General features: G+C 45.9%; 2 protein-coding genes across 6 annotated transcripts; both read right to left on the bottom strand.

Annotated features, from left to right (window-relative positions):
* Positions 1–22,401: 22,401 nt before the first annotated feature.
* Positions 22,402–30,009, bottom strand: LOC121560110 (liprin-beta-2-like). 5 transcript variants are annotated; one of them, XM_041873150.2, is made up of 4 exons: positions 29,927–30,009; positions 25,410–25,494; positions 23,712–23,953; positions 22,402–22,662 (listed from the first exon to the last, which is right to left on the bottom strand). In XM_041873150.2, the coding sequence occupies exons 2-4, from the start codon at positions 25,471–25,473 to the stop codon at positions 22,597–22,599; spliced, it is 372 nt and encodes a 123-aa protein (XP_041729084.2). In that variant the 5' UTR covers positions 25,474–25,494; positions 29,927–30,009; the 3' UTR covers positions 22,402–22,596. The 5 variants fall into 5 exon arrangements, with proteins under 5 accessions (XP_041729084.2, XP_041729083.2, XP_041729085.2 ...); XM_041873149.2 differs by lacking the exon at positions 29,927–30,009 and having other exon boundaries at positions 25,410–25,934; XM_041873151.2 differs by lacking the exons at positions 22,402–22,662; positions 29,927–30,009 and adding an exon at positions 22,707–23,044 and having other exon boundaries at positions 25,410–25,931.
* A 15,764-nt stretch (positions 30,010–45,773) lies between these two features.
* Positions 45,774–66,480, bottom strand: LOC121560111. Its single transcript, XM_041873152.2, has 5 exons — positions 66,355–66,480; positions 46,973–47,162; positions 46,701–46,882; positions 46,532–46,618; positions 45,774–46,428 (listed from the first exon to the last, which is right to left on the bottom strand). The coding sequence occupies exons 1-5, from the start codon at positions 66,478–66,480 to the stop codon at positions 46,012–46,014; spliced, it is 1,002 nt and encodes a 333-aa protein (XP_041729086.2). The 3' UTR covers positions 45,774–46,011.
* Between the last annotated feature and the right edge of the window lie 5,609 nt (positions 66,481–72,089).

The raw sequence follows: 72,089 nt of genomic DNA, 5'->3' as shown, positions 1-72,089 counted from the left end.
ATCCAGCATGACCCGCAATCTGTGTGCAAGTGCTCGTCCCTTGGAATGGAACAAGGACAGCAGTTTAGGGGTGTACTGGTCCAACATGGCATAAACCTTGGCTCAAGATGCTTTGTGGTGATCCTCTACAATTCTTCATTCATCAGAAAGACTGAGAGGCTTCAAAAAGAGCAGGCCATCTGTCTTTCATGTCTTTAACACTTAGACACTGGTTGATGACTTCCTGTCTTCGGTGTGGAAATGTCTTGGTCATCTTTTCTTTGATCACCGTTGTGTTGTCCTTCTATTTTGCCACTGTTACTAATTATATTCTCTCTTGTTCCAGACTGTCTGCGTTCTCTCCAGCTGGGTAAAAGGGGAGGTAGTTCACTTCTGCTCTTCTTGGCTTTTTCAAGTTTTTTGCTGGCTTCTTGTTGTCAGGGTGTTAGTGTTTCAGCATATTACATTCCACTTCAAGCTCACCAAAGCCTCTAAACTTAGTCCGGTAAATCCCCATCTTGTACTTTATGCTTGACTGCCATGTATAGTAGCCGGAGAAGGAGCCAGGTTCTTTGAGACAAGGGTGTCTCTTGATAAGAGCTTCTGTCACTGAAATCTGAAGAGATGTCGAATAGGCAGTGTACGTGTAAATACACTGAGCCAACCTTCCAAATATGTCATATTTGATCTTTGGGTTGTTTAGAAGAGTGCCATCTCTGCGGTAAGCTTCATTGCCCCTCTCAGGGAGTATCTCTATTTCATGAAAGAAACATGGGATTGTAAACAGCTCTCTCTGGGGAAATGTTTGTAGACAGTATCACTGTATTTGTATTTGTATTTATTATGGATCCCCATTAGCTGCTGCCAAGGCCGCAGCTACTCTTCCTGAGGTCCAGCAAAATTAAGGCAGTTATACAATTTTTATAACATTACAATACATTCACAACAGATTTCACAACACATTAAGTGTGTGCCCTCAGCCAACTACTCTACTACCACATATCTACAACACAAAATCAAATCAAATCAAAATGTATTTGCCACATGCGCCGAATACAACAGGTGTAGACATTACCGTGAAATGCTTACTTACAGCCCTTAACCAACAATGCATTTATTTATTCATAAAAAAGTAAAATAAAACAACAACAACAAAAAAGTGTTGAGAAAAAAAGAGCAGAAGTAAAATAAAATAACAGTAGGGAGGCTATATACAGGGGGGTACCGGTGCAGAGTTAATGTGCGGGGGCACCGGCTAGTTGAGGTAGTTGAGGTAATATGTACATGTGGGTAGAGTTAAAGTGACTATGCATAAATAATTAACAGAGTAGCAGCAGCGTAAAAAAGATGGGGTGGGGGTGCAAATAGTCCGGGTAGCCATGATAGCTGTTCAGGAGTCTTATGGCTTGGGGGTAGAAGCTGTTAAGAAGCCTTTTGGACCTAGACTTGGTGCTTCGGTACCGCTTGCCATGCGGTAGCAGAGAGAACAGTCTATGACTAGGCTGCAGTGTTTGACCATTTTGAGGGCCTTCCTCTGACACCGCCTGGTATAGAGGTCCTGGATGGCAGGAAGCTTGGCCCCAGTGATGTAGTGGGCAGTACGCAGTACCCTCTGTAGTGCCTTGCGTTCAGAGGCTGAGCAGTTGCCATACCAGGCGGTGATGCAACCAGTCAGGATGCTCTCAATGGTGCAGCTGTATAACTTTTTGAGGATCTGAGGACCCATGCCAAATCTTTTCAGTCTCCTGAGGGGGAATAGGCATCAAAATCCATGTGTACGTGTGTGTATAGTGCATATGTTATCGTGTGTGTATGCATGTGTCTGTGCCTGTGTTTGTGTCGCTTCACTGTTCCACAAGGTGTATTTGTATCTGTTATTTACATCTGATTCTACTGCTTGCATCAGTTACCTGATGTGTAATAGAGTTCCATGTAGCCATGGCTCTATGTAGTACTGTGCGCCTCCCATAGTCTGTCCTGTGCTTGGGGACTGTGAAGAGACCTCTGGTGGCATGTCTTGTGGGGTATGCATGGGTGTCCGAGCTGTGTGCCAGTAGTTCAAACAGACAGGAGTTTTAAAACGTTGTTTTCATTGAACATGCCATACAAAGGCATTTTAATTAATTATACTGTATGAAGAGTGCCTTGGTACTCCTTTCTTTATTATGACCAATTTACCCCTTTTACCAAAGAGCACCTTCTGTCTACCAAAATCTACTATTGTGGACCTTAGCAGCGCTTCCCTTCCTTACCTGTCAATACCTCTCACAAATACAAGTAGTGATGAAGTCAATCCCTCCTCCACTTTGAGCCAGAAGAGATTGACATGCATATTATTAATGTTAGCTCTTTGTGTACATCAAAGGGCCAGCCGTGTTGCCCTGTTCTGAGCAAATTGCAATTTTCCTAAGTCCCTCCTTTTGGCACCTGACCACACGACTGAACAGTAGTCCAGGTGCGACAAAACTAGGGGCTGTAGGACCTGCCTTGTTGATAGTGCTGTTAAGAAGGCAGAGCAGAACGTTATTATGGACAGACTTCTCCCGATCTTAGCTACTGTTGTATCAATATGTTTTGACCATGACTGTTTACAATCCAGGGTTACTCCAAGTAGTTTAGCCACCTCAACTTGCTCAATTTCCACATTATTCATTACAATATTTAGTTTAGGGTTTAGTGAATGATTTGTCCCAAATGCATTGCTTTTAGTTTTTTTTATTCCTTGCCACCCATTCTGACACTAACTGCAGCTCATTGTTAAGTGTTGGTCATTTCAGTCGCTGTAGTATGTAATTTTTTATTTTGTATTGAACCTTTATTCAACTAGGCAAGTCAGTTAAGAACAAATTCTTATTTACAATGACAGCCTACCAAAAGGCAAAAGGCCTCCTGCTGGGACGGGGGATTAAAAAAAGAAATACATATAAATATAGGACCAAACACACAACATATAAATATAGGACCAATCACAACAAGAGAGACAACACAACACTACATAAAGAGAGTGTCACGTTCGTTCAAGGACGGGTCAGACCAAGGCGCAGCGTGAAATGCGTACATGTTTATTTACAAAGAATAAACACACGACAAAACAACAAACCAAACGAAACATGAAGTCCTAAGGTAGACACACAACAAACCTTACACGGAATAAGATCCCACAACTAAACAGTGCCAATCGGCTGCCTAAGTAGGATCCCCAATCAGAGACAACAAGCGACAGCTGCCTCTGATTGGGAAACACACCGCCCAACATAGAACTATACATACTAGATACACCACATAGATAATACACAACAAAGAATATACACACCCTGACTCAACATATACCAGTCCCCTGAGTCAGGGCGTGACAGTACCCCCCCTCCCCCCCCAAAGGTGCGGACTCCGACCGTACAACATTCACATAACAGGGTAGGGGCCGGGTGGGCATTCCGCCTCGAGTGGACTACTCAGGCTCCGGACTGGAGCCGCTGACCGGAGCTGGACTGGGCACCGGTGGAGCGGACTGCTCTGGCTCCGGAGTGGAGCCGCTGACCGGAGCTGGATCAGGCACCGGTGGAACGGGCTGCTCTGGCTCCGGAGTGGAGCCGCTGACCGGAGCTGGACTAGACCCCGGTGGAGCGGACTACTCTGGCTCCGGAGTGGAGCCACTGACCGGAGCTGGATCAGGCACCGGTGGACCGGACTGCTCTGGCTCCGGAGTGGAGCAGCTGACTGGAACTGGATCAGGCACCGGTGGAGCGGACTGCTCTGGCTCTGGAGTGGAGCAGCTGACCGGAGCTGGACTGGACCCCGGTGGAGCGGACTGCTCTGGCTCCGTAGTGGAGCCGCTGACCGGTGCCGGACCACGGGCCGTGCCGGACTGGCGACGCACACCACTACCTTGGTGCGGGGAGCAGGCACGGGCCGTACCGGACTGGGAACACGCACCACAAGCTTGGTGCGAGGAGCCGGAACAGGCCGGGCCGGACTGGCGACACGCACCACTGGCTTGGTGCGAGGAGCAGGAACAGGCCGGGCCGGACTGGTGACGCGCACCACTGGCTTGGTGCGGGGAGCAGGCACGGGCCGTACCGGACTGGCAACACGCACCACTGGCTTGGTGCGAGGAGCAGGAACGGGCCGGGCCGGACTGTGGAGGCGGACTGGAGGTTTGGAGCGGAGAGCTGGCACAACCCGTCCTGGCTGGATGCCCATTTTCGCACGGCACGTGCGTGGTGCTAGCACAGGACGTACAGGGCTGTGCCGGCGCACTGGCGACACAGTGTGCAGCTCCCCATAACGCGGAGCCTGCACGGTCACAAGCTCCCTAGCGTGAGTACGGGGAGTTGGCTCTGCTCTGAACCCAGGCTTCGCCAACCACCCCGTGAGCCCCCCCCCCAAAAAAAAAATATTGGGGCTGCTTCTCGGGCTTACGTCGCGACCGCGTCCTCTTGAGTTGCCGTTTCACATCTCCTGCCTGGGCTTCCTCCTTCGCCCAGGGTCCGCTATCGGCTAATCTCTCCTCTTTCTCCCTCATCCCTTTCAGGGCCTCCATCTGCCTGGCCAGATCCTCTCTTATCTCCCCCCAAGTCAATGATCTCTGCTCCACTACCTGTGTCCAGGGTGTCTACTGATCCTGGGCACACTGTTTGGTCCGTGTTTGGTGTGATCTTCTGTCACGTTTGTTCAAGTACGGGTCAGACCAAGGCGCAGCGTGAAATGCGTACATGTTTATTTACAAAGAATAAACACACGACAAAACAACAAACCAAATGAAACGTGAAGTCCTAAGGTAGACACACAACAAACCTTACACGGAACAAGATCCCACAACAAAACAGTGCCAATCGGCTGCCTAAGTATGATCCCCAATCAGAGACAACGAGCGACAGCTGCCTCTGATTGGGAACCACACCGGCCAACATAGAACTATGCATACTAGATACACCACATAGATAATACACAACAAAGAATATACACAACCTGACTCAACATATACGAGTCCCCTGAGTCAGGGCATGACAGAGAGACCTAAGACAACAACAACATAGCATGGCAGCAACACACAACAACACAGCAAGGTAGCAACCCAACATGAAAACAACATGGTAGCAACACAACATGGCAGCAGCACAACATGGTAGCAGCACAAGACATGGTACAAACATTATTGGGCACAGACAACAGCACATAGGGCAAGAAGGTTGAGACAACAATACATCACGCGAAGCAGCCACAACTGTCAATAAGAGTGTCCATGATTGAGTCTTTGAATGAAGAGATGGAGATAAAACTGTCCAGTTTGAGTGTTTTTTGCAGCTCGTTCCAATCGCTATCTGCAGCGAATTGGAAAGAGGAGCGACCCAGGGATGTGTGTTTTTTGGGGACCTTTAACAGAATGTGACTGGCAGAACGGGTGTTGTATGTGGAGGATGAGGGCTGCAGTAGGTATCTCAGATAGGGGGGAGTGAGACCTAAGAGGGTTTTATAAATAAGCATCAACCAGTGGGTCTTGCGACGGATATACAGAGATGACCAGTTTACAGAGGAGTATAGAGTGCAGTGATGTGTCCTATAAGGAGCATTGGTGGAAAATCTGATGGTCGAATGGTAAAGAATATCTAGCCGCTCGAGAGCACCCTTACCTGCCAATATACAGTGGGGAGAACAAGTATTTGATACACTGCCGATTTTTCATGTTTTCCTACTTAAAAAGCATGTAGAGGTCTGTAATTTTTATCATAGGTACACTTCAACTGTGAGAGACGGAATCTAAAACAAAAATCCAGAAAATCACATTGTATGATTTTTAAGTCATTAATTTGCATTTTATTGCATGACATAAGTATTTGATCACCTACCAACCAGTAAGAATTCAGGCTCTCACAGACCTGTTAGTTTTTCTTTAAGAAGCCCTCCTGTTCTCCACTCATTACCTGTATTAACTGCACCTGTTTGAACTCGTTACCGGTATAAAAGACACCTGTCCACACACTCAATCAAACAGACTCCAACCTCTCCACAATGGCCAAGACCAGAGAGTTGTGTAAGGACATCAGGGATAAAATTGTAGACCTGCACAAGGCTGGGATGGCCTACAGGACAATAGGCAAGCAGCTTGGTGAGAAGGCAACAACTGTTGGCACAATTATTAGAAAATGGAAGAAGTTCAAGATGACGATCAATCATCCTCGGTCTGGGGCTCCATGCAAGATCTCACCTCGTGGGGCATCAATGATCATGAGGAAGGTGAGGGATCAGCCCAGAACTACACGGCAGGACCTGGTCAATGACCTTAAGGGAGCTGGGTCTCAAAGAAAACCATTAGTAACACACTACGCCGTCATGGATTAAAATCCTGCAGCGCACGCAAGGTCCCCCTGCTCAAGCCAGCGCATGTCCAGGCCCGTCTGAAGATTGCCAATGACCATCTGGATGATCCAGAGGAGGAATGGGAGAAGGTCATGTGGTCTGATGAGACAAAAATAGAGCTTTTTGGTCTAAACTCCACTCTCTGTGTTTGGATGAAGAAGAAGGATGAGTACAACCCCAAGAACCCCATCCCAACCGTGAAACATGGAGGTGGAACCATCATTCTTTGGGGATGTTTTTCTGCAAAGGGGACAGGACGACTGCACCATATTGAGGGGAGGATGGATGGGGCCATGTATCGCAATATCTTGGCCAACAACTTCCTTCCCTCAGTAAGAGCATTGAAGATGGGTCGTGGCTGGGTCTTCCAGCATGACAACGACCCGAAACACACAGCCAGGCAACTAAGGAGTGGCTCAGTAAGAAGCATCTCAAGGTCCTGGAGTGGCCTAGCCAGTCTCCAGACCTGGACCCAATAGAAAATCTTTGGAGGGAGCTGAAAGTCTGTATTTCCCAGCGACAGCCCCGAAACCTGAAGGATCTGCAGAAGGTCTGTATGGAGGAGTGGGCCAAAATCCCTGCTGCAGTGTCTGCAAACCTGGTCAAGACCTACAGGAAACGTATGATCTCTGTAATTGCAAACAAAGGTTTCTGTACCAAATATTAAGTTCTGCTTTTCTGATGTATCAAATACTTATGTCATGCAATAAAATGCAAATTAATTACTTAAAAATCATACAATGTGATTTTCTGGATTTTTGTTTTAGATTCCGTCTCTCACAGTTGAAGTGTACCTATGATAAAAATTACAGACCTCTACATGCTTTGTAAGTAGGAAAACCTGCAAAATTGGCAGTGTATCAAATACTTGTTCTCCCCACTGTATAAATTATGTCTCCGTAATCTAGCATTGGTAGGATGGTCATCTGAATCAGGGTTAGTTTGGCAGCTGGGGTGAAAGAGGAGAAATTACGATAGAGGAAACCAAGTCTAGATTTTACCTTAGCCTGCAGCTTTGATAGGTGCTAAGAGAAGGACAATGTGCTGTCTAGCCATACTCCCAAGTACTTGTATGAGGTGACTACCTCAAGCTCTAAATCCTCAGTGGTAGTAATCATACCAGTGGGGAGAGGGGCATTCTTCTTACCAAACCACATGACCTTTGTTTTGGAGGTGTTCAGAACAAGGTTAAGGGCAAAGAAAGCTTGTTGGACACTAAAAAAGCTTTGTTGTAAAGCGTTTAACACAAAATCCAGGGAGGGGTCAGCTGAGTATAAGACTGTATCATCTGCATATAAATGGATGAGAGAGCTTCCTACTGCCTGAACTATATTGTTGATGTAAATTGAGAAGAGCGTGGGGCCTAGGATCGAGCCTTGGGGTACTCCCTTGGTGACAGGCAGTGGCTGAGATAGCAGATGTTCTGACTTTATACACTGCACTCTTTGAGAGAGATAGTTAGCAAACCAGGCCAAAGACCCCTCAGAGACACCAATACTCCTTAGCCGGCCGACAAGGATGGAATGGTCTACCATATCAAAAGCTTTGGCCAAGTCAATAAAAATAGCAGCAGAAGGCAGTTTATGCTGGGGGTGATAGACAGGCTTTAAGAGATGTACAACGTGAGATAAAAAGACAGATACTGGTGGACAAGGAGGCATACAAGCAAAGGGTGGAGAGGACCCTCTCCTCAGGAAACGCAAGGGTGGCCTGGCAAGGGATTAAATCCATGGCTAGCGCCCCCCATATAGGCAGGGGAAAAACCAGTGCTGACCTTGGGGTATATGAGGGCCAGAACATGGCTAATGAACTGAATGTTTTCTTCTCAAGATTTGAATCAGACAACTTCGTGTCGGAGGTAAAACAAATGGAAGCATCATTACAAATGTTTGAGAGAGTTGTTGTTCAACAGTCTGATGTTCTAAAGTTGTTCAGGGGATGTAACACATACAAAAGCCCAGGCCCAGACAAAATAAGTGGGCATGTGTTAAAGCACTGTGCTGAACAACTGGCTGGTGTTTTTACAGACATTTTCCAATCCTCACTCAACCAGCAACACGTTCCAGTATTGTGGAAAAAATCAATAATTATACCAATTCCTAAAGTATCAAATCCCTCTGTGCTGAATGACTATCGCCCTGTCGCTTTGACATCCTTAGTTATGAAATGCCTTGAGAAAATTGTGAAAAGTCATATTCTCAGTGTCACCCAGAAGCTCCTCGACCCATTTCAGTTTGCCTATCAGACCAGCAGAGGAGTTGATGATGCCATTCTTACCCTCCTTAACATGGTCTATAGACATCTAGAAGGTGCTAAATCCCATGTCAGGGTTCTGTTTGTTGACTTTTCTTCTGCCTTCAACACAATCCAGCCTTACATTCTGGCACAGAGACTCATTCGGGACTTTTCCTTAGATGGGGGGCTGGTTTTGTGGCTGTTGGACTTCCTGAGCCAACGCTCACAGCGAGTCAAAATAGGTCCCCATGTGTCGGATATACGCAATACCAACACAGGCTCTCCTCAGGGATGTGTTTTGTCCCCACTTCTGTACATCTTGTACACTAATAGTTGTACTAGTTCCCATACTGACAGACACCTCGTTAAGTTCGCTGATGACACTGCCTTGATCAGCCTGTTGCATGATGACGAGGAACATCATGGCCCGGTCCTAGATGACTTTGTAGAGTGGTGTGAGGAATCACACTTGGTCCTCAATACTAACAAGACCAAAGAGATGTGCATAGACTTCAGGAAGCGTACAACACCTACCTCTGCAACATCTATCAGAGGCCAGAATATAGAAATTGTAGAGGAATATAAATATCTGGGTGTCTTTTTGGACAGTAAGCTTCAGTGGAGTAAATGTACAGACCAGATCTACAAAAAGAGCCAACAGAGACTGTACTTTCTAAAAAAAGTTGGGTTCCTTTAATATAGACTGTACTATATTGACTCTGTTTTACAAATCCTTTATTGAGAGTATTTTAACTTTTTGTATTGTTTGTTGGTTTGGCAATGCCACTGTCAGTCAGAGAAACATGTTGAGAAGGATTATTACCACAGCAAGTAAGGTACTTGGAGTCAAACAGACAGGCCTGGATGAGATCTTTAAGGTCAGGGCCCTCCGTAAGGCTCACAAAATCATTTTAGACCCAAGTCACCCCCTGTACCTGGACTTTGAATTACTCCCCTCTGGGCGCAGGTATAGGGCACCCCTCAGCAGGAAAAATAGAACGAGACAATCATTTGTGCCAGGTGTGATATCCCTCTTAAATAGCTCGGGCAAATGTTCCCATTGACCCCGTAAGGCCAGCAGGCTAGTCTTTGTTTTAAATGTTTTATTTCTTATTTCTTACTTTTATTGGTGCATGACTGTTATTGAAAGTTGTATTGTCAATCTTGTTTTGTATTTAACGCCACTTTAAATGTGTACATGACACTGCAACAAAATTTCCCCATGGGGACAATAAAGTAAGTAAGTAAGAATGAGAAAGTAGATCCAGCTTATTCTGATGACTGGTGGCAGTGCAAGATTTACATACCTTTGTTTCAAGATAATATGAATCAGCCACGAGGCACATCTGTTATAATAAGTATATAGAGGATTAACCATAACCATTAACACATTTTATGAAGACCCTGAAGCTATAACAAGTAGCTACGAAGCGTTATTGATTAATTATTTCCATATTCATCCATGCCAAAGACTCGGCTACATGGACCTGAAGCATTAAGCATTCACCATTTCGCAAACATTTCACTATCATTAGTTTTATAAGCTAGCTAGCTAACTGGCTAGCTAGATCTATACCAAAGACTTAAATGTAGAAAAAAAAGAAAGCAAAGCTGCATTTGAAAAAGTCAGACCATGACATTGGTCTTCTGCAAGAGCGAGCGCCGTGAACGAATGAGAGAGAATAAATAAAAACTTCAGCCATTAGCTAGCTATTAGCTTACGTAAGTTAGCAATTAACGGCTGACACACGACCTTACAAGTTAGCTAGCTAGTCTAGGTTACGTTAGCTAGTAAGACATTATCAAACGAGATAGCTGACCATCGGTCACATATGATCCAACAAATGCGCAGACAAAACATGTTATCAAAAAACTGTCGTTGCAATAATGTACATTTCTCCATCATAGATTTGACTGCCAAAGGCGGCAGATTTTTTGCCATCGCCATAGTATCGAGCTAGTTAGAACATGTTAACGTTAGCAAGCTAGCTAACCTTGCGCCGGCTAGCTAAAGAAGTAGCAATGAGAATTGTTTCGCTGGTAGTAAGCTAACGTTACATACATTGTTAGTAACTGAAGAAAATAACCTTACCTGTGCGCATACCAGCACAATGAGCATGTGTGGAAGGCAGAGCTGATAGAACAGCTCAATTTGCAGCAGATAGGAGGTGCAGAACATTAGATCCTAATGACTCCGATTGAGTAGATTCTTCTCTCTTTGGAGTGACTTATAAAATATGCTTAGATTTTAAGTAGCCTTCTGAAGTAGGATTTAGTCTTCATGTTTTTAATTAAATTAACGTAAATCATCACTGCAAAGATATAGAAAGACTTTAATGAGTACATTTGTTTGTTTTTTTGGGACAAAATCTACTAGGCATCCCAAATTTTTTTTACAGTGCTCCTTTGTCTGCCTTGTTAGATAATAATACACACATCATTTAAATAAGTGACACATTTGACCTGACCTGGTAAGGAATAACTCAGAGACCTATCCATCCATAACACGTTCCACACAGCACAGCATATTTTCTTAAATCATACTAAAGTGTTGGCATAACCAATGGAAAGCATTTGCATGTCAGGTGTGGTCCATCAAGTGAGGTGATGGGCAGCATCAGTTTACAGACGGGAGCGACTGAGGTGTGTTGGTGAGGATGAATGGTTCTGTGTTCTATTCCTCAAAGATTAACTTGTATTTAATCAAATTAATCAAATCCAATGATAGGGCAGAGTGCCACCAGTACTACTGTAATTGATGTGAGGAGGCTGCAGCTAACAAAGACTGAACAAATGTCAGAGGACACTTCATTAACCTTTGCGTACACATGTTGGTCTCTTTAGTAAGCCTTGTATACTATTTGATAAATAACTTATATTTCTTTGAGCATTTCAAGAACAGACTATATTATTTTTGGCTACCCTGTAGTACCACCAACCAACTCTGCGTTTAACAAGTAGGCCTACAGTAGCAACAGCAACACAACCTCATCAATCACATTGATAGGTGTAGTTCCTGTCACACTGAGTAGGATATTTACATGGCATGTGGTCCTTGGGTGTAACTACAGAGGTTGTCAATGTGATATGCCTCACAGGTGTGTTGACAGGTATTTGATGTGGCCTATAGATGTTCCTAACTCAGATCTAAGGAGAGACACAATCGCAAAACAACCGGGAAGAGAGGAGACACCAATAACAGAGGTCAGGTTAGATTACATTTTTACGTCTCTGATATTTTCACTGTGACATAGTGAAATGTTTGTATTGATATTCCTTTCAATTCAATGTATGCTATTTTCAACGGAAAGTGCAGACATTAACTGATATTCAGAATGTTTTTCTTCTGATGTGCCTTTGACATGAAGAGTTAACATGACAGTGTTGTTATTGTCACCTCGCTCCCCCCCTCTCTCTCCCTCTCTCTTCCACAGTGATCAATGGAACGTTAAAGCCGGTACGTCCCAAAAGAAATGGACTCCTCCAACCATTCCTCTGGCCTCTATGGCTATCTGGAGCCCGATTTGGCTTTCACCACTCCCTGCTATGCAGTCAACCTCATCCTGAGTCTACCCACCAATGGCTATGTCCTGTGGTTGATAATGATCGGAGCCGGAGGGACGATGGCCTCAGAGTTCTTCGCTCTCAACTTGGCTGTATCAGAGATCCTCTACTGCCTGTCTTTGTCTTTGTCTACATACACCTCCCTATTCCCCCTCTCCTAGCTCTGGAAACATTCTTTGGTGGTTTTATTCTCCCAGGCCGCCCCCTGTTCCAGTGCTGTATATGTTTTGAGTGCTACCTGGCAGTGGTCCACCCTGTGGTCTTCCTGAAGTACAGACCCCTGAGATACAAGGTGGGATGTTCTGGATTGGTTTGGCTGGTTGTGATTGGGTTCTGTTTTACTGCTATGCTTGTAAAGCAGCCAAATGTCATAAATTATGTGTCTTTGGGTGAAAGTCTGCTCTTAATTTCATTTATGTTATTCTGCTGCCTCTCAGTTCTCAGGGCTCTGAAACAGCCTGGACCTGGGGAAGGAGAGAGAGAGAGTGAGGGGACAAATAACATGAAGATGAGGGCATTTAAGATCATATTGATTATCCTGGTGACTATGATGGCAAACTACCTCCCATGGGTAGTGGTTATACCTTTTATTGGAATCTTGGATTCGGGGCAGATTGTTTATGCCACAAATGTTTGTCTCTTCATCACTGTGGTCAGTGGGTTTGTTCAGCCCCTCCTCTACCTCCACAGGGCTGGGAAACTGCCCTGTATCAGAGGTCTCTGAGGGAGAGTTGATACCCCCAGTTTCACCAGATACAGAGGGACAATTGTAACCTGTTTGTTTACAACCGTTTGGTAATAGCTTGTAAAGAGGTTGGTAGTTGTAGATGCGATGGCAAAGATACGTGTGTTGTGATTAGGGTTGCAATATTCCGGTAACTTTACCGAAAAGGTTCTCCAGAAATCCTGGTCGGAAGATTCTCGTAATCAATCTTCTTGCTTGTGCTTCACATTGTATTTTTGTGTCTAAATATAATAGTGAGATTGGACGATAAGACCCAACGGTTTTCAAGGGTTAAACAAATGTGTATATTAAATGTTTATTTAAATATCCAAAATTATAACTTATGTTGAACTACCCATGTATTTTTTTTACTTTTACTTTTTGTATAGAAGAAACAATTCGGCAATCATGCAGTCAGAAAACATTTAAAAACTATTAGCAGTCTTTGCATACACATTTGGGTCTCTTAGATGGGTTTGGGTCCAGTCAGAGTAAACAAGCTATTTGCATGTCAGGTCAAGGGAAATATGATATACTCCACATGAGTGCAAGCTGGCAGGAAGGGGTGCATACACTCCTCTTGTTGGTGCTCTGGTCTGCGTCCAAAATGGCACCATATACCCTATATGGGTCATTCTACAGAAGTGGTGCAAATTGGGGGTTGGAAAAACATACAAAGTTGTATTCTATTTTTCCCAAACTTTCAGCACACATATCTTCCAACATATGTCAGTGGGACATACTGTATACACAGCTTACATACTTTATTTGTATTGCTTATTTCAATATATTTACTTGAAATCCTTACCACCCCACTAACTGTACATAACATAGTGAAAAGGTTGCAACAAAGGCAGAACCATGTATAGTAGTGATTATTTTGATTAACCTTCTATTACACATTCATTTCAGACATTTATATCTGCATACCAAATTAATTAAATTGTAAAAACATGATTTTCAAATCCTTTCAATTGAAATTACAGAAATATAATACACTGCTCAAAAAAGTAAAGGGAACACTTAAACAACACAATGTAACTCCAAGTCATTCACACTTCTGTGAAATCAAACTGTCCACTTAGGAAGCAACACTGATTGACAATAAATGTCACATGCTGTTGTGCAAATGGAATAGACAACAGGTAGAAATTATAGGCAATTAGCAAGACACCCCCAATAAAGGAGTGGTTCTGCAGTGGTGACCACAGACCACTTTTCAGTTCCTATGCTTCCTGGCTGATGTTTTGGTCACTTTTGAATGCTGGCGGTGCTTTCACTCTAGTGGTAGCATGAGACGGAGTCTACAACCCACACAAGTGGCTCAGGTAGTGCAGCTCATCCAGGATGGCACATCAATGCGAGCTGTGGCAAGAAGGTTTGCTGTGTCTGTCAGCGTAGTGTCCAGAGCATGGAGGCGCTACAAGGAGACAGGCCAGTACATCAGGAGACGTGGAGGAGGCCGTAGGAGGGCAACAACCCAGCAGCAGGACTGCTACCTCCACCTTTGTGCAAGGAGGAGCAGGAGGAGAACTGCCAGAGCCCTGCAAAATGACCTCCAGCAGGCCACAAATGTGCATGTGTCTGCTCAATTGGTCAGAAACAGACTCCATGAGGATGGTATGAGGGCCCGACGTCCACAGGTGGGGGTTGTGCTTACAGCCCAACACCATGCAGGACGTTTGGCCTTTGCCAGAGAACACCAAGATTGGCAAATTCGCCACTGGCGCCCTGTGCTCTTCACAGATGAAAGCAGGTTCACACTGAGCACGTGACAGACGTGACAGAGTCTGGAGACGCCGTGGAGAACGTTCTGCTGCCTGCAACATTCTCCAGCATGACCGGTTTGGCGGTGGGTCAGTCATGGTGTGGGGTGGCATTTCTTTGGGGAGCCGCACAGCCCTCCATGTGCTCGCCAGAGGTAGCCTGACTGCCATTAGGTACCGAGATGAGATCCTCAGACCCCTTGTGAGACCATATGCTGGTGCGGTTGGCCCTGGGTTCCTCATAATGCAAGACAATGCTAGACCTCATGTGGCTGGAGTGTGTCAGCAGTTCCTGCAAGAGGAAGGCATTGATGCTATGGAATGGCCCGCCCGTTCCACAGACCTGAATCCAATTGAGCACATCTGGGACATCATGACTCGCTCCATCCACCAACGCCACGTTGCACAACAGACTGTCCAGGAGTTGGCGGATAATGCTTGCAATAGAAATCAGCTCTGCGGGTGAATTTAGTGCATATTGATGTTTTAAAGAGACATAATATCCCTGGCTGAGTTGAGCTGATTGAGCCATCAGTTGATTGATAGATGTAGGCCTAGTGTAAAACAATAAGCCTTACTCCTTTGTGGATGCTCGCCCACATTTTATAGTTAGGCTATATATCATTTGCGTTGTTGATTACTGAAAATCTGTATTTACGTATAAGTACCGTTACTTATTATGTAATTTACTTAAGTAATAGTAGCCCTAATAAGAAAAAAATATTGGGTTAGAAAATTATTCAAGTACTAGGTAGAGTGGCTTGCGAAAGTATTCACCCCCCTTGGCATTTTTCCTATTTTGTTGCTTTACAACCTGGAATTAAAATGTATTTTTATGGGGGTTTGTATCATTTGATTTATACAACATGCCTACCACTTTGAAGATGCAAAATATTTTTTATTGTGAAACAAACAAGAAATAAGACAAAAAAAACACAAAACTTGAGCGTGCATAACTATTCACCCCCCCCCCCCCCCCAAAGTCAATACTTTGTAGAGCCACCTTTTGCAGAAATTACAGCTGCAAGTCTCTTTGGGTATGTCTCTATAAGCTTGGCACATCTAGCCACTGGGATTTTTACACATTCTTCAAGGCAAAACTGCTCCAGCTCCTTCAAGTTGGATGGGTTCCGCTGGTGTACAGCAATCTTTAAGTCATACCATAGATTGTCTATTGGATTGAGGTCTGGGCTTTGACTAGGCCATTCCAAGACATTTAAATGTTTCCCCTTAACCCTCCCGTTGTCCTAGGGTCAAAATGACCCACCACTGTGTTGAAACAACTTTATTACATTTTTATATTTTTTGGATCATTTGTGAGAAGGAGGCGGTGAGACTTTAAAGAAAGTATCACTGCCTCCTTCTCACAAATGATCCCAAAAATATAAAAATTAAATAAAGTTGTTTCAACACAGTGGCGGGTCATTTTGACCCTAGGACAACGGGAGGGTTAAATCACTCAGGTGTTGCGTTAGCAGTATGCTTAGGGTCATTGTCCTGCTGGAAGGTGTCTCAAATCTCAAATCTCAAATCTCTGGAAGACTGAAACAGGTTTCCCTCAAGAATTTCCCTGTATATAGCGCCATCCATTATTCCTTCAATTCTGACTAGTTTCCCAGTCCCTGCCGATGAAAAACATCCCCACAGCATGATGCTGTCACCACCATGATTCACTGTGGGGTTGGCATTCTCAGGGTGATGAGAGGTGTTGGGTTTGCGCCAAACATAGCGTTTTCCTTGATGGCCAAAAAGCTCAATTTTAGTCTCATCTGACCAGAGTACCTTCTTCCATATGTTTGGAGAGTCTCCCACATGCCTTTTGGCAAACACCAAACATCTTTGCTTATTTTTTTCTTTAAGCAATGGCTTTTTTCTGGCCACTCTTCCGTAAAGCCCAGCTCTGTGGAGTGATGGCTTAAAGTGGTTCTATGGACAGATACTCCAATCTCTGCCGTGGAGCTTTGCAGCTCCTTCAGGGTTATCTTTGGTCTCTTTGTTGCCTCTCTGATTACTGCCCCTCCTTGCCTGGTCTGTGAGTTTTGGTGGGCGGCCCTCTCTTGGCAGGTTTGTTGTGGTGCCATATTCTTTCCATTTTTTAATAATGATTTAATGGTGCTCTTAGGGATGTTCAAAGTTTCCGATATGTTTTTGTAACCCAACCCTGATCTGTTCTTCTCCACAAAAGAGCTCCTTGGTCTTCATGGTTTCTATTGCTTGGTGGTGCCCCTTGCTCAGTGGTGTTGCAGACTCTGGGGCCTTTCAGAACAGGTGTACATACAGTGGGGAATAAAATTATTTAGTCAGCCACCAATTGTGCAAGTTCTCCCACTTAAAAAGATGAGAGAGGCCTGTAATTTTCATCATAGGTACACGTCAACTATGACAGACAAAATGAGGAAAAAAAATCCAGAAAATCACATTATAGGATTTTTAATGAATTTATTTGCAAATTATGGTGGAAAATAAGTATTTGGTCAATAACAAAAGTTTCTCAATACTTTGTTATATACCCTTTGTTGGCAATGACACAGGTCAAACGTTTTCTGTAAGTCTTCACAAGGTTTTCACACACTGTTGCTGGTATTTTGGCCCATTCCTACATGCAGATCTCCTCTAGAGCAGTGATGTTTTGGGGCTGTCGCTGGGCAACACAGACTTGCAACTCCCTCCAAAGATTTTCTATGGGGTTGAGATCTGGAGACTGGCTAGGCCACTCCAGGACCTTGAAATGCTTCTTACGAAGCCACTCCTTCGTTGCCTGGGCAGTGTGTTTGGGATCATTGTCATGCTGAAAGACCCAGCCACGTTTCATCTTCAATGCCCTTGCTGATGGAAGGAGGTTTTCACTCAAAATCTCACGATACATGGCCCGATTCATTCTTTCCTTTACACGGATCAGTCGTCCTGGTCCCTTTGCAGAAAAACAGCCCCAAAGCATGATGTTTCCACCCCCATGCTTCACAGTAGGTATGGTGTTCTTTGGATGCAACTCAGCATTCTTTGTCCTCCAAACACGACGAGTTGAGTTTTTACCAAAAAGTTCTATTTTGGTTTAATCTGACCATATGACATTCTCCCAATCCTCTTCTGGATCATCCAAATGCACTCTAGCTAACTTCAGACGGGCCTGGACATGTACTGGCTTAAGCAGGGGGACACGTCTGGCACTGTAGGATTTGAGTCCCTGGCGGCGTAGTGTGTTACTGATGGTTGGCTTTGTTACTTTGGTCCCAGCTCTCTGCAGGTCATTCACTAGGTCCCCCCGTGTGGTTCTGAGATTTTTGCTCACCGTTCTTGTGATCATTTTGACCCCACGGGGTGAGATCTTGCGTGGAGCCCCAGATCGAGGGAGATTATCAGTGGTCTTGTATTTCTTCCATTTCCTAATAATTGCTCCCACAGTTGATTTCTTCAAACCAAGCTGCTTACCTATTGTAGATTCAGTCTTCCCAGCCTGTTGCAGGTCTACAATTTTGTTTCTGGTGTCCTTTGACAGCTCTTTGGTCTTGGCCATAGTGGAGTTTGGAGTGTGACTGTTTGAGGTTGTGGACAGGTGTCTTTTATACTGATAACAAGTTCAAAAAGGTGCCATTAATACAGGTAACGAGTGTAGGACAGAGGAGCCTCTTAAAGAAGAAGTTACAGGTCTGTGAAAATCTTGCTTGTTTGTAGGTGACCAAATACTTATTTTCCACCATAATTTGCAAAGAAATTCATTAAAAATCCTACAATGTGATTTTCTGGAGAAAAAAAATCTCAATTTGTCTGTCATAGTTGATGTGTACCTATGATGAAAATTACAGGCCTCTCTCATCTTCTTAAGTGGGAGAACTTGCACAATTGGTGGCTGACTAAATACTTTTTTCCCCCACTGTATGCACTTAGATCATGTGACAGATCATGTGACACTTAGATTGCACACAGGTGGACTTTATTTAACTAATTATGTGACTTCTGAAAGTAATTGGTTGCAGTAGGTCTTATTTAGGGGCTTCATAGCAAATGGGGTGAATACATATGCACGCACCACTTTTCCGTTTTTCATTCCACTTCACCAATTTGGACTATTTTGTGTATGTCCATTACATGAACTCCAAATAAAAATCCATTTAAATTACAGGTTGTAACGCAACAAAATAGGAAAAACACCAAGGGGGATGAAACCTTTTGCAAGGCACTGTACATCTATAGGCTACTTCAAATACCTGACAATACACCTATGTGGCATTCTTCTGCTACACCCAAGGACCACATGTCATGCAAATATCCTACTCAGTGTGACAGGAACCACCTATCAATGTGATTGATGAGGATGTGTTGCTATTGCTACTGTAGGCCTACTTGCTAAACGCAGAGTTAGTTGGTGATACTACATGCTAGCCAAAAATGATATATTTTCTTGATATGCTAGAAGAAATATAAGTTATTTATCAAGTTGTTTACAACGCTTACTGTAGATACAGAATTCTAAAGAGACCAAAATGTGTATGGAAAGGTTAATGTCCTCTGACATTCGCTCACTCTTTGTTAGCTGTAGCCTCCTCACATATTATAGTAGTACTAGTGGCCCCCTGCCCTATGGGCCGTAAATCACCTGGATCTGATTAATTCGATTCAATACAATTTAATCTTTGAGGAATACAACACACAACCACTCACCCACACACCACAGTCGCTCCTGTCTGTAAATTGATGCTGCCCATCACATCACTTGATGGACCACACCTGACATGCAAATGTCATCCAATGGTTATGACAACACTTTAGTATGATTGAAGAGAATACGCCGTGCTGTGTGGAAAGTGTTATGGATGGATAGGGCTCAGAGTTATTCCTGACCAGGTCAGGTCAAATGTGCCACTTATTTAAATGATGCCTGTATTATTATCTAACAAGGCAGACAAATGTGTGTACTCAGCCTTTCTTGGAAATAAGAAAAAAGAGAGAAAATCTACAGTAATAATTCTAGTAATACCATTGTCATAAACAATATAACCAAAAATAGAATGGCAGTATTCATTATGAAAAGGTCAACAAATCAAATCAAATTGTATTTGTCACATGCGCCGAATACAACAGGTGTAGACCTTACATTGAAATGCTTACTTACAAGCCCTTAACCAACAATGCAGTTGCAAGAAAAATTAAGTGTTAAGTAAAAAATAGATAAGTAAAAGTAAAAAAATATAATAATTGTGTAATAGAAATATTGTAACCCCAAAATATTGACGTATAATTATAAATACAGTTTATACAGGTTTATACACATTTTCGGTCTAAATAGCCTCTAAAATATATGTAAACAGACCGTAAATGTCAACATTTGTATTTTCTTAGAAAGCTGTGAGTGTTATTACATTATACAATATCAGTACTTGTTGCATTTAAAACTTGTCTAAATCCTATCATCAACTGATTTCAGCAAGTGTATGCTGTGGATTGACTGCATTGTTTAAATGGAATATTGGCATAATGGCACAATTTGAAAAATGTATGGAATCATATCTCTAAAACTGGCTGGCTATAGCTAGCAAACATACAATGCAGATAATCTCCAAATTCATTGTTTTACACAATATCTTATCACAGCACTGCAAACCATGTTTGACCAAGTCCCTGACCAAAATGGCTGATGCTTTAGACCATCATAAGAAGGTTCATACCCATTCTAGTATTCTAATTCCTAATTCTATTTCCAAAGCATCCTGTAGGCTTCATAGAAATGGGAAATTGCCCTGCTTATAGTGAACGTTGCATCATCACCATCATCTAAATGGTGTCACGCCTCATCTTCTAAAGTGTCCCATATGTAGGGAGAGAATGTATAGGCTGATGACCAGTGGTGAAAGAAGTACCCCGTTGTCATACTTGAGTAAAAGTAAAGATAGCTTAATAGAAAATGACTCAAGTAAAAGTGAAAGTTACACAGTAAAATACTACTTGAGTAAAATTCTAAAAGTATTTGGTTTAAATATACTTAAGTACCAAAAGTAAATGTAATTGCTAAAATATACTTAAGTATTAAAAGTAAAAGTATAAATCATTTAAGCAAACCAGACCATTTTCTAGTTTTGTATTTTATTTACGGATAGCCAGGTGCACACTCCAACACAGATATAATTTACAAACAAATAATGTATGTTTAGTGAGTCTGCCAGATCAGAGGCTGTAGGAATGACTAAGGATGTTCTCTAGATACTGTAAGTGAGTGAATTGGACCGTTTTCCTGTCCTGCTAAGCACTCAAAATGTAATGAGTTGTCACGCCCTGGCTCTGGGGACTCTTAAATGTTGAGCCAGGGTGTGGACTTGTTATGTTTAGTTTTCTATGGGTTTTGTTCTAGATCGTTTATTTCTATGTTGGCCAGGGTGGTTCCCAATCAGAGACAGCTGTAGCTCGTTGTCTCTGATTGGGGTCCATACTTAGGCAGCCTGTGTTCACTAGTTCATTGTGGGATCTTGTTCCGTATGGTTTGTTGTATTACCTAGGACTTTACGTATCGTTTTTGTTCTTGTTCTGTACACTTAATAAAGTATGTACTCCTATCACGCTGCGCCTTGGTCCGCTTCTCATAACGATCGTGACAGAAGATCCCACCAAGAGAGGACCAAGCAGCGTGCCAAACAGGAGAAGTTGGCGATGTCCCAGGTGGGCGAATGGTGGTCTTGGGAGGACATATTCGCGGGCAGAGGGCCATGGGCAAAAATAAATGCCCAGGCAGGAGAGGAGAAACGGCGCCAACCGTGCCGACGACGGACACGCGAGAGGCAACCCCAAGTAATTTTTTTGGGGGGGCACACGGCGTGGATGACGGGGCTGCTGGAGGCAGCTAGAGGGCGCATCGGCGATCTAGGAGAGGAGGCCACCAGGTTTGGGGGGCTGGAAGGATGGTTGGCGGAGCCTAGAGGTAGAGCAGAGCCAACTCCCCGTACTCAGGCTAGGCAGCGTGAGACTGGGCAGGCTCCGGGTTATGCGGAGCCACGTACTGTGCCGCGAGTGTTCCGGCACAGTCCTGTACGTCCTGTGCGAGCACCACGCACGTGTCGTGCTAAGGTGGGCATGTAGCCAGGACGGAGTGTGCCGGCTCAACGCTCGTCGCCTCCAGTACCCCTCCTCGGTCCCGGATATCCTGCGCCAGTGCCACGTGCTGTAGCGCCAGTACGAGTGCACAGCCCTGTACGTCCTGTGCTGATGCCTCACACACAGGGTGTGGAGATAGGCATTCAGCCAGGACGGGTTGTGTCAGCTCTCCGCTCCAGACCTCTAGTCCGTCTCCACAGTCCAGCCCGGCCTGTTCCTGTCCCTCACACCAAGCCTGTGGTGCGCGTCGCCAGCCCGGTCCGGCCCATTCCTGCTCCCCGTACCAAGCCTGTGGTGCGCGTCGCCAGCACGGTCCGGCCTGTTCCTGTCCCTCGCACCAAGCCTGTGGTGCGCGTCGCCAGCCCGCTCCGTTCCTGCTCCCCGTACCAAGCCTGTGGTGCGCGTCGCCAGCCCGATCCGGCCCGTTCCTGCTCCCCGCACCAAGCCAGTGGTTCGCGTTGCCAGCCCGGTCCAGCCCGTTCCTGCTCCCCTTCACACATTCTTCATTAAAATTCAGTACAAGTTCCTCAACAGATGGATTGACAGATTAGCCATATTGCTAATTGAACTATACGGAAATCAAGTTTTCCTGTTATCGTGCCATGTATGAAGGCTATGTAGAAGCTCATCCAATCACAATCGCCTGCAGAGTTTCGGGTATAAGTATTATTCCTGCACAGTAAAGAAATGCAGGGAGAGTTGGGTCCTGTGTGGCTCAGGTGGTAGATGCCAGGGTTGGATTCTCATGGGGGACCAGTACAAACAAGAAAATAAAAAAGGTATGGAAATGTATGCTCTGGATAAGAACTTCTGTTAATTGACTAAAATGTAAATGTAATATGAGAGTTCAAAGTGTTTTCCAGAAAGGTGGTTACCATGTTTTATTGAATGCTACCTGTTGCTCTTCAACAATTGCCAAGCTTTTCCCATACCAACTGTTAATTGAAGGGCCTTGTTCTGTGAAGGTGCAGAAATGACAGACAATAGAACATGTGACTACTATGACACAGAACTTTCCAGTTTACGGTCAAAACAGATGAGTCTGTACTATCAATCAACTGTGTTACAATGAACAACTCCACAACACAAGTCTTTCTCCATGTGCATCTCCAGTATGCAAGGGATTTCCCTGTCTGTGTACAATAACAATAACCAGATTCCTCTATACAGATGCAGTACAGATATATAAGCAGGGAAAAGCATGAAAGTGAAACCTCAAAAAGTCTCTAACCTTTTTCAGCCAGGCAACATGCTTATAGAAATCTATGTTATACTCCATTCTGTTGGCCCATTGTAGCTTTGACTATTTTCTTCCTCAAACTCTACACTGTAACTTATCCTGGCGAGAGAGAGAGAGAGAGAGAGAGAGAGAGAGAGAGAGAGAGAGAGAGAGAAGAGCTCAGAAACTTAACAGAGCTTCTGAAAGAAATATACTTTATCACTGTTAATCCCCTTGAATCCTTCTATCTGCTTCTTCCTCCTCTTTCCCTCCTACTCTCTCTCTTGCTGCAGAGAGACTGTAGTGGGGACCCTATGGTGTGCTGTGTCTAGGTCGGACCCTGGCTGTGTGGTTTGGAGCCCAGACAGAAGCAGGCTGAGAAGTGGCTAGTCTCTAGTATCAGACTGCAGCACTACGACTCAGACCACGCCAGCTGGCTCCTCTCCCTCCCTCCCTCTCTCTCTCTTTTTTCCTCTTTTTCTCTCTCTCTCTCTCTCTCTCTCTCTCTCTCTCTCTCTCTCTCTCTCTCTCTCTCTCTCTCTCTCTCTCTCTCTCTCTCTCTCTCTCTCTCTTGCTTTCTGTCTGTCTCTCTCTTTTTATCCCTCTCCGTCTCCTACACAAACACTATCACTTTGTTATTTTTGTCTCTATTCCACCCCATAATCCCCCCTTCTGAAAGATGGTTCATATGCTCAATAGAACCCAGTAACAAGGTTTCCTGAATAAATACACCACACTAGCCAGTTTAGTGTGTGAAGTGAGTTTAGGCTGTGTTGAAGCTACTCACCCCTCCCTTCTCCAGCCAATCTAACAGGGTGTGTGCTGTGTCCATGTGGACCTGTCTGCTCATGGACTCATGCTCCTCCTGGTCCACCTGGCCCTCCAGGGCTACCCTGAGATCCTCTACCAGCTGCAGCACCCTGATGTTGGGGTTAATGGCTGAGGTGAGGGCAAAGGTGGGGGCAGAGTTCGAACCCTGGGAGTGGTAACCCTGGGCCCCAAACTTCAAGAAGGCCTCGCAGAACCCTCCTGCCAATAAAATGAAATAATTTAGATTCAAGTTATGGTTAGGGCAAAGATCATAGGGGTGATACAGCCATCAGAGCCTTAAAACTAGCTATCCCAGAGTCTAGCAATCCATTTTGACTTGTTTTGATTTTCTGAAATCAGATTACTATAAACTGTTTGCTGTTGACTATATTGTATGTGACTGCTCCACAAACAGGCTGTTAGGATTGCTGAGTGAAAGTATTATGTGCTGATGAATATATCATGCCAGTTTGAATTTCCAATGTGAGTCACTGAATACATCAACATAATGTGTGAAATAATTGAAAACAACCAACTGCTACCTAGCATAACCACTGGAGGGCACCCTCCCACTACAACGCTAGCTTCAACAGTGCCTGAACGCTGTCAGCTTTGAAAACTCAAGTGGTCCCTATAGGGATATTGTAGGGACATTGCATGGTGTATTGACTGCTTCTCTGAGTAAAGGCAGTGTGTCAAAGTATTGTGCTCTGATGGTCTTTTAAATATTGCACTAGTCTGCACAGATATATATTCATGATCTCATGTCACCTTAGCTGTAGGCCTATTACAGAAATTGTTAGCATTATTAGCAATATGTTAGCCTGTATGACCATCTCTATGGGTGATGTCACGGTTTTCTCTGTCTTGCAGTGTACTGGGGGTCATTAGCACTATGCTATCTCTATTGTTAGAGCCTTTTGTCTTGTGCCCCTTACAGGAACCCAAACAGAGTCATCTGATATCCTGCTATGGTTATGACAAACAGTGGTGACTGAAATGTATCACCCCTGTAAGAAAACATGGAGAGCTGAACAATATGGAAAGAGAGCTAGTTATAGAGTGTAGTGGATAACTACAGACAAGGATGTTGTATTTGTCTTTCTTGCTAGCACTGATTTAGCTGATAGCTGCTTTATTGAGGAAAGTTTTTTTCATTCTATGACATTGATATGTGGTTGTTTTATCGACGTTAGTTGAATGCACTGACTGTAAATTGCTCTGGATAAGAGTGTCTGCTAAATGACCAAAATGGAAATGTAATATAAATGATAGAGTATACATGGAATAGATCAGGTGGGGGAAGAAGAGAGGCAGCGTAAAAGACTAGCAGAATGGTTGATGTACAGTAGCCTACTGACAAGGACCATCTATTCAAAACCTGCTGAGTTTCCCCCAGTAAATCTGCTCTAGTTGGAACAAGCTGAATCCCAGTATCTCAAACTTCAAGATCCTAAGAGGAACTTTCCTTTCATCATTTCAACTAAAATCCAAAGTACACAATTTATTTTGATTATGCTTAGAAAGAACTGAACAAAATGTAACATTCCTACTCTAAGCTAATATATTTAAATCTCAATGAAACCTTCAAGACATTACCAAATACCAGTCTAAAGAGAGCAGTAATTGCAAGCCGGGTTGTCTTTGAGGAGGTCTTAATAAAATAGAAGCTTACCAGCGATAATGTCATCCATTTGCTCCAAGGCTGCCTCCAGCATGTGGCTGGCATCTGACGCCATGGCAACGGGCTACTTCATACACTGTTACTCACCGGATCACCATGCACCGATAGGAGAAATTGAAATAGAGAAAGCGAGAGAGAGGGAGAGGGATGGAGGGAGTGATAGTAGAGCCGGAGAGAGAGACAGAGAGGAGCAGAAGGGAGGGGAGTAAGAGATGGGGACAGTTTTCAATCATGTCAGACAGATTATAATCAGCATTCAGTTGACTGGAGCTTTAGGGAGTTCTCTTTGCCTCTTAGATCTATTTACAGCAAAACAACAACAGCTGCCCCAGCCCTTTTTCCCATATACATATCCTCCTTTTGGCTTTAAATGTTCCTCTCATTTTGCGGGCGGAGTTCTTGCCATTGTCAGCAGTCCTATCCACTTGGGATGGGAGCGCAACCTTGGCATTGTTTGTGTTTGTGTTTTTCTTCAAGTACTCCATTTGTCTTCCCTTTATTTCTTTAAGATGTTCTCGTTAACTTCATTCACAGGTTCGGAAGGTAACTGAACTAAATGACTATCGCCCGTAGCACTCACTTCTGTCATCATGAAGTGCTTTGAAAGGCTAGTTAAGGACCATATCACCTCCACCTTACCCGACACCTGAGACCCACTACAATCTGCATACCGCCCCAACAGATCCACAGATGACGCAATCACCATAGCACTGTACACTGCCTATCACTGCCTGGTACAACAACTGCACCGTCCGCAACCGCAGGGCTCTCCAGAGGGTGGTGCGGTCAGCCCAACGCATCCCTGGGGGCACAATGCCTGCCCTTCAAGACATCTACAGCACCCGGTGTCACAGGAAGGCCAAGAAGATCATCAAGGACCTCAGCCACCCGAGCCACGGCCTGTTCACCCTGCTACCATCTAGAAGGCAGAGACAGGTGCATAAAAGCTGGAACCGAGAGACTGAAAAACAGCTTCTATCTCCAGGCCATCAGACTGTTAAATAGTCACCACTAGCTGGCTTCCGCCCAGTACCCTGCCCTGAACCTTACTCACTGTTACTAGCCGGCTACCACCCAGTACTCTACCCTACACCTTAGAGACTTATATTCCAGACTTGCTCGTTCTAATACAGGGGTGTCAAACTCATTTTAGCTCAGGGGCCACATGGAGGAAAATCTATTCCCAAGTGGGCCGGACCGGTAAAATCATGGTATATATAACTTAAAAACAACAACTTCAGATTGTTTTCTTTGTTTTAATACTATCAACATAAAACATAAAGCTGGAGCCTGAAGACAGTGTGTCCAAAATAGTACAAGCACAACATCACTATTAATCATAAAACACCTGAAGTTTATTCGAAAATTCTAAAGAAAAAGAACACACAAACACACAATGCCTCAGTGATTCACATAACTGTTTCACAGATCACAGAACTATATCAGGGTGTCATTTCTCAGGCAGAAATATAGATACAAATACTGAAATCCTGTTCCCCAAACAAGTGCAAGAACCACAGAGTCAAGAATAGGTTAAATATACAAATAAAATAAAATCAATTAAAAACAATAGCACATCAACATAAAAACATATAAACATAAAGCTGGAGCCTGAGGACATTGTGTCCAAAAGCACAACATCACTATTAATCATAAAACACCTCAAGTTATTTGAAATTCTGAGGACAAACAACACACAAACACACAATGCCTCAGTGATTCACAGAAGTATATCACAGATCACAGAACTATATCAGGGTGTCTCATGCAGCACTTTAAGTGGGGTTGCATAGTTTATTTGACTCCTGATACCTGGCATCTTTGGCTTTCACCAGCGCATCAATATCAGGCGTCACATCCTGAGTGGCAGCCAACTTCAGGATGTGATTCAAGTGCTTGTGCGTGAGCCTTGAGCGCAGCTTTGTTTTATTCATGACGTTATCCATCTTTAATGACTTGCAACACAAAGCCTCCTGGTGCAAAATACAGTGAAAAGTCCAAAAATCACGTCCTCCATTTGCAGATTGCACTTTCTCTCTGAACTTTGTCACAACGCCTGCTTTTTTCCCCGATAATTGAGGGCGCACCATCTGTAGCCAGGCTGACAGCGCGGGACCAGTCCACTCTGACCCTTTCCAGCGCGCCGACGAGTGCAGTGAAAATATCAGCTGCTGTCGTTGTATCTGTCATGGGCACCAACTCCACGAACTCCTCGGTGACGGTCAATGTGTCATCAACTCCGCGGATGAAAATGGCCAGTTGTGCAACATCTGTAATGTCCGTGCTTTCATCAATTGCAACCGAAAACGCAATAAATGACTTTACTTTTTGCTTCAACTGGCTGTCCAAATCCACTGAAAGATCGGAAATCCTGTCTGCAACTGTGTTTCTTGTCAGGCTGATATTTGCAAAAGCCTGGTGCTTTTCAGGGCACACAATCTCTGCTGCCTTCATCATGCATGTTTTTACAAATTCACCCTCACTAAATGGTTTTGAAGCCACTGCGATTTCATTAGCAATGAGGTAGCTAGCTTTCACTGCAGCGTCACTGATGTCTCGGCTGTGAGTAAACACAGACTGCAGTTTCTTCAGACCCACCAACAGTTCATTCACCTTCTCTCTTCTCTGCTGTCCTTGAAAGTTGTCATATTTGTCGGCATGAAGACTCACATAGTGGCGACGAAGGTTATATTCTTTCAGCACTGCAACATGCTGTGAACACACCAAACATACAGCTTTCCCATTCAATTCCGTGAATAAATAGAAGGATGACAATTTTTCTTGGAACACTCTGCACTCTTCGTCCACTTTTCTCTTTTTTGACAGAGACATATTGGGGCAATGAGGGTGCCAAAGCACATAATGTTAAAAGTAGAAGCCATAATAAATATCGCGGGCAAAACAAAGTAGCTCAGCCGGACTGGCTGCACTTGCTTGACCTATTTGCTCTGCCCCGGTATAAACAGTTTGCTTGCTTAACACAATTGCTATTGCGCCATCGAGTGGACACAATTGGAACAGCAGTTTATTTTATTGAAAAATTGCAGCTCATTTTTATACTTTACAAAATCATCTCGCGGGCCAGATTAAACCCGTTTGCGGGCCTGATCCGGCCCGTGGGCCGGACGTTTGACACCCCTGTTCTAATATTTATACATTTCTTAATTCCTTTCTTTATATTTTGGGGATTTGCGTGTATTGTTTTTTTATTATTAGGTATTACTGCATGTTGGAGCTAGGAACATAAGCATTTTGCTATAACATCTGCAAAATATGTGTACGTGACCAATAAAATGTGATTTGCTTTTATTTGGAATATTATCTTGTGTTTTTTTCTTTTTTCATGGCTGGTATGATTTTTATGGCTGTTATTTTGACCTCAGGGTGAGAATACAGAAGTTATAAAATACTGTCTTACTGGTGTGACGCCCCTCCCACTCTGTCTGCCGTATTCTCTCTTTGCTCTTGTTTCCTTATTAGGATGCCGGTGGGCGGAGTTGGGAGGGTCGTCAGCTACATGGGAAACACCTGGGCCGGGTGTGTCCCAGCATAAATGGACCTCTTCCACATTCATTGAGGAGACTCTCTCCAGGCAGATACTTTGACTGATTTTGGTTGTGGTATTTTTGTGGCTTTTTGGTTGTTTGCTTTGGCACCTTTCAACACTTTGCATTATTACATTTATGCATGCAAACACTCACTTACACTACTGATTACTGATTACACACACCATTGTTATTTGATTTAGTTTACTTTAGCTAATAAATATATATTGTGGGTATTCCTTGTCTCCACGTGTCTCCCTTTTGTTACGAACTTGAGCCGGTTCGTGACACTGGAAACAAGGTTGAATCAGTATAAAGATGGTACTGACCAGCAGGACCCAGTCACAATCATTTCTGTATATCATCCACAGTTTACCTAATGTCACTGTCAATCAGACAGTTAGACACAATACAGTATACCATGCTTTTTAGAGCTGTCAGTCTTGGCTGCACTAGGGTAGCACCAGCACGGCATTATTTGGAGGACACATAAGACCCTTGTACTGACAGATGGACATACAATATAGAACAGGATGACAGACAGTTGCATACCGATAACCAATGCAAACATGGACCAGTGGCTGTCATAACAAAGTCCAAATAAAAACCCTGTGGATGCTGTAGACAGTGGTGTCAGTCATCACCTCTGTCACTACACCCTGTTTCGGGCTATTTACTGTGTAATTACATGCACACGCGTACACACACAAACCTACACACAGGAAAATCTATATAAACCTTTAAACCTAATGCACATTGATACATTCTATTACATAATCAGTTCACAGATGTAATGGTATGATCCTCTTATTTGGTCTACATCAGATGTTGTAATAGCATTCCCCACTCTGTTGCAGAGTAAAATCCACTACTACAGTAGGCTACTATAAACTAAATAAACACATATGTTTGCCAATGTGTTGTAATCACACACACCCAAGGGTCGATAGGTAGACTACTTACTGAATCACAGATAAGGTTGTCATTTCATAGCACTCTGGCTCCATAGTGGCAGAGATGCAATCACTAGAGGAGTGATAAACTACCAACTGAACTGCACCACAACAAAACTAATCTATCAGATTAGTCAGATTATATTAAACCCTTGACCAGAATCATAGTACTGCATCATCCTACCACCCCTATCTTGTAGTTATTCCAAGGTCTTTGGTACACAAAAAAAAGGTGCTATTTAGAACCTAAAAGGGTTATTTGGCTGTCCCCATAGGATAACCCTTTCAAGAACCCTTTTTGGTTCCAATTAGAACCTTTTTGGTTCCAGGTAAAACTATTTTGGGTTCCATGTAGAACCCTTTCCACAGACGGTTCTACATAGAACCCAAAAGGGTTCTACCGGGAACCAAAAATGGTTCTATCTGGAACTCAAAAAGGGTTCTCCTATGGGGACAGCCGAAGAACCCTTTTTTTAACCCTTTTTTCTGAGAGTGTATAATGACATCCACTCTGAACAGTGTGACTTGTAGCCCTATTTTAGTCACAGACAGTCGGTTGTTGGCAAAATAAATGCTTTTATTTCTGGCCAGGGAATTACAAAAGGATGTTAATGATATGGTGCATGCACTGTGTTTGCTCCCACAAACCTCTGTACCGGTCAACACAATTCAAGAGGAAAGAAACAACCTTCTGGATCTACAGTGAAAAACACAGCTCAGATAGCTGTTATAGTGGGGAATAAGGCATTATAAAATTCTTCTACAGTTGGAGCATTTGAGATATTATCTACACACCCTCCCCTACCACCTGCTCTAGCCCATCCCTATCCTCTCTCCTGCCCCCTAGGCTCGACAAAACATACCTTCTAATGTTACATCTAGTACAGGTTTTGAATTGAATCCCATTCCATACACTGTAACCATTAATCTGTCTTCTGTATTGACAGAAATGCATAATTTCTACTTGATTTGACCTACATTGACATATGACGTTGGGAGAATGTTCACTCACCGTGTTATTGCCCCATGGGTAGCATCTGTTGGTGGGCAGGATGGCCTAGTAACAGTATTATAATGTACATTTAGCCAGCGGGCTGCTACAAATAATGTTACATTACACACTATCGCAACAGACTGTATATGTGGATCTGTTCATCTTGTGTAGTGTAATGTGTTCACATCACCCAATTTCAGTTGTATTGTGTTGCAGATTCATTTGTAATAGAGCGTTTATATTCCACTGTTTCACCTATTATTTAATTACTAGTGTGTGTTCTTTTGACAGTGTACGCAAATCAGTAGGACAGTAGACCTACAGCTTTTTCAATGCTCTGACATCCTATCAGCAGAGACGGTAGAGAAAACGAAACATCTCACAGGCTAATTGTTTTCTGATTGGGCGTGGCAGGGTGGGGTGAGCGGGGGTGAAGGGGGAGTAAGTAGACCAGAGCCAGCTGTTATCGGGCAGTTTCCCATTGAAAAGAAATGGTCAAGGTTCCTGTCTGTGTAAGTGGGTGTTCCCTCTCTCGTGTGACCATCTTTGAGCATGCATGCCGGAAAGCATTCTCATGTGAGAACCGGAACACCCACTTACACAGACAGAAACCTTGACCTTTTAAAAAAAATGGTAAACAGCCTTTATGCAACATCTTCATTATTCACCATCTTTGTCATCTGTATGGGAGAGCATGGGGAGGCAGTGCTGTGCTGCTATACCTTAAAAGGCCACCAGAGAGCATCAAATGACTACATACAGTATGTCAATGACCAAATGTTGTATGTAAAGCAATCATGAATGGTTTTCTAATATACTGTTTAGTACAACACATATCATAAAATAGTCTACACATCATAACATAGGCTACACACAAGTGCAAGTTTCAGTGGGGTAACTGAATTGATTCCCTTAAAAAATGTCAGTCCATTTATCCAATGAATCCTCCTGTTTCTCTCTCTCTCTCTCTCTCTCTCTCTCTCTCTCTCTCTCTCTCTCTCTCTCTCTCTCTCTCTCTCTCTCTCTCTCTCTCTCTCTCTCTCTCTCGCTCTCTGTTAAATGGCTGCAGAGTCTTTTATTCTCCCAAGACTGTTACATGTGTAATATGTTTTTTATCCAATGATAGTAAAGATCATTAATGTTGCCATTAATTTGAAAACGATAAAAACTGCCAGTTCAGTGTTTGGCTACAGTTTAGCCCTGCATCTCTCTGTAAAAGCAGTAAGGCTCTTGCAGTCCAGTGAAGATTAGATTGCTTTACAGGGCAGTGAGCCTGGGTGAATCCACAGAGAGCCGCACACAAAGACTGGCACAGAGAGATCAGAGTGGTGCCTCCTGGGTAGTGATGTTGAACAAACCTTGGCCTCTCCTGAAGACGATAACAAATGCCTTCATCCTCCAGCCAAGACCATTAGTGGCCAGATAAATGCAGGGTGTGTGTATGTGTTTCAGAGGGTTAATGTACAGGTGGGTGTGTTGGTAGTAAGTGTTCTATAGAGGGACAATGTGTGTTTTCTTCTATGTGTGTCTGTCAGTGTGTTTACGCACTCTACCTAGTCTTCCTTTCAGACCCCTAAACTCACCACAGGGTGCATCCTGATGGCTTATTGGATTCCTTTTAGTGAGGGCCAGTAGCTAAACAAATAAAGGCAGCCATGTCTCTGTGTTATGACCTCCACCACTGTGGTCACAGCCGGCATGAAGTCAATTATACATTTACAGGATAAACATTTTAACTTCAAACATTAAACCAAGCAGAACTAGGTAGGACGGGAAATCATATACTGTACCTTGGGACTCTGGTCTAGTGGTGTTATCTCAGTGAATAGTGCAAGGTGTTGTAATATCAGAATCAATAAACAAATATATGTGTGTGTGCGTGCATGCATTCCTGCCTATCTGCCTGCGTTTGTGCGTGTGTGTACGTGCATGCATATGCCTGTGTGATTGAGTGCTGGGTTTAGTGAACTTGTCGTTCCATTATCATGATGGCACTGACCTTCTCTCGACCAATGTGTTTTGGCTAATGCAGTTTTCAGAGACTGGAGAAATCAATTGCTCAGTCAGGACAGGAGGTGGGCTTGCACACTGTAGTCAGTTTACTGAGCACAGCCTATCCCCTCTTGATTTGATTTGATTTATTAGGATCCCCATTAGCTGACATCAATGGTGACAGCTAGTCTTACTGGGGTCCGACACATTACAGACAAAATACAATTGACATACATTTAGAAACATGAACATGTCGTGTGTGTGTGCATATATCAGTTACACATACATGTCAGTACATACAGTCGTGGTCAAAAGTTTTGAGAATGACACAAATACTAATTTTCACAAAGTCTGCTGCCTCAGTTTTGATGATGGCAATTTGCATATACTCCAGAATGTCATGAAGAGCGATCAGATGAATTGCAATTAATTGCAAAGTCCCTCTTTGCCATGAAAATGAACTTAATCCCCAAAAAACATTTACACTGCATTTCAGCCCTGCCACAAAAGAACCAGCTGCCATCATTTACATTTTAGTCATTTAGCAGACGCTCTTATCCAGAGCGACTTCCAGTTAGTGAATGCATACATGTTTTTTTGTGTTTTTTTCATACTGGCGCCCCGTGGGAAACGAACCCACATCGCTGCCGGCCAAACCCTCCCCTACCTTGGACGACACTGGACCAATTGTGCGCCGCCCATGGGTCTCCCGGTCGCGGCCGGCTGCGACAGAGCCTGGACCTCTAGTGGCACAGCTAGCACTGCGATGCAGTGCCTTAGACCACTGCGCCACTCGGGAGTATATGATCAGTCTCTATATTGTATGTTGCATAATTATAATGGCATATATTAGCATATACAGTGAGGGGATAAAAGTATTTAACCCCTGCTGATTTTGTACGTTTGCCCACTGACAAAGAAATGATCAGTCTATAATTTTAATGGTAGGTTTATTTGAACAGTGAGAGACAGAATAACAACAAAAAAATCCTGAAAAAAGCATGTCAAAAATGTTACAAATTGACCTGCACCTCAATGTCTGTGATTCTCTCATTAACACAGGTGAGAGTGTTGACGAGGACAAGGCTGGAGATAATATAATAATAATAATAATAATAATAATAATAATAATAATAATAATAATAATAATAATATAATAATAATAATAATAATATAATAATAATATTATTATAATATAATTAGCATGACAGATCACTCTGTCATGCTGATTGAGTTAGAATAACAGACTGGAAGCTTTAAAAGGAGGGTGGTGCTTGAAATCATGTTCTTCCTCTGTTAACCATGGTTACCTGCAAGGAAACACGTGCCATAATCATTGCTTTGCACAAAAAGGGCTTCACAGGCAAGGATATTGCTGCTAGTAAGATTGCACCTAAATCAACCATTTATCAGATCATCAAGAACTTCAAGGAGAGAGGTTCAATTGTTGTGAAGAAGGCTTCAGGGCACCCTAGAAAGTCCAGCAAGCTCCAGGACCATCTCCTAAAGTTGATTCAGCTGCGGGATCGGGGCACCACCAGTGCAAGGCTTGCTCAGGAATGGCAGCAGGCAGGTGTGAGTGCATCTGCACGCACAGTGAGGCGAAGACCTTTGGAGGATGGCCTGGTATCAAGAAGGGCAGCAAAGAAGCCACTTCTCTCCAAGAAAAACATCAGGGACAGACTGATATTCTGCAAAAGGTACAGGGATTGGACTGCTGAGGACTGGAGTAAAGTCATTTTCTCTGATGAATCCCCTTTCCGATTGTTTGGGACATCCGGAAAACACCTTGTCTGGAGAAGACAAGGTGAGCGCTACCATCAGTCCTGTGTCATGCCAACAGTAAAGCATCCTGAGACCATTAATGTGTGGGGTTGCTGCTCAGCCAAGGGAGTGGGCTTACTCACAATTTTGCCTAAGAACACAGCCATGAATAAAGAATGGTACCAACACATCCTCCGAGAGCAACTTCTCCCAACCATCCAAGAACAGTTGCTTTTCCAGCATGATGGAGCACCTTGCCATAAGGCAAAAGTGATAACTAAGTAGCTCGGGGAACAAAACATCGACATTTTGGGTCCATTGCCAGGAAACTCCCCAGACTTTAATCCCATTGAGAACTTGTGGTCGATCCTCAAGAGGCGGGTGGACAAACAAAACCCCACAAATTCTGACAAACTCCAAGCATTGATTATGCAAGAATGGGCTGCCATCAGTCAGGATGTGGCCCAGAAGTTAATTGACAGCATGCCAGGGCGGATTGCAGAGGTCTTGAAAAAGAGGGGTCAACACAGCAAATATTGACTCTTTGCATAAACTTAATGTAATTGTCAATAAAAGCCTTTGACACTTATGGAATGCTTGTAATTATACTTCAGTATACCATAGTAACATCTGACAAAAATATCTCATGTAACTGAAGCAGCAAACTTTGTGAAGACCAATACTTGTGTCATTCTCAAAACATTTGACCACGACTGTACACACAACAAGTAGGCCACATGGGGGAGAGGCGTGGTGCCAAGAGTTGTTGCTTTATTCGTTTTTTTGAAACCAGGTTTGCTGTTCACTTTAGCTGCGCTATATGAGATGGATAAAATAATACTGTATGTTTCCTTGAATTTGTTCTGGACCCAGGGAGTGTGAAAAGACCCCTGGTGGCATGTCTGGTGGGGTAAGTGTGTGTGTGTGTGTCAGTGCTATGTGTAAGTTAACTATGCAAACAATTTGGAATTTCCAACACATTAATGTTTCTTATAAAACAAGATGTGATGCAGTCAGTCTTTCCTCAGCCATAGTATTAATATTAGCCCTCTGACTACAATGAAGAGCAAGATATGCCGCTCTGTTCTGGACTAGCTGCAGCTTAACTAGGCCTTTCTTTGCAGCACTTGACCATATGACTGGACAATAATCAAGATAAGATAAAACTAGAGCCTGCAGGAATTGCTCTTTGGAGTGTGGTGTCAAAAAAGCAGACCTCTCCCCATCTTTACAAACATTGAATCTATATGTTTTGACCATGATGGTTTACAATCTAAGGTAACACCAAGTAATTTAGTCTCCTCAACTTGTTCAACAGCCACACCATTCATTACCAGATTCAGCTGAGGTCTAGAACGTAGGGAAGGATTTGTACCAAATACAATGCTCTTAGTTTTATAGATGTTCAGGACCAGTTTATTACTGGCCACCCATTCCAAAACTGACTGCAACTCTTTACTAAGAGTTTTAGTGACTTTATTGGCTGTGGTTGCTGATGTGTGTATGGTTGAATCATCAGCATATATGGACACACATGCTTTGTTTAATGGCAGTGGCAGGTCATTGGTGTTAATAGAAAAGAGTAGAGGGCCTAGAGAGCTGCCCTGCGGTACACCACACTTTACATTTGACATTAGAGACACTTCCGTGAGTTCTATTAGATAGATAGCTCTGAATCCACGATATGACAGAGCTTGAAAAGCCATAACACATACATGTTCTCAACAACAGGTTATGGTCAATAATATCGAAGGCTGCACTGAAATCTAACAGTACAGCTCCCACAATCTTCTTATTATCCATTTATTTCAACCATTCATCAGTCATTTGTGTCAGTGCAGTACATGTTGATTGTCACATAATTTCTCAATTTGCAGTAAGTCAGCCAGTTAGATGTGCAGCCAGACTTATCAGCCACTCCTTTTTCCCCATCTCTTTCAACCATACAGTTATTTAATTCCTTGTCATTCCATGGAGCCTTAATAGTTCTAACAGTCAGTTTCTTAACAGGTGCATGTTTATCAATAATTGGAAGAAGCAATTTCATAAATTCATAAAGTGCATCATCTGTAGGCTCCACATCAGAACAACAAATATTTTCAACATCATCCACATGAGTCACTGCAAAATCTTTTGTATGATCTCTTATACACTATTTTAGGACCAGTTTTTGGAACTTTGGCTTTCCTGGATATAGCCACTGCATCCAATGGGTACAGATACAGCTTTAGAACAAAGTTCTACAGTATTAGTAAAAATGTAATAATACTTTTTTTTTAAAACATGTGGATGATTTTGTTCCTGTAGTATTTGTAAACAGCCTGGTAGGTTGATTATTAACCTGAACCAGATTACAGGCACTGGTTACAGTGAGAAGCTTCCTTTTGTGTGGACGACTTGATGAAAATCTCTCTGTTTACATCACATACACTATCAAGCATTTCACAAACATTATTTAGATACTGACTGTTAGCACTTGATGGCCTATAGCAACACCCCAAAAGGAAAGGCTTCAGATGTGCCAAGTGATCCTGCAACCACAACACTTCAATAACACTTTACATAAAATATTCTCTAAGCATTACAGGGAAATTGCTCTGAATATATACAGCAACACCTCCTCCATAAGCATTCCTGTCTCTTCTATAGATGTTATATCCTTGTATTGCTACTGCTGTATAATCAAAGGAATCATCTAAGTGTGTCTCAGAATGGCTAATGGATGTTTGCCGTTGATGAGGAGGAGTGAAAGAGATGGGGTTTAATACTGGCAACCTGTTCAATCTCACTCACTGTGTCTTCCTGGACAGGAAGTGGAAGGTGTGGAAATACATTAGCTCTACCAATGGATTACTTTAATATCTCTATCATCATCCTCTAATAATCCTCTCTCTCTCTCTCTCTCTCTCTCTCGCTCTCTCTCTCTCTCTCTCTCTCTCTCTCTCTCTCTCTCTCTCTCTCTCTCTCTCTCTCTCTCTCTCTCTCTCTCTCTTTCCATACCTCCCCATCCCCCTCTACCTTCCATCAGTGTGCTCCACCAGTAAACGACTAGCCTGTGGAGAACTTCAAAGTAGGTCCTCAGGGCTCCCCACTCCCCAGTGTAGGGATGGAGAGATGCTATGTGTTTCTTGGGGTCTCACTGACAGAGCGATGTCTGTGGAATAACTCTACGGTTCAGAGGGAGAGAGAGAGAGAGAGAGAGAGAGAGAGAGAGAGAGAGAGAGAGAGAGAGAGAGAGAGAGAGAGAGAGAGAGAATGAGAATCTGTATCATGTAGTATTATATTATCACAGTTTTTCCCTCCTCCAGTACTGTATTTGTATTGTAGCCCTGGACAAAAACACCTGATTCAAATGTCAAGGGCTTGATGATTAGTTGACAAGTACAATCAGGTGTGCTTCTCCGGGGCCACAACAAGATATGTATTGTTGGGGGCAGTGGAGGCTGCTCAGGGGAGGACGGCTCATAATAATGGCTGGAGTGGAATGGCTGGAATGGAATGGTATCAAACAGATAAAAACCATGTGTTTGATACCATTCCATTTACTCCATTCCGACCATTATTATGAGCTGTCCTCCCGTCAGCAGCCTCCACTGGTTGGGTGTACTCGAGGACCGGAGTTGGGAAACACTGTAGTAGAGTATAAAAATGTTTTGTCAATCAAACCCATTCATTGTTTCAGAGTCTCGTACCAAGCTGTATATATTCTTCCCATGATGGCTCATAGTGTCTCTGATTGCTCAGGGGACATTCATACATCACTGTCTTATTGCTCTCCCTCTGCAGCTAGACACTAATGAGAAACAGTTGACTGTTCATTCCAGCCCTCAGTCATACACACTCACACACACACACATACACACACACATACACACACACACACACGCAGATATGCATGTGTACCCATGCATGCATGCATAGGAACGCATGCACACACACATTAATGCAGACACGGACACACACAAACATAGGCATGCATGCATAGGCATGAGCGCATGTACGCAAGCGCACGCACGCACACACACACACACACACACGCACACACACACTTACTGTCCATCATGTCCTATGAGCAGGGTAAAGACAGAGCCAGCAAAAACAGCAGCTGACAGACCGTAATAGAGCCTGGCTGTCAATGTGTTGTCAGGAGTATCCCCTGAGGATAGACTGGTCACTTAAAGCCATGATTACTCTTGATAGGTGTTAGCCTGGTGTTACAGTACAGTGAGGGGAGCTCGGCCAGGTCAAGGGATTCTCATAGCTCAGGATCTAGAATAGCCCCTGGCATAGATAGCCTACCGAAGTGTGAAAAGAGTGTGGATCTCTATTAATTGTCCTCACTGAAGTAATACTTATCTAACTGTGCAGTCATATGAAAAGTACTTGGATTAAAATGATGATGTAATCTTTTATTTCACGGACATGTTGGAGGTGTGTTTGAGCGTCCAGTGAACCTCATCAATGTTACAGTCTCTAGAGCAGATAAATGGCTTCTCTCAATGTCCTTGTAACTAGATCACTGTGATGCCCTGACCACTTCATGTGGACAGAGGAGTGGGTGTGTGCGTGTGTGTTTTTGTGTGTGTAGGTGTGTGTCCGTGCATGTCTGTATGTACATGCATGTCTGTTTGTTTGTACACCTGGGTGAACCTTTGATCCTCTTATTGGGGAGTTGAATGTTTGAATTCATAAATGGACACATCTCACCATCCCTTGTACTGTCTCTCCTCTTTATCCACCCATTCATCCCCCTCTCTCTTCTCTCTCTCCCCTTTCAGAGTTAATATGTTCTGCGTCTTTTCTAGATTAACAATCATCAAAAATACATGTACAGTGTCTATGTTATGTTGATTTAATTTAATGTATACTTTATCAACAGTATGTTGATGTCAGGCTGGTCTTTGTTGTGGAGAGTGCACTCATGTAGGACTAAGATGTTTCTCAGGTTAAAGATAGAGCTTGGCTGTAGCCTAAAATGATGTGCTGCAACTACTTCTCTCAGCTCATTATCCATGCATGTAGGCCACTGGAATATGCAGCTCTGGGGAGGCTGTACATCTGGTGACCGCAGGCATGACAGAGACAGAAAAGTGCAGTTTGACAGAAATCGTACCTGTGAGAATTCATAAAATACCTACATTCTCAAAGTCATGGATAAAGCTCACTTTTCTGTCACCCTTCAAGGTGATAAAACGACAAGATCACGCTCCAGAGTTATCTTACAAGGACTACATCATGATGTGTGAAAACATGAGGTACATACAGTATGTGTGGTAATCCATTACTCTGATGACAGCAATATTGTCACGGTTCCCTCAGACAGAACCCAGAAGCAGACCAGGACAAGGAGAGTTGAACGAAAGTGAGGGTTTATTACAGATTCAAAAAGGTGCAGAATAATCCAGGGAGCAGAGCGGGCGGCGTGGATGAGTTGTTGAGGGTGCAGTTGTTGGTCCAATGATGGCTCGGCAGCCGCCGACCATCAGGCAGAGGTAGGGTGAGGGTTCCGGACGAGTGACTGTAGATGGAACAAAAACGGAGGTAAGTCAACAATAAACCAACAAGGTACAAAACAACAAAACTAACGCTAGAAGCTCTAGGACTGATACTCTGATAAACCTACTGTTCATGGCTAACGATCCGGCAGGAACTGGATGTTTGGCCAGAGCCTAAGAAGGGTGATGATCAGGACCAGGTGTGCAGATTGCTGATGGGATGCAGGTGCGGAAAACAAGAGAGCTCCCCCGGAGCGTTCCCGAACCCTCGGGAAACTGGAGATCACGAACAGGAAAAACTAGTCACCAGACAGGACCCGACTCAGACTGCCGGGATCGTTACAGTACCCCCCTCCGACGAACGCCACCGGGCGGACCTCCCCGGAGCGCCAGGATGGAGGCGGTAGAAATCACTGATGAGGTCAGCATCTAGGACCTGTCGCCGCGGAATCCAACTCCTCTCTTCAGGACCATACCCCTCCCAGTCCACGAGATACTGGAAACCCCGGCCCCGCCGTCTGGAATCCATGATGCGACGCACCGTGTAGGCAGGACCACCTCCGATCATCCGAGGAGGAGGAGGAGGAGGCGGAGGAGGCAACAGAGGACTGAGGAAGACAGGCTTGAGGCAGGAGACATGAAAGGTGGGATGGACTCTGAGCGTCCTCGGTAGTTTGAGTCGAACTGCCACTGGATTGATCACCTTCTCCACCACAAACGGACCAATGAACTTCGGTAACAACTTCCTAGACTCAGTCCGTAAAGGAAGATCCCGTGTGGCCAACCAGACCCTATCTCCGATGGTGTAGGTGGGAGCGGAGATCCGGCGACGATTCGCCTGGAGCTGATACCGGTCCGAAACTCTAAGGAGTGCCTTTCTGGCCCGATGCCAGGTCCGGTGGCAACGACGAATATGGGCCTGAACAGAAGGCACTGAGAGCTCCTTCTCCTGAGAAGGGAACAAGGGAGGTTGGTAGCCATACAGGCACTGGAAGGGAGACATCCCAGTGGCAGACGTAGGGGAGAGTATTGTGGGCATACTCAACCCAAGGCAACTGAGAGACCCAGGAGGTGGGGTTGGAAGAGACCAGACAGCGTAGCGTGGATTCCATCTTCTGGTTGGCTCTCTCCGCCTGACCATTGGATTGGGGGTGAAAACCAGATGTGAGACTGACTGTAGCTCCAATGGCCAAACAGAAGGACTTCCAGACAGCAGAGGTAAACTGAGGGCCACGGTCGGAAACGATATCACTGGGCAAACCGTGGACCCTGAAAACCTCCCTAACCAGGATCTCGGACGTCTCCGAGGCAGAGGGAAGCTTGGCAATTGGCACAAAGTGGGCGAACTTGCTGAATCTGTCCACGATAGTCAGAACGACCGTGTTCCCCTCAGAAGCGGGCAACCCAGTGACGAAGTCCAGGGCCAGATGCGACCATGGTCGCCGGGGAATAGGAAGGGGGTGAAGTAGTCCAGAGCTGGGCCGATTGGTACTCTTATTCTGCGCACACACTGGACAGGCAGCAACAAAACCCCCGAGTATCCTCGGCCATGGCAGGCCACCAAAAACGTCTGCGAAGAAACGCCATTGTCCGAGCCACGCCAGGGTGACAAGCCATCTTACTGGCGTGGGACCATTTGAGGACAGCAGGACGAACCGACTCAGGCACAAACAACCGACCGGGTGGACCGTTACCGGGACCGGGCTGAGTCCGAAGGGCCGCCAGCACCTCCTCCTCAATCTTCCACATAACTGCTCCCACGACGCAGTTCCGGGGGAGAATTGTCTCGGTCTTGGACCCACTCTCCTCCGTCTTGGAGAACATCCGGGACAAGGCGTCCGCCTTGCCGTTCTTAGATCCAGGTCGGAACGTCAGGCAAAACTTGAATCGTCCAAAAACAACGCCCACCTGGCCTGACGGGAGTTGAGACGTTTAGCCGATTGCACGTAAGCAAGATTCTTGTGGTCAGTCCAGACAATAAACGGTTGCTCCGCCCCCTCCAACCAGTGGCGCCACTCCTCCAAGGCAAGTTTCACCGCGAGAAGCTCCCGGTTACCCACATCGTAATTCCTCTCCGCAGGCGAAAGGCGACGAGAGTAGTAGGCGCAGGGATGGAGTTTACTGTCCGTGGAGCATCGCTGCGACAGGATGGCGCCAACTCCCACATCAGACGCGTCCACTTCAACGACGAACTGACGGGCCGTGTCCGGTTGAGAGAGAATCGGTGCGTTGGTGAATCGCCTCTTCAAATCCAGAAACGCTCGATCCGCCTCCGGATTCCACTTGAAGGTCCTGATACTGGAAGTCAAGGCAGTTAATGGAGCGGCCACACGGCTGTAATCCCCGGATGAATCTGCGGTAGAAATTCGCAAACCCCAAAAATCTCTGGAGCTGCAATCTCGTACCGGGCTGGGCCCATTCCAGAACCGCTCTAACCTTCTCCTGGTCCATCCTAATCTCTCCCCTGGAGATGATGTACCCGAGAAAGGATGTCGTGTGGGCGTGAAACTCGCACTTCTCGGCCTTCACGAACAGGCGATTCTCCAACAATCGCTGCAGAACCTGCCGGACATGCTGGACGTGGTCGGAAGGTTCCTTCGAGAAGATCAGAATGTCATCCAGGTAAACAAACACAAAGAGACCGATCATATCTCTCAGGACGTCGTTCACCATACTCTGGAATACCGCTGGAGCATTGGTCAGTCCAAACGGCATCACCTGATACTCGAAGTGACCCATCGGTGTATTGAAACCCGTCAACCACTCGTCCCCCTCTCTGATCCGGGACCAGGTGATACGCATTGCGTAGGTCTAGCTTGGTGAACACCGTAGCACCCTGTAAGGAGTCGAAGGCAGAACTCATCAATGGCAGGGGATACTTGTTCTTGACCGTGATGTCATTCAACCCCCGATAATCAATACACGGTCGAAGAGAGCCATCCTTCTTACCCACAAAGAAGAATCCTGCCCCCAGGGGTGATGACGAGGGACGAACGAGACCAGCAGCTAGGGACTCCTTGATGTAGGTCTCCAACGCCTCACGTTCAGGTCGGGAGATACTGTATAACCTTCCCTTGGGGTAGACAGCTCCAGGAACCAGGTTGATGGCACAATCATATGGTCGGTGGGGAGGGAGTGACAGAGCCTTCTGCTTACTGAAAACTTCCCCCAAATCGTGATATGTCTCGGGAACCAGGGACAAATCTGGGGGTTTAGCCTCAATCACCTGACTGGGAACCGAATGGGGGCAGGCAGTCTTGAGACAGTTAGCATGACAATCAAGGCTCCAACTCGTTACCTTGCCCGTCACCCAATCGAACGTGGGATTGTGTTCCTTCAGCCAGGGGTATCCAAGGACCAGAGGAACATGGGAAGACGGCAGAATGAAGAATGAAATCATCTCAGAATGATTCCCCGACAACCGCATCTTAACCGGTTCAGTCCTCATCGTGATACGTGCCAGACTACTGCCGTTCAGAGTGGTCGCTTCAATGGCTTCCGGCAATTGCTCCTTGGAAAGCCCCAGCTGTTCCACCAACTCGGCATCAAGAAAGCTTCCATCGGCACCTGAATCGATAAAAGCGTTAAGCGCTAAGCTCTGATTCCTGTTCACAAGGGTAGCCGGGAAACGGGGTCTGACAGAGGTACTGAGAGGTTGAAACTGGCTCGCTAAAAGTCCTCCCAACTTTAGCGAGCCGGGCAGTTTGACGACCGCCGGGAACAAGTGGAGATGTAATGTCCCGAGCTACCACAGTAGAGGCAGCAGTTGGTCTTACGTCTATGTTGACGCTCCTCCTTGGTTAACCCGTGCCGCCCCACTTGCATGGGTTCAGAATCGGGAGAGAGGACCTCTCCACTAATCCATTGTGGTGGAGAATGATCGACGTGTTCTGGTCCACCACCCGACCCGACTGGGAACTGAGAAGCTGATCGATTGGACGGACCCCATTGCTTCTCCCTCCTTCGCTCTCGGACTCGATTATCCACCCGAATAGACAAGGCTACCAAGCTGTCCAGGTCACTAGGCTCCGGATAGGAGATCAACTCATCCTTGAGCTGCTCCGACAGACCCTGGTAAAAGGCCGCTTGCAGAGACTCCTCGTTCCACCCACTCTCCACCGCCAACGTCTTGAACTCGATCACGAAGTCGGCCACGCTGCGAGTTCCTTGGTGAAGCGAAAACAGGCGCCTAGCTGCGTCCCTCCCTCGGACGGAATGGTCGAAGAGCTTCCTCATCTCGGCCGTGAACCCCTGGTATGAAGCCATGCAGGGGTCTTGTCGTTCCCAAACGGCTGAAGCCCACTCCAGCGCTCGACCACGCAGCAACGCAATCACAAAGGCTATCCTAGCCTTGTCTGTGGCATAAGAGTAGGGCTGTAGATCGAACACTAATCCACACTGCATAAGGAAGGAACGGCATCTTCCCAGCTCCCCCTCATATCTATCCGGCGTCGGAACCTCGGGCTCACGGAAGGACACAGCTCCAGAAGCGGCAGGCGAGATGGGTGAAACCGGTAGTGGATCCTCCACCGGAAACTTGCGTTGGCTCTGGACCTCCGTCAGACCGGTAGAAAGGTTCCGAACTGACAACGCGATCTCCTGTAGTACCGTGCTATGATGGCCCAACATCTTCTCCTGATGGGTAATGGCATGGTGAACAGAGTCCAGGTCCGCTGGGTTCATTACTGGCCGGATCGTTCTGTCACGGTTCCCTCAGACAGAACCCAGAAGCAGACCAGGACAAGGAGAGTTGAACGAAAGTGAGGGTTTATTACAGATTCAAAAAGGTGCAGAATAATCCAGGGAGCAGAGCGGGCGGCGTGGATGAGTTGTTGAGGGTGCAGTTGTTGGTCCAATGATGGCTCGGCAGCCGCCGACCATCAGGCAGAGGTAGGGTGAGGGTTCCGGACGAGTGACTGTAGATGGAACAAAAACGGAGGTAAGTCAACAATAAACCAACAAGGTACAAAACAACAAAACTAACGCTAGAAGCTCTAGGACTGATACTCTGATAAACCTACTGTTCATGGCTAACGATCCGGCAGGAACTGGATGTTTGGCCAGAGCCTAAGAAGGGTGATGATCAGGACCAGGTGTGCAGATTGCTGATGGGATGCAGGTGCGGAAAACAAGAGAGCTCCCCGGAGCGTTCCCGAACCCTCGGGAAACTGGAGATCACGAACAGGAAAAACTAGTCACCAGACAGGACCCGACTCAGACTGCCGGGATCGTTACAAATATAGCCTCCCTGCTGTAATATAGGCAAAGAGAATGAGGCTGTAGTATGATAATGTTCCTATCGTCCCTATTTAGGTTGACTTATTTCACCAATCTCCCTGTAATCTGTTGGAAACCCACCAGTAACACAGCACCTTCAGGCCGCTCAGATATGTGGTGATATGTGGGCTCTATTTTAAGCATGTGAATCAAAAATAATTAGGCCCTGAGATTGCGAGGCGTTATTAAAATGCTAAACAGTTGAATGGGTGGATAACAAGACAATCTAAGCCTCATCAGGACATGGGAGGGAAGGACGGAGGGAGAAAATAGAACATGTCTGCTTTGTATTCACTGTGGGTGATTGTTATTTAATATATTACAGAATGTAATATGCCCATAGATCATTATTGACCAAATGAACTCAATGCTGATGTATTCACTCTCCCCTACCTGTAGTGGTTTGATATATTTTTGGTTTATTTATTATTTTTGGTGAATTCAAACACATATGCCTAACCTAAGCATGCTGCTTCACATATCAACAGTAGTGAACATTTGCTGCAGAAATATTAACTGTTTTTATTAATTGATCATAGTATAGCTTTTGCTATATTGAAATGTTCATTAGGCTTACTGGACGGATTTCTCCATAGAGGTGTCTGTTAGGGTGGAGATCAAATCTTCAGCAGAGTCATCCTTCACATCCTCATCAGTAGCGATCATGTCCTTAGTGCTCTCAGGGGTCAGTGCCATGTCAGGAGTGGAGTTCTGGGTGCTTGAGTCTGATGTGTGAACCTCTGTCATGATCTCTGATGACTGGGTGGTCACCATGGAGATCTGTCTCTGAGAGGTGGCAGTGGTCTGTGTGTCTGTGTTCATATCTGTTGTCTGTGTTTCTGTCTGCGCCTGTGTCGAAGTGTTGGTAGTGGATGGCTTTCTCTCTGTCCTAGTTGCCATAGACGAGGTGGTCAGAGGGACTCCAGGTAGCTGCCACTCCAGCGGGAGGATGGCCAGGTTCCTAGCCAGGGAGAACTGGGAGAGGGAGCTCTACCCGGAGGAAGAGGGGGGTTAGGTTGAGGTCAGAGGGGAAACTGCCTGGATGTGTGAATCTCTGTCTGTCCGTATAGTAAGTCAGGTTTCAGTAACTTACGTGGGCACGTGGTAGAGTCGGAGAGTCAGGTCTTATGTATATTTCCTCCACATGGGTCTTCACTTGCCGGGGTGTCCTTTGATTTGCCTGCATAAGACAATGATAAAACATTATGGGAAAGATCTTTTGCTCATGATAAAATATGATACAGCATGTTTGCTTGTCTCACAGAGTTCGGTCTTTGTCCCAAATGAGTTCCCTTGTCTGTTTCTGGTGTTGTACTTCTGTGTTCGTGGTCTTGAGATGATTTCAATAGCTGGACTTCAGTCCAGTCTTTCTCCCTCCCTACCTTTCCATTACTCTTGTCCTTGACCTTTTTGGTTGTAACATCTCCTCCAGACCAGTCTGAGCCTGTTTAGACATTTTGATTTTGAAGACACATCTTTCCAAGTGGAGCAATATCATTCTATATCTAATCAACAGACAACCCATAATACTCACCAGTATCAGATGCAGTATCTTCGTCCTGGTCCTTTTTACTCTGTCTGTACTGAGAGGCACGAGTTTTCTTCATCTTGACTTTCCCTCCACAGCAGAAGAGAGTGAACAGCTGCAGGGCCGCCACAGCTGGATAGATGCTCTGCTTCTTCTCTTTCTGCTTGGTCTCCTTTGCTTTCTCCACAGGGGAGACCTCAGGGTCACAATCAGTACATCAGTTAGAAATCTACTGATATTTCAAACTACAATATCAATAGCCAATGGGTTTGTGCGACCCCTCCTCTACCTCCACAGGACTGGGAAACTACCCTGCATTAGAGGAAGAGGTGACATCCTATTACGGGGCGCTCACACTGCTCACTACTTTCAGTGTGATTTTAAATGAGTCTCTTAGGAATGGCTAACGTCCACAGACTTTAGAATTGACATCAGATTTTTGTTCTGTAAACAGGAGGAGACTGAGTAACTATGTGGATCTTATAGACCGCTGTCACTGTTAAATGTAGATCTCAAAATGTTTGAAAACTGATATTATATTTTTTATTGTTTGTAAATGCTGACCAAACAAAGAGCAAAAGAATAGACAAATAAATGTCAACTATTTCATATAATTGAGGCATCTAAGAAAGAAAATGTACCCGTTTGTTTGAATGTAGTTCTATTACATCATTGAGAAATTGCATTTTCAGTTTTTACTTTGGAAACAGACTGTTTGATAGATTTGCAGATAAACTTGTGGTATAATTACTTTTTTCATCATAAATAGTACCACTCTATTTTTTGTTGTATTGTTTATGACAATGGTATTACCAGAATTATTACTCTGTAGATTTTCAAAAAGGCTCAAGCTGAATACACACGCTTGTCGTTCTTGTTAGATAATAATTCCTGCTTCATTTAAATAAGTGGCACATTTGGCCTGACCTGGTCAGGAATAACTCAGGGCCCTATCCATCGATAACACGTTCCACACAGCACAGCAAATTCTCTTCAATCATACTAAAGTGTTGTCATAACCAATGGATGACATTTGCATGTCAGGTGTGGTCCATTAAGAGAGGTGATGGGCAGCATCAGTTTACAGACGGGAGCGACTGGGGTGTGTGGGTGAGTGGTTGTGTGTTGTATTCTTCAAAGATTAAATTGAATTGAATCGAATTAATCGGATCCAATGATTTACGGCCCATAGGGCAGGGTGCCACTAGTACTACTATAATATGTGAGGAGGCTACAGCTAACAAAGAGTGAACAAATGTCAGAGGACATTAACCTTTCCATACACATTTTGGTCTCTTTAGAATTCTGTATCTACAGTAAGCCTTGTAAACACATTGATAATTCACTTATATTTCTTCTAGCATATCAAGAAAATATATTATTTTTGGCTCCAACCAATTCTGCATTTAACAAGTAGGCCTACAGTAGCAACAGCAACACATCCTTATCAATCACATGGATAGGTGTAGTTCCTGTCACACTGAGCAGGGTATTTGCATGGCATGTGGTCGTTGGGTGTAGCTACAGAGGTTGGCAATGTGATATGCCACACGTGTGTTGGCAGGTATTTGATGTAGATGTACCTAGCTCAGTTCTAAGGAGAAACACAATCGCAAAACAAGAAGAGAGGAGACACCAATCACAGAGTTCAGGTTGGATGACACCTTTTAATCTCTGATGTTAGCAGTGTAACTGAGAGAAATGTTCATATTGAAATTCCTTTCAATTACATTTATGTTTTTCTGACATGCCTTTGATATGAAGAGTTAACATGGTAGTACTATTGTCAACTCTCTTTCTCTCTCTCTCTCTCTCTCTCTCTCTCTCTCTCTCTCTCTCTCTCTCTCTCTCTCTCTCTCTCTCCAGTGATCACTGGAACGTTAAAGCCGGTAATTGAAAATTGAGCTTGCTAAAAAAACATGTACAAAAATGAACTCCTCCAACCATTCCTCTGTCCTCTCTGGCTATCTGGAGCCAGGTGACGCTTTAAACATTGCCTGCAATGCAGTCAACCTCATCCTGAGTCTACCCACCAATGGCTACGTCCTGTGGCTGATACTGACCGGAAGCGGAGGGACGATGGCCTCAGACTTCTTCGCTCTCAACTTGGCTGTATCAGAGATCCTCTACTGTCTCTCTTCTGTCTTTGTCTTTGTCTACATACACCTCCCTATTCCCCCTCTCCTAGCTCTGGCATCATTCTTTGGTGGTTTTATTCTCCCAGGCCGCCCCCTGTTCCAGTGCTGTATATGTTTTGAGCGCTATCTGGCAGTGGTCCACCCTGTGGTCTTCCTGAAGTACAGACCCCTGAGATACAAGGTGGGGTGTTCTGGATTGGTTTGGCTGGTTGTGATTGGGTTCTGTTTTACTGCTATGCTTATAAAGCACCAACATGTCTTATACTATGTGTCTTTGGGTGAAGTTCTGCTCTTCATTTCATTTATTTTATTCTGCTGCCTCTCAGTTCTTAGGGCTCTGAAACAGCCTGGACCTGGGGAAGGAGAGAGAGGTGGGGAGGGGACAAACAACATGAAGATGAGGGCGTTTAAAATCATTTTGATTATCATGGTGTCTATGATGGCAAACCACCTCCCATGGGTGGTGGTTATACCTTTTATTGGAATCTTAGATTCGTGGCAGTTTGTTTATGTCACAAATGTTTGTCTCTTCATCACTGTGGTCAGTGGGTTTGTTCAGCCCCTCCTCTACCTCCACAGGGCTGGGAAACTGCCCTGTATCAGAGGACTCTGAGGGAGAGTTGATACCCCCAGTTTCACCAGATACAGAGGGACAATTGTAACCTGTTTGTTTATAACTGTTTGGTAATAGCTTGTAAAGAGGTTAGTAGATGTAGATGCGCTGGCAAAAATGTGTATGTGTTTTGATTCGGGTTGCAATATTCCTGTAACTTTATCAAAAGGGTTTTCTAGAAATCCTGGTTGGAAGATTCCCGTAATCAGGAGGGAATAACCAGGAAACCCAACATTTTGCAACCCTAGGTTTTATTCAATCCCTCTTATGTGGGAAGATTACCTATCAATCTTCTTGCTAGTGCTTCACATTGCATCTTTGTGTCTGTATTTAATAGTGAGATCGGACGATAAGATCTACATTTTTTCAAGTGTTAAACAAATGTGTATATGAAATGTTTTTTTTAATCCATATTCAATAAATGCTTGTGTTGAACTACTCATGTCTATTCATTTTGATAGGGTTTGGGTCCAGTCAGAGTAAACAGGCTATTTGCATGACAGTTCAAGGAAATATTATATACCTCACACGAGTGCAGGCAGGCATGTAGGGGGGCATACACTCCTCTTGTCTTTGCTCTGGTCTGCATCCGAAATGGCACCCTATAAAGGGCTCTGGTGAAAATATGTTCTCTATATAGGGAATGGGTACCATTTTCGACGCACCTTGATTAAATCATCAGTGTGATGTAACACACAGGTGGGGCAGGGAAGGGTCCGGTAGAGCAGAGACTTGGATCAGGTCCAGCGTCTGTGATAGGCACAACCACACCACACCCCATAGGACAGGGACACTGCATCAATACAGGTTATTTAAAAATATAAAAATTGGAATTGGAACTCAAATTGATATACAGTATGCACTGTAGCTTGTGAATAAAAACATAAGGAACCACACCATAATAGGTATTTTATTTCCCCTTAATCGTATCACAATCAACTTTTACCAGTTGTATTTGTATTTATTATGGATCCCCATTAGCTGTTGCCAAGGCAGCAGCTACTCTTCTTGGGGTCCAGATACATTAAGGCACATTACAAAATAAACTAAACCAAATAAAACAGTACATCACATAACATCACCACACCACTACATATCGACAGCGCAAAATGTACAGTACCACCATACAACAATATAAAAATATGCATGTGTGTAGAGTGTGTGAATAAAGGTGTGTGTGTACATGGATGTGTGTGTCTCTTCACAGTCCGCGTAGTTCCATAAGGTGTAGTTTTATCCAATTTTACTGCTCGCTTGAGTTACTTGATGTGGAATAGAGTTCCATGTAGTCACGGCTCTGTATAGTACTGTATGTTTTCTGGAGTCTGTTCTAGACTTGGGGACTGTGAAGAGATCCCTGGTGGCATGTCTTGTGGGGTATGCATGGGTGTCTGAGTGTGCGCTAGTCGCTTGAACAGACAGCTAGGTACTTCCAACATGTTAATCCTTCTCAAAAAGATTAGTAGTGATGCAGTCAATCTCTCCTCTACTTTGAACCAGGAGAGATTGACATGCATGTCAGTGATGCCAGCTATCTGTGTACATTTAAAGGTCTGCCGTGATGCTCTGTTCTGGGCAAACTGTAATTTGCCTCTATCCCTCTTTGTAGCACTTGACCATATGACTGGAGAGTAGTTCAAGTGCGACAAAACCAGGGCCTGTAGGAATGCAGATCAGCACTTTAGTAGGGACAGACCGCTCCCCATTTTAGCTACCATTCCATCAGTATGTTTTGACCTTGAAAGTTTACAATCCAGTTGAATGTAGACACAAATATAATACCTTTTTGTATTACAATTTTTCTGGAATATTGTATTAAAATGTGGAAATTAGGCGATATCTCATTTAATATGCGTATATTTGCATATCCTGCAAACCATTTTAATGGACACTGGAATAACACAGCCTAAAAATGTTGGTTTCATTTTGTTAAGACATTCCAGTACATGACTTAGAGCAGATTGTGGATGAATACTTTTTTCATATTTATATCTTTAAAATACTAAAGAATGCATTATGAACACATTTTTCTAAAGACAATGCTATATAGAATAAAAAATATACAACATATAAATAAATCCCTACCGGCAAGACATGGGAATATATCAAAGCATATGCCACACAACATTTGGTGAATGCTGATGCTTCTGAAGCGGAGAAAAATTAGTTGGCATGTGGGAAGAGTCTGACTTTCGGGAAATGGCAGTTAAAAACAAGTACGCTGAATTTAGACTACCAAATGCCATCTCTTCAAAGTTACTAAGTATAAACCAGTTTGTTACATTCTCTATAAAAATGGGCTTTTTAATGTTTTGTAATTCAATGTAGTGAACTTTGAAATTATGGATGTATGGCCATTTTAAAGTGGCTTAAACTTCATGAAAGTTTGATGAACTAATTTTCATCAAGATATTGTCCTTTTTAGGTTTACTTTTTGCAAATACAAATATTAATGGACCAAAATAACAACAAATCACAAAATGGATAAGTAGATGCAAAAATGTAATTTCAGCCTTAAATCTGAATATTGGAAAGTTCAGATGATGACTACAGTACTACATTATATCAACTAAGCAAAAAAAGAAACGCCCCCTCACTGTCAACTGCGTTTATTTTCAGCAAACTTAACATGTGTAAATATTTGTATGACCATAACAAGATTCAACAACTGAGACATAAACTGAACAATGTGTCCCTGAACAAAGGGGGGTCAAAATCAAAAGTAACAGTCAGTATCTGGTGCAGCCACCAGCTGCATTAAGTACTGCAGTGCATCTCCTCCTCATGGACTGCACCAGATTTGCCAGTTCTTGCTGTGAGATGTTACCCCACACTTCCACCAAGGCACCTGCAAGTTCCCAGACATTTCTGGGGGGAATGGCCCTAGCCCTTACCCTCCGATCCAAAAGGTCCCAGACGTGCTCAATGGGATTGAGATCCGGGCTCTTCACTGGCCACGGCAGAACACTGACATTCCTGTCTTGCAGGAAATCACGCACAGAACGAGCAGTATGGCTGGTGGCATTGTCATGCTGGAGGGTCATGTCAGGATGAGCCTGCAGGAAGGGTACCACATGAGGGAGGAGGATGTCTTCCCTGTAACGCACAACATTGAGATTGCTTGTATAGTATCTGAAGATTATGCCTTTGTTAAATGTTTTTCATGAAGAAATAGAATGTTGTTTGTGGTAGTATCAAGAGGGAATGTTTTAGGTGTAATACCACATACCACAGACAGGGGGTGGGTTGTAGACAGGGGAGACTGGTGATTGGCCAGAAGAGGGGGCAGCAGTGTTTATAAATAGGGGTTAAACGGTGAGACGTTAGAACGGCCATAGCAATCTTGAGGAGCCGTTCTCCGGACAACGCGTGTCTGTATCTATGCTGTAAACTCGTGATTTTAATAAAAGCCTCTAACACGATGCAGCATAGCGGACTTTTTGTTGACAGCAATAATTGCCACCATTCATCATATACGACACTTGCAATGACAACACCTCAGTCCAATGATGCTGTGACACACCGCCCCAGACCATGACGGACCCTCCACCTCCAAATCGATCCCGCTCCAGAGTACAGGCCTCGGTGTAACACTCATTCCTTAGACGATAAACGCAAATCTGACCATCACCCCTGGTGAGACAAAACCGCGACTCGTCAGTGAAGAGCACTTTTTGCCAGTCCTGTCTGGTCCAGTGACGGTGGGTGTGTGCCCATAGGCGACGTTGTTGCCGGTGATGTCTGGTGAGGACCTGCCTTAAAACAGGCCTACAAGCCCTCAGTCCAGCCTCTCTCAGCCTATTGTGGACAGTCTGAGCACTGATGGAGGGATTGTGCGTTCCTGGTGTAATTCTGGCAGTTGTTGTTGCCATCCTGTACCTGTCCGGCAGGTGTGATGTTCGGATGTCCCGATCCTGTGCAGGTGTTGTTACACGTGGTCTGCCACTGTGAGGACGATCAGCTGTCCGTCCTGTCTCCCTCTAGCACTGTCTTAGGCGTCTCAAAGTACGGACATTGCAATTCATTGCCCTGGCCACATCTGCAGTCCTCATGCCTCCTTGCAGCATGTCTAAGGCACGTTCACGCAGATGAATAGGGACCCTGGGCATCTTTCTTTTGGTGTTTTTCAGAGTCAGTAGAAAGGCCTCTTTAGTGTCCTAAGTTTTCATAACTGTGAACTTAATTGCCTACCGTCTGTAAGCTGTTAGTGTCTTAACGACCATTCCACAGGTGCATGTTCATTAATTGTTTATGGTTCATTGAACAAGCATGAGAAACAGTGTTTAAAGCCTTTACAATGAAGATCTGTTATTTGTATTTTTACAAATTATCTTTGAAAGACAGGGTCCTGAAAAAGGGACTTTTATTTTTTTGCTGAGTTTATAATATGTGAGGAGGCTACAACTAATAAAGACTGAGCAAATGTCAGAGGACACTTCATTAACCTTTGCATACACATTTTGGTCTCTTTAAAATTCTATATCTACAGTAAGCCTTGTGTACAACTTGATAAATAACGTCTATTTCTTCCAGCATATCAATAAAATATATTATTTTTGGCTAGCATGTAGTATCACCAACCAACTCTGTGTTTACCTAGTAGGCCTACAGTAGCAACAGCAACACAACCTCATCAATCACATTGATAGGTGTGGTTCCTGTCACACTGAGTAGGATATTGCATGGCATGTGGTCCTTGGGTGTAACTACAGAGGTTGGCAATGTGATATGCCACACAGGTGTGTTGGAAGGTATTTGATGTAGCCTATAGATGTACCTAGCTCAGTTCTACGGAGAGACATAATCGTAAAAAGACCAGGCAAAGAGTTCAGGTTGGATGACACTTTCTAATCTCTGAGATTAGCAGTCTAACTGAGTGAAATGTTTGTATTTAAATTCCTTTCAATTCGATTTATGTTATTTTAATCGGAAAGTGCAGACATTGACTGATATTCTGAATGATGTTTTTCTGATGTGCCTTTGAAAGGAAGATTTAACATGGTGGTGTTATTGTCATGTTTTGAGCGCTACCTGGCAGTGGTCCACCCTGTGGTCTTCCTGAAGTACAGACCACTGAGATACAAGGTGGGGTGTTCTGGATTGGTTTGGCTGGTTGTGATTGGGTTCTGTTTTACTCCTATGCTTATAAAGCAGCTAAATGTCATAAATTATGTGTCTTTGGTGAAATTCTGGTCTTAATTTAATTTATCTTATTCTGCTGCCTCTCAGTTCTCAGGGCTCTGAAACAGCCTGGGCCGGGGGAAGGGGAGAGAGAGAGGGAGGGGACAAACAACATGAAGATGAGGGCGTTTAAGATCATTTTGATTATCATGGTGTCTACGATGGCAAACTACCTTCCATGGGTAGTGGTTAAAACTCTTATTGGAATCTTAGATTTGGGGCTGTTTTTTTATGCCACACATAATGTCTCTTCATCAGTGTGGTTAGTGGGATTGTCCAGCCCCTCCTCTACCTCCACAGGGCTGAGAAACTGCCCTGTATCAGAGGTCTCTGAGGGAGAGTTGATACCCCCAGTTTCACCTGATACAGAGGGCCAATTGTAACCTGTTTGTTTATAACTGTTTGGTAATAGTTTGTAAATTCATCACTGTGGTCAGTGGGTTTGTTCAGCCCCTCCTCTACCTCCACAGGGCTGGGAAACTGCCCTGTATCAGAGGTCTCTGATGGAGAGTTGATACTCCCAGTTTCACCTGATACAGAGGGCCAGTTGTAGATGCGCTGGCAAAAATATGTATGTGTTTTGATTAGGGTTGCAATATTCCGGTAACTTCACCAAAAAGGTTATTCAGAAATCCTGGTCAGAAGATTCCCTTAATAAGGAGGCAATAACCAGGAAATCCAGAATTCTGTAACTCTAGGTTTGATTCATTCCCTCTTTTCTCTGAAGAATACCCATTAATCTTCTTGCTAGTGCTTCACATTGCATCTTTGTGTCTGTATTTAATAGTGAGATTGTCACGGTTAACTAAGCCAGAACCCAGAAGCAGACCAGGACACGGTACGTGAGACAAAGGTGAGTGTTTATTAATAGAGTCCGAGTGAAGCTGAATAATCCAGGGAACAGAGCGGGTGGCGTGGATGGGTTGTTGAGGGTGCAGTGGTTGGTCCGGTACTGGCTCGGCAGCCGCCGACCATCAGGCAGAGGTTGGGTGAAGGTTCCGGGTGAGAGACTGCAGACAGAACAAAACGGAGGTCAGTACACAGCAAGTCAAAAAAGGTGCAAAACAACAAAACTAACACTACTGGCTCAGAGACTGATACGCTGACAACATACTGTTCATGGCTAACGATCCGGCAGGAACTGGATGTTGGGCCAGAGCCTAAGAAGGGTGATGATCAGGACCAGGTGTGCAGATTGCTGATGGGATGCAGGTGCGGAAAACCAGAGCGCTCCCCGGAGCGTTCCCGAACCCTCGGGAAACTGGAGAATACGAGCAGGAACACTAGTCACCAGACAGGACCCGACTCAGACAGCCGGGATCGTCACAGTACCCCCCCTCCGACGAACGCCACCGGGCGGACTTCCCGGAGCGCCAGGATGGAGGCGGTAGAAGTCACTGATGAGGTCTGCGTCTAGGACCTGTCGCCGCGGAATCCAACTCCTCTCTTCAGGGCCATACCCTCCCAGTCCACGAGATACTGGAAACCCCGGCCCCGCCGTCTGGAATCCATGATGCGACGCACCGTGTAGGCAGGACCACCTCCGATCATCCGAGGAGGAGGAGGAGGAGGCGGAGGAGGCAACAGAGGACTGAGGAAGACAGGCTTGAGGCAGGAGACATGAAAGGTGGGATGGACTCTGAGCGTCCTCGGTAGTTTGAGTCGAACTGCCACTGGATTGATCACCTTCTCCACCACAAACGGACCAATGAACTTCGGTAACAACTTCCTAGACTCAGTCCGTAACGGAAGATCCCGTGTGGCCAACCAAACCCTATCTCCGATGGTATAGGTGGGAGCGGGAATCCGGCGACGATTCGCCTGGAGCTGATACCGGTCCGAAACTCTAAGGAGTGCCTTTCTGGCCCGATGCCAGGTCCGGTGGCAACGCCGAATATGGGCCTGAACAGAAGGCACTGAGAGCTCCTTCTCCTGAGAAGGAAACAGGGGAGGTTGGTAGCCATACAGGCACTGGAAGGGAGACATCCCAGTGGCAGATGTAGGAAGAGTATTGTGGGCATACTCAACCCAAGGCAACTGAGAGACCCAGGAGGTGGGGTTGGAAGAGACCAGACAGCGTAGCGTTGATTCCATCTTCTGGTTGGCTCTCTCCGCCTGACCATTGGATTGGGGGTGAAAACCAGATGTGAGACTGACCGTAGCTCCAATGGCCAAACAGAAGGACTTCCAGACAGCAGAGGTAAACTGAGGGCCACGGTCGGAAACGATATCACTGGGCAAACCGTGGACCCTGAAAACCTCCCCTAACCAGGATCTCGGACGTCTCCGAGGCAGAGGGAAGCTTGGCAATTGGCACAAAGTGGGCGAACTTGCTGAATCTGTCCACGATAGTCAGAACGACCGTGTTCCCCTCAGAAGCGGGCAACCCCGTGACGAAGTCCAGGGCCAGATGCGACCATGGTCGCCGGGGAATAGGAAGGGGGTGAAGTAGTCCAGAGCTGGGCCGATTGGTACTCTTATTCTGCGCACACACTGGACAGGCAGCAACAAAACCCCCGAGTATCCTCGGCCATGGCAGGCCACCAAAAACGTCTGCGAAGAAACGCCATAGTCCGAGCCACGCCAGGGTGACAAGCCATCTTGCTGGCGTGGGACCATTTGAGGACAGCAGGACGAACCGACTCAGGCACAAACAACCGACCGGGTGGACCGTTACCGGGACCGGGCTGAGTCCGAAGGGCCGCCAGCACCTCCTCCTCAATCTTCCACATAACTGCTCCCACGACGCAGTTCCGGGGAGGATTGTCTCGGTCTTGGACCCACTCTCCTCCGTCTTGGAGAACATCCGGGACAAGGCGTCCGCCTTGCCGTTCTTAGATCCAGGTCGGAACGTCAGGGCAAACTTGAATCGTCCGAAAAACAACGCCCACCTGGCCTGGACGGGAGTTGAGACGTTTAGCCGATTGCACGTAAGCAAGATTCTTGTGGTCCGTCCAGACAATAAACGGTTGCTCCGCCCCCTCCAACCAGTGGCGCCACTCCTCCAAGGCAAGTTTCACCGCGAGAAGCTCCCGGTTACCCACATCGTAATTCCTCTCCGCAGGCGAAAGGCGACGAGAGTAGTAGGCGCAGGGATGGAGTTTACTGTCCGTGGAGCATCGCTGCGACAGGATGGCGCCAACTCCCACATCAGACGCGTCCCACTTCAACGACGAACTGACGGGCCGTGTCCGGTTGAGAGAGAATCGGTGCGTTGGTGAATCGCCTCTTCAAATCCAGAAACGCTCGATCCGCCTCCGGATTCCACTTGAAGGTCCTGATGCTGGAAGTCAAGGCAGTTAACGGAGCGGCCACACGGCTGTAATCCCCGGATGAATCTGCGGTAGAAATTCGCAAACCCCAAAAATCTCTGGAGCTGCAATCTCGTACCGGGCTGGGCCCATTCCAGAACCGCTCTAACCTTCTCCTGGTCCATCCTAATCTCTCCCCTGGAGATGATGTACCCGAGAAAGGATGTCGTGTGGGCGTGAAACTCGCACTTCTCGGCCTTCACAAACAGGCGATTCTCCAACAATCGCTGCAGAACCTGCCGGACATGCTGGACGTGGTCGGAAGGTTCCTTCGAGAAGATCAGAATGTCATCCAGGTAAACAAACACAAAGAGACCGATCATATCTCTCAGGACGTCGTTCACCATACTCTGGAATACCGCTGGAGCATTGGTCAGTCCAAACGGCATCACCTGATACTCAAGTGACCCATCGGTGTATTGAAACCCGTCAACCACTCGTCCCCCTCTCTGATCCGGACCAGGTGATACGCATTGCGTAGGTCTAGCTTGGTGAACACCGTAGCACCCTGTAAGGAGTCGAAGGCAGAACTCATCAAGGGCAGGGGGATACTTGTTCTTGACCGTGATGTCATTCAACCCCCGATAATCAATACACGGTCGAAGAGAGCCATCCTTCTTACCCACAAAGAAGAATCCTGCCCCCCAGGGGTGATGACGAGGGACGAACGAGACCAGCAGCTAGGGACTCCTTGATGTAGGTCTCCAACGCCTCACGTTCAGGTCGGGAGATACTGTATAACCTTCCCTTGGGGTAGACAGCTCCAGGGACCAGGTTGATGGCACAATCATATGGTCGGTGGGGAGGGAGTGACAGAGCCTTCTGCTTACTGAAAACTTCCCCCAAATCGTGATATGTCTCGGGAACCAGGGACAAATCTGGGGGTTTAGCCTCAATCACCTGACTGGGAACCGAATGGGGGCAGGCAGTCTTGAGACAGTTAGCATGACAATCAAGGCTCCAACTCGTTACCTTGCCCGTCACCCAATCGAACGTGGGATTGTGTTCCTTCAGCCAGGGGTATCCAAGGACCAGAGGAACATGGGAAGACGGCAGAATGAAGAATGAAATCATCTCAGAATGATTCCCCGACAACAGCATCTTAACCGGTTCAGTCCTCATCGTGATACGTGCCAGACTACTGCCGTTCAGAGTGGTAGCTTCAATGGCTTCCGGCAATTGCTCCTTGGAAAGCCCCAGCTGTTCCACCAACTCGGCATCTAGAAAGCTTCCATCGGCACCTGAATCGATAAAAGCGTTAATCGCTAAGCTCTGATTCCTGTTCATAAGGGTAGCCGGGAAACGGGGTCTGACAGAGGTATTGAGAGGTCGAAACTGGCTCGCTAAAAGTCCTCCCAACTTTAGCGAGCCGCGCAGTTTGACGACCCGACTGGATCCTGAGAAGCTGATCGGTTGGGACGGAACCCATTGCTTCTCCCTCCTTCGCTCTCGGACTCGATTATCCACCCGAATAGACAAAGCTACCAAGCTGTCCAGGTCACTAGGCTCCGGATAGGAGATCAACTCATCCTTGAGCTGCTCCGACAGACCCTGGTAAAAGGCCGCTTGCAGAGACTCCTCGTTCCACCCACTCTCCACAGCCAACGTCTTGAACTCGATCACGAAGTCGGCCACGCTGCGAGTTCCTTGGCGAAGCGAAACAGGCGCCTAGCTGCGTCCCTCCCTCGGACGGAATGGTCGAAGAGCTTCCTCATCTCGGCCGTGAACCCCTGGTATGAAGCCATGCAGGGATCCTGTCGTTCCCAAACGGCTGAAGCCCACTCCAGCGCTCGACCACGCAGCAACTCAATCACAAAGGCTATCCTAGCCTTGTCTGTGGCATAAGAGTAGGGCTGTAGATCGAACACTAGTCCACACTGCATAAGGAAGGAACGGCATCTTCCCAGCTCTCCCTCATACTTATCCGGCGTCGGAACCTTGGGCTCACGGATGGACACAGCTTCAGAAGCGGCAGGCGAGATGGGTGAAACCGGTAGTGGATCCTCCACCGGACACTTGCGTTGGTTCTGGACCTCCGTCAGACCGGTAGAAAGGTTCCGAACTGACAACGCGATCTCCTGTAGTACCGTGCTATGATGGCCCAACATCTTCTCCTGCTGGGTAATAGCATGGCGAACAGAGTCCAGGTCCGCTGGGTTCATTACTGGCCGGATCGTTCTGTCACGGTTAACTAAGCCAGAACCCAGAAGCAGACCAGGACACGGTACGTGAGACAAAGGTGAGTGTTTATTAATAGAGTCCGAGTGAAGCTGAATAATCCAGGGAACAGAGCGGGTGGCGTGGATGGGTTGTTGAGGGTGCAGTGGTTGGTCCGGTACTGGCTCGGCAGCCGCCCGACCATCAGGCAGAGGTTGGGTGAAGGTTCCGGGTGAGAGACTGCAGACAGAACAAAACGGAGGTCAGTACACAGCAAGTCAAAAAAGGTGCAAAACAACAAAACTAACACTACTGGCTCAGAGACTGATACGCTGACAACATACTGTTCATGGCTAACGATCCGGCAGGAACTGGATGTTGGGCCAGAGCCTAAGAAGGGTGATGATCAGGACCAGGTGTGCAGATTGCTGATGGGATGCAGGTGCGGAAAACCAGAGCGCTCCCCGGAGCGTTCCCGAACCCTCGGGAAACTGGAGAATACGAGCAGGAACACTAGTCACCAGACAGGACCCGACTCAGACAGCCGGGATCGTCACAGAGATGGGATGATAAGACCCACATTAGCAACGGTATAGTTGTTTCACGCCTGAGAGTGCCTGTAATTACGCCAGCTGGCTGCCTACAATAGTTACATACAATAATTGCCTACCATTCAGCTGTTTTCTACCATTCAGCTGTTTTCTAACCTCATTGTCTGAACCGTTAACGCTAACTGGTAAACAATAGCTGGAACGACCGAGCGAGCAGACGCGAACTGGCTGAGTCAATTCAGTGGCTAGCTTTGCACTTGGCTAGCTAACAGTAGCTGCTAGGGGTAAGTCATAACCTACATCTGTGTTTAGTTTTTTACATATTGATAGCCCGAGTCGTTCAGGGAATTCAGGACATGGGTGACTAGTTAACGTTAGTTTGGCTCTCTCTGTGTGTTTGTGCCGTTCGTGCTGCACCTAGTTAGCTAGCTGAGTTAGTCTACTCCTAGAAAACATTGAACCGCTGTAGTTTACAACAATTATAGTTTCTGAGGTGGAAGTTGGGAGAGTTATATTTGGGAGTTGTGGTGAGGGAGGCCCCCCTCTCTCCTTTCCCAGATGTTTAGTTCATTTCATTCCGATCTCCTCTGCATTATTGTAGCCATTTGCTGCAGCCTGTCAACTATGCCTCTGCCTATCCCTGTTCTCTCCCTCTCCGCACAGGCTACACAAACGCCTCACACCGCGTGGCTGCTGCCTCTCTAACCTGGTGGTCCCTGCACGCACCACTCACCTGGAGTTCCAGGTCTCAGGCAGCCTCTGGAACTGCCGTTCTGCTGCCAACAAGGCAGACTTCATCCCAGCCTATGCTACCCTCCAATCCCTCGACTTCTTGGCGCTGACGGAAACATGGATTACCACTGAAAACACTGCTACTCCTACTGCTCTCTCCTCATCTGACCATGTGTTCTCGCATACCCCGAGAGCATCTGGTCAGCGGGGTGGTGGCACAGGAATCCTCATATCTCCCAAGTGGATATTCTCAATTTTTCCCCTAACCCATCTGTCTATCTCCTCATTTGAATTCCATGCTGTCACAGTCACTAGCCCATTTAAGCTTAATATCCTTGTCATCTATCGCCCTCCAGGTTCCCTTGGAGAGTTCATCAATGAGCTTGACGCCTTGATAAGCTCCTTTCCTGAGGATGGCTCACCCCTCACAGTTCTGGGGGATTTCAACCTCCCTACGTCTACATTTGACTCATTTCTCTCTGCCTCCTTCTTTCCACTCCTCTCCTCTTTTGACCTCACCCTCTCACCGTCCCCCCTACTCACAAGGCAGGCAATACGCTTGACCTCATCTTCACTAGATGCTGCTCCTCTACTAATCTCACTGCAACTCCCCTCCTTGTCTCCGACCACTACTTTGTTTCCTTTTCTCTCTCGCTCTCCTCCCACACTACTCACTCTGCCCCTACACAGATGGTAATGCGCCGCCGCAACCTTCGCTCTCTCTCTCCCACTACTCTCTCCTCTTCCATCCTATCATCTCTTCCCTCTGCTCAATCCTTCTCCCTCCAATCTCCTGATTCTGCCTCCTCAACCCTCCTCTCCTCCCTTTCTGCATCCTTTGACTCTCTGTGTCCCCTATCCTCCCGGCCGGCTCGGTCCTCCCCTCCAGCTCCGTGGCTTGATGACTCATTGCGAGCTCACAGAACAGAGCTCCGGGCAGCGGAGCGGAAATGGAAGAAAACTAAACTCCCTGCCGACCTGGCATCTTTTCACTCCCTCCTCTCTACATTTTCTTCATCTGTTTCTGCTGCTAAGGCCACCTTCTACCACTCTAAATTCCAAGCATCTGCCTCTAACCCTAGGAAGCTCTTTGCCACATTTTCCTCCCTCCTGAACCCCCCCCCCCCCCTCCCCCCTCCTCTCTCTCTGTGGATGACTTCGTCAACCACTTTGAAAAGAAGGTTGACGACATCCGATCCTCGTTTGTTAAGTCTAATAACACTGCTGGTCCTGCTCACACTGCCCTACCCTATGCTTTGACTTCTTTCTCCCCTCTCTCTCCAGATAAAATCCTGCGACTTGTGACTGCAGGCCGCCCAACAACCTGCCCGCTTGACCCCATCCCCTCCTCTCTTCTCCAGACCATCTCCGGTGACCTTCTCCCCTACCTCACCTCGCTGATCAACTCATCCTTGACCGCTGGCCATGTCCCTTCCGTCTTCAAGAGAGCGAGAGTTGCTCCCCTTCTCAAAAAACCAACACTCGACCCCCACTGATGTCAACAACTACAGACCAGTATCCCTTCTTTCTTTCCTTTCCAAAACTATTGAGCGTGCCGTCTTTAGCCAACTCTCTTGCTATCTCTCTCAGAATGACCTTCTTGATCCAAACCAATCAGGTTTCAGGACTGGTCATTCAACTGAGACTGCTCTTCTCTGTGTCACGGAGGCTCTCCGCACTGCTAAAGCTAACTCTCTCTCCTCTGCTCTTGTCCTTCTAGACCTGTCTGCTGCCTTTGATACTGTGAAGCATCAGATCCTCCTCTCCACCCTCTCCGAGCTGGGCATCTCCGGCGCGGCTCACTCCTGGATTGCGTCCCTACCTGACCGGTCGCTCCTACCAAGTGGCGTGGCGAGAAGCTGTCTCCGCACCACGTGCTCTCACCACTGGTGTCCCCCAGGGCTCAGTTCTAGGCCCTCTCCTTTTCTCCCTATACACCAAGTCACTTGGCTCTGTCATATCCTCACACGGCCTCTCCTATCATTGCTACGCTGACGATACACAACTAATCTTCTCCTTTCCCCCTTCTGATAACCAGGTGGCGAATCGCATCTCTGCATGTCTGGCAGACATATCAGTATGGATGACGGATCACCACCTCAAGCTGAACCCTGGCAAGACGGAGCTGCTCTTCCTCCCGGGGAAGGACTGCCCGTTCCATGATCTCGCCATCACGGTTGACAACTCCGTTGTGTCCTCCTCCCAGAGTGCGAAGAGCCTTGGCGTGACCCTGGACAACACCCTGTCGTTCTCCGCTAACATCAAGGCGGTGACCCGCTCCTGCAGGTTCATGCTCTACAACATTCGGAGAGTACGACCCTGCCTTACACAGGAAGCGGCACAGGTCCTAATCTAGGCACTTGTCATCTCCCGTCTGGATTACTGCAACTCGCTGTTGGCTGGCCTCCCTGCATGTGCCATTAAACCCCTACAACTCATCCAGAATGCCGCAGCCCGTCTGGTGTTCAACCTTCCCAAGTTCTCTCACGTCACCCCCCTCCTCCGCACACTCCACTGGCTTCCAGTTGAAGCTCGCATCCGTTACAAGACCATGGTGCTTGCCTTTGGAGCAGCGAGGGGAACGGCACCTCTGTACCTTCGGGCTCTGATCAGTCCCTACACCCAAACGAGGGCATTGCGTTCATCCACCTCTGGCCTGCTGGCTCCCTTCCTCTGCGGAAGCATAGTTCCCGCTCAGCCCAGTCAAAACTGTTCGCTGCTCTGGCACCCCAATGGTGGAACAAGCTCCCTCACGACGCCAGGACAGCGGAGTCACTCACCACCTTCCGGAGACATTTGAAACCCCACCTCTTTAAGGAATACCTGGGATAGGATAAAGCAATCCTTCTACCCCCCCCACACACAGCGGAGTCGCTCACCACCTTCCGGAGACATTTGAAACCCCACCTCTTTAAGGAATACCTGGGATAGGATAAAGTAATCCTTCTACCCCCCCCACAGCGGAGTCACTCACCACCTTCCGGAGACATTTGAAACCCCACCTCTTTAAGGAATACCTGGGATAGGATAAAGTAATCCTTCTACCCCCCCCCCCCCCCCCCCCACAGTGGAGTCACTCACCACCTTCCGGAGACATTTGAAACCCCACCTCTTTAAGGAATACCTGGGATAGGATAAAGTAATCCTTCTACCCCCTCCCCCCCCCCACAGTGGAGTCACTCACCACCTTCCAGAGACATTTGAAACCCCACCTCTTTAAGGAATACCTGGGATAGGATAAAGTAATCCTTCTACCCCCCCCAAAGAAAAAATTGTAAAGTGGTTATCCCACTGGCTATAGGGTGAATGCATCAATTTGTGAGTCGCTCTGGACAAGAGCGTCTGCTAAATGACGTAAATGTGCCCTTGAGCAAGGCACTTAACCCTAATTGCTCCTGTAAGTCGCTCTGGATAAGAGCGTCTGCTAAATGACTAAAATGTAAAATGTAAAAATCTATCTTTTCTTTATTTTTGGAATCCTTCATATTCAATAAACGCTTGTGATGAACTACTCATGTCTTTTACTTTTTGTAGAGCAGAAACAATCTTTAGAATTGACATCAGAGGTGTTTTCTGTAAGCAGCAAGAGGCTGAGCAACAATGTGGATCTTCTAGACCACTATCACTGTTAAATGTAGATCTCAAAATACATTTAAAACTGATGTATGTTTTCACTGTTTGTAAATGCTAACCCTACAAGAGCAGAAAATGTTTACTATTTCATATAATTGAGGCTTCTAAGAAAGAACATTTTTGTTTGAATATTTCTAGTATATCATGGACAAAAAATGAAATAATGTTTTCACTTCGGAAAACCGACTGTTTGACTGCTTTGTAGATAAACTTGTGGTATAATGACTTTTTCATTGTTAATACTACTGTAAGGGCTGGTGTGAGGTGTGACCCAGGTGCAGTGCAGGTTAGACAGTAGGCAGAGATAGTGAAACAAGGAACTTTACTGATGTTTCCGAAGCCAGGATACAAAATAATGGACTTTACACGAAAAAGAAAGGCGGTGCAAATAAGACTCCAAAAAACAGGCAGACAGCCAAAAATACGAAATACTAACTATGACTGAAATAATAAATAAACAGGGAGAACACTTCTCACGTACCTGGCCATACGTCCCGTGATTAGACACTGATTAGTACTGCTTGGCATAGTGAAACTAGCAGAGAAAACTGAGCAAGGGAACACAGGGAAGTGAGGGCATAAATACACAGGTGAATCAGATAGACACAGGTGACTGGTAGGTGGTCTGGACAGTGGTTTGTGCTGATGAGTGGTCGGTGGAGACCGGAACAGGACAGGGGCGGCGCCTCCCTCCAGGATGAGCTGCCCCGTGGACCAGTCTATCCAGGGATTGTGGGCGACCAGCCCGAGGATGAGGGGACACTCCGGAGAGTCCACAATGAAAAACTGGATATCCTCCCATAGCCCCCCCGCCACCTGGACACGCACTGAGTGGCGCCGGGTGATGAAGAACCCGACCCCAACAGCCAGTCGTCCAGGCCCATGACCGGAACCGGCTCGGAGAGGGAGAGTAACGTAACTCTCCACCCTTGGGCCAGCCCCGCGTCCATCAGGTTTCTCGCGGTCCCAGAATCCACCAGTGCATGCGCCCGACGCGCAGCGTGGGACCACTGAACCCTGACAGGGAGAAAAGTCCGGGAGTCTCTGGAGTTGGGTTTCAGTTCCGGCTCACTAGCACCGCTCCCGATACTAGCAAGCCCTCCCGTTTTCCCGGCTTCTCCGGGTATGATTCGCAGTGGTGACCTGTCTGGCCGCAGTAAAGGCAACGTCCCTGGCGCAGACGCCACTGCCTCTCCATCCTGGACAAGCGCGCCGCACCCAGCTGCATAGCCTCCTCCTGAGGCGTCTCCTCCCTGAATTGGCGGAGAGCCGCCGGGCTGATAGGGGGACGCGGAGGCGCGCCTTGCGTCATGCTTCTCTCGTGTGCCCTCTCACGAAGCCGATTGTCTACCCGCACCGAGAGGTCGATGAGGCTGTCCAGTCGCTCAGGCAGCTCCCTGAAGGAGAGTTTGTCCTACATCCCCTCCGATGGCCCCTGAGCGTAAAGGATGACCAGGGCAGCCTCCTCCCATCCTGCCTCTCGAGGCCGGATCCGGAACTCCTTGGAGTAGTCCGCCACCGAACGGTCACCCTGCCGACAGGCCGCGAGCCGCCTCCCGGCCTCGTGCCCCGACACCACCCAAGAGGTGTCGAACCCCTTGCGTAGCTCCCGGGTGAATAGGTAGGAATCGGAGCACGCCGGAGTTTGGCTCTCCCACTCCGTGGTAGCCCAGGAAAGTGCCCGACCCGTCCAAAGAGTGATAATGTAGGCCACCTGGCCCTGCTCCATCGGGAAGGAGGAGGTTTGTAGGTTGAATATCAGGGAACACTGGGTGAGGAATTCCCTGCAGCCCTCTGGACATCCATCGTACCTGTCCGGAGGTGGTAGGCGGGGTTCCCGCGATGTCGCAGGTGAGACTGGAGACGCCGCTGCCGCGGCTTCCGCTCTGCCGGCTGCCGGTGCTGGTCGGGTGTCCACCCGGCTCTGCACGGCGATCGTCAGCTGACGGAGATTCTCGATGATCTGCTGCAGGCTGCAGTCGTGCTGGTTCAGCAAGGCTCCCTGCGTTGCCAATGCGCTATGATACTATGCTGCCTCCGCTGGGTCCATAGTTGCTCCGTTTTCTGTATGGGTTAGTGTGAGGTGTGACCCAGGTGCGGTGCAGGTTAGACAGTAGGCAGTAGGAAGAGATGGTGAAACAAGGAACTTTACTGATGGTCCCGAAGCCAGGATACAAAATAACAGACTTTATATGAAAAAGAATGACAGCCAAAAATACGAAATACTAACTATGACTGAAATAATAAATAAACAGGGAGAACACTTCTCACATACCTGGCCATACATCCCGCGACCAGACACTGATTAGTACTGCTTGGCATAGTGAAACTAGCAGAGAAAACTGAGCAAGGGAACACAGGGAAGTGAGGGCATAAATACACAGGTGAATCAGATAGACACAGGTGACACCAATAGGAAGATGATTAGTCCCGACTGTGAGTGAGGAGGTGCCTAAGGTTGTCGGAGGATAACACCTAGTGGGTCGCTCCAGAACTGCGACCCACTCCTGTAACATACTACCAATGTTATTCACTGTGTTCTAAACTATAATGATGTGTGAGGAATTATTACTCTGTAGATATTCCCTCCATTTTCTCATCTTCATTAAAGGCTCAAGCTAAAGTTCACCTGTTCGTCTGTCTTGTTATATAATAATAGACGCATCATTGAAATAAGTGACACATTTGACCTGACCTAATCTCTCGTGGACAGAATACGTAACATAAATGGTATCATATTAGTTGTTCCGTCTCGCAGCCCCAGTGGTGTGTATTCAGGGATGCCAAGGGAAGCCAGGCTTCCTAAAATTAAAATGTATCAGTCAAAAGTTTGGACACACCTACTCATTCAAGGGTTTTTGTTTATTTGGACTATTTTCTACATTGTAGAATAATAGTGAAGACATCAAAACTATTAAATAACACATGGAATCATGTGGTAACCACAAAAATATGTTTTATATATTTGAGATTCTTCAAAGTAGCCAATCTTTGGCTTGATGACAGTTTTGCACACTCTTTGTATTCTCTCAACCAGCTTGATGAGGTAGTCACCGGGAATCCATTTCAATTAACAGGTGTGCCTTGTGAAAATACGTTTGAGCCAATCAGTTGTGTTGTGACAAGGTAGGGGTGGTATACAGAAGATAGCCCTATTTGGTGAAATACCAAGTCCATATAATGGCAAGAACAGCTCAAATAAGCAAAGAGAAACAACATTCCATCATTACTTTAAGACATTAAGGTCAGTCAATCCGGAAAATTTCAAGAATTTTGAAAGTTTCTTCAAGTGCAGTCACAAAAACCCTCAAGCGCTGTGATGAAACTGGCTCTCATGAGGAACGCCACAGGAAAGGAAGACCCAGAGTTATCTCTGCTGCAGAGGATAAGTTCATTATAATATAATAGTAATATGCCATTTAGCAGACGCTTTTATCCAAAGTGACATACAGTCATTAGAGTTAACTGCACCTCAGATTGCAGCCCAAATAACTGCTTCACAGAGTTCAAGTAACAGACACATTTCAACATCAACTGTTCAGAGGAGAATGCGTGAATCAGGCCTACAATGGTCGAATTGCTGCAAAGAAACAACTACTAAAGGACACCAATAAGAAGAAGAGACTTGCTTGGCCAAGAAACACGAGCAATGGACATTAGACCGGTAGAAATCTGTCCTTTGGTCTGATGATTCCAAATTTGAGATTTTTGGTTCCAACCGCCGTGTCTTTCTGAGACGCAGAGTAGGTGAACGGATGATCTCCGCATGTGTGGTTCCCACCATGAAGCATGGAGGAGGAGGTGTGATGGTGTGGAGGTGCTTTGCTGGTGACACTGTCTGTGATTGATGTAGAATTCAAGGCACACTTAACCAGCATGGCAACCACAGCATTCTGCAGCAATATGCCTTCCCATCTGGTTTGCGCTTAGTGGGACTATCATTTGTTTTCAACAGAACAATGACCCAAAACACACCTCCACGCTGTCTAAGAGCTATTTGACCAAAAAGGAGAGTGATGGAGTGCTGCATCAGATGACCTGGCCTCCACAATCACCCGACCTCAACCCAATTGAGATGGTTTGGGATGAGTTGGACCACAGAGTGAAGGAAAAACAGCCAACAAGTGCTCAGCATATGTGGGAACTCCTTCAAGACTGTTGGAAAAGCATTCCTCATGAAGCTGGTTGAGAGAATGCCAAGAGTGTGCAAAGCTGTCATCAAGGCAAAGGGTGGCTACTTTGAAGAATTTAAAATATAAAACATATTTTGATTTGTTTAACACCTTTTTGGTTACTACAAGATTCCATATGTGTTATTTCATAGTTTTGATGTCTTCACTATTATTCTGCAATGTAGAAAATAGTCAAAATAAAGAAAAACCCTTGAATGAGTAGGTGTGTCCAAACATTTGACTGGTACTGTATATATTTCCTGATTTTGTTTTTAATATCTGCTAGATTTAGGACAGACACTTCAAAACCTTATAATTTGACTGTACTTTTTGCCATTTATGAATGTGTTTTTCAATAGGTTTCTATGGGCTTTAGTAGTAAACTGTATTTTATAAAATCATTTTTTTATATATATATTTTTTTACCTAAAGGGGTCCCCCCCTTAACGTCTTAGACTCTATGGAATTAATTTTGCACCTCTGCCCCAGTGGTGGCAACCCCTGTCACTGCCTCACCATCTCTGGTGCTTACACTGGCGCCCCCTGCCTGCCAGCCCTCTCCCTGCCCTTTCTCGAGTCCATCTTCCTGCCTGGACCTCCAGACTTCCAGGCCTCGACACCTACTCTCCCTACCCGGCCAACACCCCTCTCTTTGGGCATTACCCATAACTTCGTCCCGGCCGGGGATCAGCCACCTCACAACCTCGCCCAGCCATTAAGACCTCTACAGCCCCGCTATCAGGAACCAACAACACCTAGTGACCCAAACACACTCTGTGCACCTGGTAACCTCTAATAGGCTCTGTGCACCTGGTAAACTTTAACAGGCTCTGTGCACCTGGCAACCTATAACAGGTTATGTGCACCTGGTAACCGCTCGCTTTCCGCTTAGAGTCTAAGTCCCCACTCTACGCGCCACAGCCTAAGTGCAGCCCTGCCCTAGTCCGGCCGTCCCTGCCTGGACTCTGCGTGCCCCACCTGGGGGCCTCTGCGTGCACCTGCCCAGCTAACAAGGAACGTAACTGAGACATTTGTAACATTCCCCTTAAGTCTTCCATAGGTACTGAATGTCATAGCCTGTTTGGGACATTATAGGCACATTCATAACGTTTCTAATAAGTATTATAGAGGTTATAAATATCAGGTTGCTATACAGACATCACAGGGACTTTAAAAACGTTCCTTGGTAATCCATGAAAGGTTCTGAATATCATGTTATTTTGGAGATATGGTTTGTCTTCATATGACGTTACAATTGGAATGATAGAACATCGTCTGTAAGTTTCACAATAACGTTATCATGACTTATGTGGGGACTAAAATAACTTTGTGGTCGCGTCCTGGAACGTAATTTTGTTAGCTGGGTGCTGACCCTCCGACATCCATGAAGGCCACCATTAGTCAGGCCCCTAGGACGGGCCCGACGGGGGGGAGGGAGACACCACGGGGCCCCCTATCTCCAGAGTCAGAGCCCCATCTTCGTCTCACATTGTGTCTGGCCCCTGTCTCCCTGCCTGCCTGCCCTTTCCCCGGGATTGAGAGTCCAGCTTACTCCCCGGAACCCCAGATCTCCAGGCCTCAACACCTGCTCTCCCATCCCAGTCCAACACCACTCTCTCTGGACATCACACATGACCAAAGGTTCATTTCAAAGTTATCAACTTTATTTCTTCAACGATGAAGGATGGCCCGGCTGGCGTAATGAGGCAGACGATGGAAGCGATAATACCGGGATTGCATGTGATCTGCAACATTGCCGTGGTCTATAACAGAGTCTTGATTAAAGTTAATTGTCCCGACGTAGTCCCCGAGATTACAGTACGTTTCACCACAAGACGTGAAAAAGAAATGCTCAATTTCCCCAACGAAGCCGCTCAGAGAAGGCCTGAGCGCATGCAACCGCCTCTGTCAAACGTACTCTTCGGCCGACATTACAATTCAGCACTCGCCGAATCTATAGTTTGTTTTATGACTTCCAACACATAGCTGATGGCCCCTACTTTCCTGGGATATTTCCATAAATTCCCTTTCACTTAACATGGTCAGTAGGGATCACCTCGTCCCGTTACATTCTGTTAACCGGCTGGTTATGAGAGCCTCAAATCTGAGTCTATCAGAGCAGGTAGCTCGGGCTTCCAGTCTTTCAAGAACTGCTGGAATAGCTTGTGAACTCATAAGGATGAACCGACCCAACTGCTGGTGACTGAGAACCACTTCTCTACAGCGCCTGCAATACCACGCTCTGTTTGTCGCCAGGGCCTGCCTCGAATCCTGATCCAGCTGTGCCAAGCAGAGCAACACCTTTTGAATCCCACCATCTTTGGCCAGCAGAGTTTTCGGTCGGAACTGCAAAAGATGCCGCAGAAAACGTTTAATATAGCCCCGATAGATTTTCAGTCGCGCTCTTGGCACTGACTATACTATTCGGACACTCGCCTGTACTTAGCCTTGCAACACAGTCCTTTGTCGGCATTGCCATCTGACATTATTTGTAGGAATTCCCACATTTGAGATAGGCTCGACCGTGTATTATCCAAGTGCTTCGCAGAAGGTTTTTTTTTACCCATGAGAAATCCTTCATATTCTGTCAAAATGTTATGTTTTTTCCCTCGCTCCTGGAGCCTCAGTGGTGGAT

This window comes from Coregonus clupeaformis, unplaced genomic scaffold (genome assembly GCF_020615455.1).
Source record: "Coregonus clupeaformis isolate EN_2021a unplaced genomic scaffold, ASM2061545v1 scaf0544, whole genome shotgun sequence".
NCBI lineage: Eukaryota > Metazoa > Chordata > Actinopteri > Salmoniformes > Salmonidae > Coregonus > Coregonus clupeaformis.
Note: the sequence above shows the minus strand (reverse complement) of the source record. Positions and strands in the feature narration are given on the sequence as shown.

What these genes read in the sequence shown, in the direction of transcription:
- LOC121560110 (XM_041873150.2), bottom strand. Translation starts at nt 25,473, where the DNA reads ATGGCGTCAGATGCCAGCCACATGCTGGAGGCAGCCTTGGAGCAAATG. An exon ending in AATGGATGACATTATCGCTG is followed by an intron (nt 23,954 to 25,409) that starts GTAAGCTTCTAT and finishes TTTTATTGGCAG; the next exon opens with GAGGGTTCTGCGAGGCCTTC. An exon ending in ATTGGCTGGAGAAGGGAGGG is followed by an intron (nt 22,663 to 23,711) that starts GTGAGTAGCTTC and finishes GCACCTTCACAG; the next exon opens with AACAAGGCCCTTCAATTAAC.
- LOC121560111 (XM_041873152.2), bottom strand. Translation starts at nt 66,480, where the DNA reads ATGGAGAGGCAGTGGCGTCTGCGCCAGGGACGTTGCCTTTACTGCGGC. An exon ending in AGATACTGCATCTGATACTG is followed by an intron (nt 46,883 to 46,972) that starts GTGAGTATTATG and finishes ATGTCTAAACAG; the next exon opens with GCTCAGACTGGTCTGGAGGA. An exon ending in CGACTCTACCACGTGCCCAC is followed by an intron (nt 46,429 to 46,531) that starts GTAAGTTACTGA and finishes TCCTCCGGGTAG; the next exon opens with AGCTCCCTCTCCCAGTTCTC.